The 72,089-nt window shown below is 44.6% G+C and overlaps 1 long non-coding RNA gene across 1 annotated transcript; it reads right to left on the bottom strand.

The window, feature by feature from the left end:
- Positions 1–23,670: 23,670 nt before the first annotated feature.
- Positions 23,671–45,402, bottom strand: LOC132206089 (uncharacterized). The gene is made up of 2 exons (XR_009442812.1): positions 45,088–45,402; positions 23,671–23,964 (listed from the first exon to the last, which is right to left on the bottom strand). It is a non-coding gene; the product is annotated as an uncharacterized LOC132206089 (long non-coding RNA).
- Between the last annotated feature and the right edge of the window lie 26,687 nt (positions 45,403–72,089).

Raw genomic sequence — 72,089 nt, 5'->3', positions numbered from 1 at the left:
AATAGGGTAAGAATATGTAGCACACCTGTAACATGCTTGGTTGTCCAATAATCTTCAACAAAGTGCAGCCAAACAAGAATAACAGCATATATTGATGTCGTGAAATTTCAACCCAGATAGAGGACCTGCTAACTAACAGAAAACAGAGAGTTTTTACAAATGGACCATTTATAGCTTGGCAAATTGCAGCAAGTGGAGTGCTGTAGGATTCGGTGCTAGGGTCCCGTCTCTTTACAATCCATATAATGACATGTTAAATGGACAGAGTGTGCTGTAGCCAGATCTGCTGATGATGCAGTGATAGTTCAGAATGGAAGTTGGGAGCAGGACTCAGACAATCTGCAAAGAAACATGCCCAATTCGATGAAGCGACAAAGAATTGGCAGATAATGTACAATGTGAGAAAGTGTGAGGCTGTCAATTTTAGTGAGAAAAATAGAAAAGCAAAACATGATTAAATGGGAGAGAATGCATTATACAATGGGCAGAGGAATGTGGGTGCTTTTACACATGAGTTTCAGAATGTTAGTGTGCAGGTAGAGTGAATAATTGGAAAGATGAAAGGAACATTGTCCTTCATTAGAGAGGGACTGGGGGGATGAAGTATAAAAGTAGCTACACTTGGCTATACCTGTATGGGATACTGGTGAGACCACACTCTAGAAACTGTATAATGTTGCTTGCCTTATTTAAGGAGTGATGTGTTAACATTGGGGGCAGTTGATATAAGGTTTATTTAGTTGATGCCTGGGATATGATGGGATAAAAGTTTGAGCACTTTTGGGCTTACGCTCAATGGTGTTTAAAGAACTGATTTTATTGAAACAGCTAAGATTCAGAGAGGGCTTGATGGGATAAAAGTTGGGAGGATGCATCCCTTTCAAGTGAAGTCCAGACAAATTGGGCGCGGTCTTAAAGGAAGGTGTCTCTCGCTTAAGATGCAGATGAAGAGGAATTTCTTCTCTCTAATTCCTTTTCATTTATGGAATTCGCTTCCCATTGAATTGGTTTAAGGCTGAGATGGACAGATCTTTGATCTGCAAAGCAGTCACATGATATGTGAGAGGAGAGATCAAATTACTGCAAACATAGGGTTCCAGTAAAATAAATAGAAATAGTTTTAATTCAAGTGCACTATATCTAGCATATGATTAGGTGCCAATACGCACATTATGAAAAAAGCACTTGGCTGTTCCAGATCTTGAATCGTAGCCAAACACCTGTGAAAGAAACCAAATATGAGAACTATTTTAGTGATAAGAAATCATGAAACATACAGTGCAACAAATTGGTTAAGACTTGTTTTTGCAGACACCCAATGAACAAAGGCAGTCCGTCTCTTTTTGCCGCTGTGGCAAGTTATAATTCCCGCATATTAGCTAACACCGAGAAAAGGTAACCATCTTAGGACACAATCGGTTTAAGTTTACCACCAAAGCTCCCCTGAAATTTGAGACAAAACAATAAACTGAAACAATACTGTTATTCTATTTAGTTGAATATCAGTTGAGGTTTTAAGATAGACATAAATGTTTTGTAAGAATCTAAAGTAGAAGCCTTGTTATAACAATTTTGATATTATGTGGTATACTATTCAATTCCAATGTAATTTGAATGTATTAGAATGGAGAAGATAGAACATAGAACAGTACAGCACAGTACAGGCCCTTCGGCCCATGATGTTACGCCGAATTTTTACCCTAATCCTAAGGTCTATCTAACCTCCACCTCTACCTTACTATCATCCATATGCCTATCTAATAGCTGCTTAAATGCCCCTAATGAGGCTGACTCCACGACCCTGTCCTGCAATGCATTCCACGCCCCGACCACTCTCTGAGTAAAGAACCTAGCTCTGACATCACCCCGGTTATCTACCTCCACTCACTTTAAAACTAAACCCCCTCATAATAGCTACCTCCTCCCTAGGAAAACGTCTCTGGCTGTCTACTGTATCTACACCTATATCAAGTCACCTCTCATCCTTCGTCGTTCCAGGAAGAAAAGCCTGAGCTCTCTCAATCTTTCCAAGTCAGACTTTCCTTCCATTCCAGGCAACATCCTGGTAAATCTCCTCTGCACCTTTCCCAACACTTCCACATCCTTCCTGTAATGAGGCGACCAGAACTGGATACAATACTCCAGACGTTGCCAAACCAGGCTTTTGTATAGATAGAGCATAACTTGACAGCTCCTAAGCTCAATTCCTCTATTAATGAAAGCCAACACAGCATACGCCTTCTTAACAACTCTATCCACCTAGGTGGCAGCTTTCAGAGAACTGTGGACATGAACCCCAAGATCCCGCTGCTCCTCCACACTGCCAAGAATCTTTCCATTAACCCTGTATTCTGCTTTCAAATTTGTCCTTCCAAAATGAATCCCCTCACACTTTTCAGGGTCAAACCCCATCTGCCACTTTTCAGCCCAGCTCTGCATCCTATCAATGTCCCTTTGTAACCGAGAACGGCCCTCTGCACAATTCACAACCTGACCCACCTTTGTATTGTCGGCAAACTTACTAATCCACCCTTCCGCTCCGACATCCAATTCATTTACAAAAATCACAAATAGAAGAGGACACAGAACAGATTCTTGTTGTATCCTACTTGTAACTGAACACCATGTTGAATATTTTCCATCCACTAACACCCTTTATCTTCCCAGGGTCAGCCAATTCTGAATCCAATCTGCCACATTTCCCCCCATCCCATGTTTCCTTAACTTCTGAATGAGCCTACCATGGGGAACCTTATCAACTGCCTTACTTAAATCCATGTATACCACATCCACTGCTCCACCTTTATCCGTGTGTTTGGTCACTTTTTCAAAGAATTCAATAATGTTTGTGGGGCGTGACTTACCCCTTAGAAATCTATCACAAATCAAACTGTGCCATTCCAAATGATCATAAATCCTGTCTCTCAGAGCCCTTTCCAATAATTTGCCCACCACTGACATAAGACTAACTGGCCTGTAATTTCCGAGGTTATCCCTATTCCCGTTTTTGAACAAGGTATTGATGTTTGACTCTCTCCAATCTTCCGGCAGTATACCAGTGGACAGTGAGGACAAAGAGATCATCGCCAAAGGCCCTGCGATCTCTTCCCTCACTTCCCATTGAATCCTCGGATAAATCTCATGAGGCTTAGAGCACTTATCTATTTTCAAGTTCCTCAAAATTCCTAGTACATCTTCCTCACTAACATTGATCTTCTCTAGCCTACCAGCCTGTTTCACATTGTCCTCCCCAACAACTAGGTCCCTCTCAGTTGTGAATACTGAAGAAAAGTATTCATTAAGGACCTCGCCTATCTGTTTAGGCTCTGTGCACAAATTCCCATTACAATCCTTGATCAGCCCTACCCTTTCTCTGGTCATTCTCTTATTCCTCACGTACGTGTAAAGAGACTCAGAGTGTTCCTTGATCCTATCTGCCAAGGTTTTCTCATGCCCCCTTACAGCCCTCCTAAGCCCTTTCTTCAGCTCCTTCCTAGCTAACTTGTATACCTCTAGAGCCTTTTCTGTTCCTTGTTTCCTAAACCTTACATCAGCCTCCTTCTTCCTCTTAACCAGTCATTCGACCTCTTTTGAGAATCAAGGCTCCCTCATTCGACCGCATCTTCCCTGCCTGCTAGGGACAAACATTTCAAGCGCACACAGTATGCATTCCTTGAACAATCTCCAAACTTCTATAGTGCTCTTCCCTGACAGCATCCGCTCCCATTTTACGTTACCCAGTTCTTGCCTAACAGAATTGTAATTACCCTTCACCCAATTATAAACCTTACCCTGCTGTATGTACCTTTCCTTTTCCATGGCGGTTGTAAAAGCAACAGAGTTATGATGGCTACCACCAAGATGATCTCCTACCAACAGGTCTGACATTCAGCATGGTTCATTGCCAAGCATCAAATCCAAAGTGGCCTCTCCTCGTGTTGGTCAATCTACGTAATGTGTCAGAAGTTCTTCCTGAACACACTGGACAACATGCATTCCATCGAAACTATTACAACTACAAAGTTTCCAATCAATATTTGGAAAGTTGAAGTCACCCATGCCTACAACGCTGTGATTTCCGCACCTTTCCAGTAGCTCCCAATCCACTCCTCCACTTCTCTGTAAATATTAGGAGGTCTATAAAAAAACCCCAACAAAGTGACTGATATAACAAGGTGTAGAGCTGGATGAACACAGCAGACCATTTGGCATCAGAGGAGCAAGAAAGCTGATGTTTCAGGTCTAAACCCTTCTTCAGAAATGAACCAAGTGACTGCTCCTTTCTTGTTTGTGACCTCAACCCAAACTGACTGTGTAGACATATCATTCTCGAACTGCCTTTCAGAAGCTGCTTTACTTGCCCTGACTAGCAATGCCACTCGCCTAGCTCTTTTGCTACCCTCCCTATTTCTTTTAAAACATCTAAATCCCTGAACTTCCAGCAGCCATTCCTGTCCACACCCAAGTTACTGTACTGGCCACAACATCATAGCTCCAAGTACTGACTCATGCTTCAAGTTCAGCCGCCTTATTTCCGATACTTCTAACATTGAAGTATACTCACCTCAAACCATCCCTGTGTCCACAATTACGCTCCATTGTCTACATTTCTTTATTAACAACCTCACTCCCTATTGTATCTGTTGTAATTTAGAATTGATCCTTACAATATAAATGCATTAGCAAGTATATAAAAAGTTATTGTCTCATCCTCAGGAGCCCACAACTAGACAACAATATTCTGGAAGTAACATTTGTTTATCATTTTTAAATTGGGTTTTCAACTGCTGAAAGTGGGAAAGCTAAAAAAAAAGTTTTGCTTCTGCTATAAAAATTGAGGACACTTTCCTCTCTATTTCATCTTTTGATTCCCTGATAGAACAAATCTGCCTGTCTAGTGGTGGACATAACTTCAATTAAAAATATACCATCACCATTTCAAAGTATTGGGTGGGTAATAAAGGCCAGCCTTAAATTGGGCCATCTCCTGAGAATAAATATGAAAGCAAAGCAGAAAAGAGGAGGTTTGTTTAACTCGGTGATATGAAAACATTTTCACAAAATACTTTGTCCATTTTGAACTTTAATTTATGCCATTTTCCTTCAGGATGTGGATTTGTACACTGAACCCATCCCATCCCATCCAAGTAATCACCCTCTGGGCATATAATCAAAGATTCATAACCTTTTGAGTAATGTAAATAAGTGCCTCACATCCTGACCCTTCACAGAAGACAGCAACTCCGTAATCCATTAATCCACAAAATATCCCCTTCTTCAATGATGGGAAAGGCCCATAAATCAGGGAAAAACATAAGGTTAGGATAACAAAGTGTGAAGCTGGATGAACACAGCAGGCCAAGCAGCATCTCAGGAGCACCAAAGCTGACGTTTTGGGCCTAGACCCTTCATCAGTCCTGAGATGCTGCTTGGCCTGCTGTGTTCATCCAGCTTCACACTTTGTTATCTTGGATTCTCCAGCATCTGCAGTTCCCATTATCACAAAAACATAAGGCTGATACATTTGCATCTATCTTCATCCGAAGTGTGAAGTAGACAATCTATTGAAGCTCAACTATCTTCAGCTGCTTCATCAATGACCTACCTCCATTGCCCATACAGTTTAGCATTTTTGTTCATGTTTGGACCAAGGTTGTAATTAGGATCAGAAGATGAGAGGACCTGGCAGGCCCAAAACTGTGCATCAGTGACCAGTTTAGTACTCAGTTTATAAGTTCTGAGGAAGGGCCACCAGACCCAAAACGTTAACTCTGTTTTCTCCTCCACAGATGCTGCCAGACCTGCTGAGCTTTTCCAGCAGCTTTGTTTTTGTGCTAATTTATTACATGCTGCTTGATATCTCTTTCAATAAACCTTTACTTCATTTTGCTGATGTTCAAGAGGACACCGATAGGCAGTAACTGGGAGGTTTCATGTTTTTGGACAATGAATATGTGGGAAATTCTCCATATTTTTGGACAAATGCCTGTGTTGGGGCTACAATGGAAGAGCTTAGCTAATTGGTTAGCTCAAGAACTGGTTCTCAAGCACAAGATTTCAATACTATTGCTGGTATATTGTAAAGGCCCATAGGCTTTGCAGATTTCAATGCCTTCGGTTGTTGTTTGATATTTTTTGAAGTGAATTGGATTAGCTAAAATGAGAAAGTGAAGCTTGATCCAGTCTTTGGCGGGTAATCCACAATCCTGTACATGGCAACTTGCTGTTAAACAACAGAAACAACATACAATAGCCAGGGAAAAGTGATCCCACAGCCAACGAGGGAGATTTAAACTCTGCAGTCTGAGCATCTGTGATGTTGGGTAGAAGTCAAGCTGGACTATCCACTGGACTTTTTTGTGAAGATGGAGACATACACTTCAGTACTGATTTTTTTGTCCTTGTGTGCTTGACTTCCCTGTCTTTGCTGATTTGGATATTTGTGGAATGGCTGTCTTCCGGTAGGTATTTAAATGATCACTATCAATCACTATTGGATGTGGTGGGGCAACTGATCATTGAGCTGTTAATAAGATCCCTTATACCTGCCTATTCAGGGCAGCTTCTGCTCTTTGGATTGCAATCAGTCCCACGTATGATTGCCTACTACTAGTCAATGACTAGATTGAGCTTCACTTTCATTTTCTATCAAGGAGCCAATTGAAGCCAGGGCTGTTAGTTCCCCCATTGCTCACTCACCCCACTGTAGGATTTCAGACAGGTCAGAGATGGTTGGAATGACAGTGGAAAGTCCACCTGGGCCATTGACAGATCGCGTTTCACCAGCAAACCACTAGAGGTGAGAGGGTGAGGCGTTGGCACTGCCCACCTCTGTCCATGTATTTCAATCACAGATCAGCCACTCTCTCATTGAAGGACAGAGTGGTACATAGCTGACTCCTGTTCTATGTTTCTGTTCTCCACCAATCATTACGTAGGTTTGTTGATACACGACATGAATGGCTGTTTAAAGATATTCAGCTGCGACAAGTGGGCATGATTTTATCTAAAAACAATGGTGGGAGGAAGATTTAGGGTGTTTTTGTTCACTACCCATAAATTTACCAAGGAGTATAAAGGTGGCAGTAGGTACAATACCCAGCTGAGGTCTCCTATCATTGTTGGACAGTAGGCCACAGGTCAGTGCTGGGCCTGAGTTGAAGGTGGAGGTGGGTGCCCATAGGATGTAAGTTTTGGGAAAACGTTGAGCATTTTTTTTTCGTAACAAGGGTAGGAGACTGTGCCTCACTCTCCAATTCTCCTCAGATATTCCCACATAGATTTGATTGTCCTGTTTCCGAAATGAAAAGACCATCTCCTGTCACTGGTTTCATAGCAATTGTCCAGGAGGAGAATCTGAAATGGCCATTAATTTACAACTTAAAACTTGAATTGGTGAGAAGTTGGGAGACCATACTCAGGCTTCCCTGATGTGGGCCACAAGTCCCGAAGGAACATGTGGGCTACTAGCCGTGAAGCGCAGTGTGACCTGGAGCATGGTGGACAGTGAGACCTGTACCAGTCTATGGGGAAACAGCCCTGGAGCATCGCGCAGTCAGGCGGTGAGAGCGGGAACAGGCAGCCCCGAGACGGTGAGAGCGGGAACAGGCAGTGAGAGTGGGAACAGGCAGCCGGGAGGCGGTGAGAGTGGGAACAGGCTTTCCCGAGGCAGTGAGAGCGGGAACAGGCTGTCCCGAGGCAGTGAAAGCGGGAACAGGCAGCCCGGAGATGGTGAGAGGGGGAACAGGCAGCCCTGAAGTGGTGAGAGCAGGAACAGGCAGCCCCGAGGGGTGAGAACAGGAACAGGCAGCCCCGAAGCTGTGAGAGCAACAACAGGCAGCTGGGAGGCAGTGAGGAAGGGAGCAAGCAGCCACGAGGTGGTGAGAGTGGGAACAGGCAGCCCTGAAGTGGTGAGAGCAGGAACAGGCAGCCCAGGGGCTGTGAGAGCGCGAACAGGCAGACCGAAGGCAGCGAGAGTGAGAACAGGCAGTGCCAGTCAGAACAGGCAGACCCAAGATGGTGAGAATGGGAACAGGCAGCCCCGAGGTGGAGAGAGCGGGCACAGGTATCCACCAGGCAGGGAGAGTGGGAACAGGCAGCTAGAGTTGCTGAGAGTGGGAACAGGAAGCCCCAAGGCAGTGAGAGTGGGAACAGGCAGCCCACAGACAGTTAGACAGGGAACAGGCAGCCCTGAGGTGGTGAGAGAGTGAACAGGCAGCTCAGAGATGGTGAGAGTGGGAACAGACAGCGCCAAGACAGTGAGAGGGGGAACAGGCAGCTTGAGGCAGTGAGAGTGGAAACAGTCAGCCCGGAGCCGGTGAGAGTCTGAACAGGCAGCCACAAGGTGTTGAGAGTGGGAACAGGCAGCTTGAGTCGCTGAAAGATGGAACAGGCAGCCCCGAGGCAGTGAGAGCAAACAGGCAGCCCTGAGGTGGTGAGAGCGGGCACAGGCACCCCCAAGGAGGTGAGAGTGGGAACAGACAGCCCAAAGGCAGCAAGAGCTGGAACAGGCAGCCCCGAGGTGGTGTGAGTGGGAATGGGAGACCCCGAGGCAGTGAGAGTGGGAACGGGAGGCCCTGAGGCAGAGAGAGTGGGAACGGGAGTCCCCGAGGCAGAGAGAGTGGGAACGGGAGGCCCCGAGGCGGTGAGAGTGGGAAGAGGCAGCCCCAAGGAGGTGAGATCGGGAACAGGCAGCCAGCTGGCAGAGAGGGAGGTAACAGGCAGCCCGAGGCTAGACAGTAGTAACAGGCCTCACGGGGCAGTAAAAGTGTAAACAGGGAGCCCCGAGGTGGTGATAGTGGGAACAGGCGGCATCGATACAATGAAAGCAGGGGCTGGCAGCCCTGAGGCGGTGAGAATGGCAACAGGAAACCCCGAGGTGGTGAGTTTAAGGGAACAGGCAGTCCCAAAGTGGTGATAGTGGGAACAGGCAGCAGCAATGCGGTTAGAGTGGGAACAGGCAGCCCTGAGGCATTGAGAGTGGGAACAGGAAGCCCCGATATAGTGAGATCGGGAAGAAACAGCCCCGAGGCGGTGAGAGCGGAAACAGGTAGCCCTGATGCAGTAAGAGTGGGACGAGGCAGCCCTAAGGTGGTGAGAGCGGGAACAGGCAGCCCTGAGGCAGTGAGAGCGGGAACAGGCATGCCCGAGGTGGTGAGAGCGGGAACAGGCACGCCCGAGGTTGTGAGAGAGGGAACAGGCATGCCCGAGGTGGTGAGAGCAGGAACAGGCAACCCCGAGGTGGTGAGAGTGAGAACCGGCAGTGCGAGTTGCTGAGAGTGGGAACAGGCAGCCCCGAGACAGTGAGAGCAGGAACTGGCAGTGAGAGTGGGAGCAGGCAGCCCGAGGCGTTGAGAGAGCGAACAGGCAGTCTCGAGGCAGCGAAAGCAGGAACAGGCAGCCCCAAGATGGTGAGTGAGGGAACAGGCAGCTCCAGTCGATGAGAGAGGGAACAGGCAGACCCAAGGTGATGAGAGCGGGAACAGGCAGACCCAAGGTGGTGAGAGTGGGAACAGTTGGACCCGAGGCAGTGAGAGCAGGAGCATGTTGTGTGGAGTACGAGTCCAGCATGGCCAGGGGGGTTATGGACTGTGATGTTGAACTATTAACTGTTTTTATTTGTTTTTCTACGCTTTAGAAAGAAGGACTGCAATGTTTAACTTCATGAATTACTTTCTTTATTTTCCTACTTTGTACTAAGTTTCGGATACATTTGTACATAAGATGACACTGTCAGTGGCAGCTTGTAAACTTTTCACTGTACTGATGTTAGTGATTACATGTGACAAGTAAAAAGTTAATTCTAATTCTAATTCTAGAAATGGGTTTCCCATCCGTGAGTGTCACACTCAATAAAATCACCCTCACCAGCAAATTCACTCTGGGAGAGGGAATTAAATCCCACCGCCCCATGTTTCTGAAGCTGCACTCACTGATGGTGAGCAGGTAACTGAGGGACCCACTGACCAGAATGTTCACACCAACTGACAAGAGGCACATTCTGCAGCAATCACCACATTCATAATGCCCTGTTCACTTTTCAACCAAGGCTGTAATGAGGTCAGGAGCCGAGTGGTCCTGGTGGGATTCAAACTGTTTGAAGATGAGCAGGTTATTGCTGAGTTGGTGCTGTTTGTTAGTACTATTGATAATTTCTTCTATCACTTTACTGATGATCAAAAATAGACTGCCAGGGGAGGTAGTGAAAGCAGATACTACCTTGACTTTTAAAGAGCGTCTTGACAAATACATGAATGGGATGGGAATAGAGGGATACGGTATCCGGAAGGGTTGGGGGTTTTAGTTGTGATGAGCTGCATATCGGTGCAGGCTTGGAGAGCCGAAGGGCCTGTTCCTGTGCTGTAATTTTCTTTGCTCTTTGTATGCCCCAGAACATCGATGTACCCTCCGGAGACTCGCCATCCACCCTGCCCTTCTCCTTTGTGAACACCGATGCAAAGTATCTGTAATCTATATCTATCCTCACTGAACAACACCCACCCCACTTCCCCTACACTCACCTTTACAAGGTTTATCCCCTCCTCCTTGACCTGTCCATCTTCTATCTCACCTATCCGCCCCACTATCCAACTTCTATCTCTGCCCCCCGCCCACCACTCTCTATTTATTTCAGAGCCCTCTTCCCCTCCCCCATTTCTGAAGAAGGGTCCAAATCCAGAACATCAGTTTTCCTGATCCTCTGATACTGCCTGGCCTGTTGTGTTCCTCCAGCTCCACACAATGCCTTTGAATGTAGTTTGGCATGGAGTTGTATAATAATGCAGCGACAGTGTTGGCACTGGGTAAAAATGTGCATTGAAAATTAAAATGCCGACCGCATCTTGTAATGTCTCCTTCAGATCAAGTTAGGGTTTTGCACTCGTGCAGTATCTTAAACAATTGCACTGAGCCACAACAGCACCTGGCCCCAGTGGCCTAATGGATAAGGCACTGCCCTCCTAAGGCAGGGATTGCGGGTTTAAGTCCCATCTCGGGTGCGTTGAGTTCTGCCGTGTGCCACAGCTTTTCATTTTTAAAGCACGGCACTGTGGCTCAGTTGCCTGCTGCGCAAACTCATTGCACTGTGAAATCCAGCTAAGATTGCACCGTGAGGCGACAGGGAGTGTGGAGTTTGAGCATTATTCCCTCGCTGGCTCGTGGTTCCTCGCACAGCTCAATGATGTGAGACGTACAGGCCAGGTGGTGTGTCAGAGATAATGGGAACTGCAGATGCTGGAGAATCCAAGTTAATAAAGTGTGAAGCTGGATGAACACAGCAGGCCAAGCAGCATCTCAGGAGCACAAAAGCTGACGTTTTGGGCCTAGGCTCTCTGATCAAGGGTCTAGGCCCAAAACGTCAGCTTTTGTGCTCCTGAGATGCCACAGGTGGTGTGTCATTTGAGGAGCAGTTGAGGGTTCTGGGTTTGTACTCGATAGAGGTTAGAAGATTGAGGTATGGATCTGATTGAAACTTACAGAATACTGAGACCCCTGGGGAGGGTCGATGTTGAGAAGTTTCCACGAGTAGCAGAGACTAGGAACCGTGGTCACAGCCTCACACTGGAGGGAGAACGCTTTAGAGCTGAGATGAGGAAGAAACATCTTCACCCAGAGGATGGTGTATCTGTGCTGCAGAAAACTGTGGACGCCACGTCATTCAGTGCCTTGAAGATAAAGATAGATAGATTCTTCGTTCGTAAGGGGATCAAAGGTTCTGGGGAGAAGGCAGGGGAATGTGGCTGAGAAACAAGTCAGCCACCATTGAATGGTGAATCAGACACAATGGGCCAGTTGGCTGAGCACTGCCCCTACATTGTATAGTCTGATATAATTCTGCCCCTACATGGTAAAGTCCTCTATAATTTTGCCCCTAAATCTTATTCCATATGGTCTTATGGAAACTGTTGCTTGTTCATTTCAGGGAGTAGTTAAGGGTCTTCCCCATCGCTGCAGGTCTTTCTCTATTCATTCATGGACTGAGGGCATTGCTGGCTTGGCAGCGTTTATTGTTCATCCCTAATTAGCCAGTGGGCAGTTAAGAGTCAGCCACATTGCCGCAGGCCTGGAGTCACATGTAGGCATAATCGGGTAGGGATGGCAGTTTTCCTTCCCAAAAGGAACACCAGTGAACCAAGATAATAAAATGTGAAGCTGGATGAACACAGCAGGCCAAGCAGCATCTCAGGAGCTCAAAAGCTGACGTTTCGGGCCTAGACCCTTCATCAGTGAACCAGATGGGTTTTACTGCAATCTATGACAGCTTCATCGTCACTGTGATGGAAACTTGTTTTCAATTCCTCATTTTGTTCAAATCAACTAAATTTAAATTTCAGCTAATGAGATGTGAGTTCATGTACACAGAGCATTTGCCTGGGTCTCTGGCTTCCACCATGGTTACATCACCATATGCACCATAATCCCCTCACCGAGCTGGCAGCGAACTCAGAAATATGACCCTCCATTCATTCATCTAAGTAATCTCTGACTATAATACAGATACCTGAGAGGGAGTATGAATCACATTCCAACAATCAGAGTATATATTGATTATTCCCCTCGTCTGGCTCCTGCACCCTCAGATTTCTGGTGCAGGTCGATAGACTGTCTCTAACTCTCTTAACCCTGTTGGTTGTAATGAAGGGTTAAAGCTTTGCTCATAACTAATGCTTCTCATTCTTTCACACAAGTGGCCTTCATTTCCTCCAAACCTCTCCCACTGCCTCACCATAATGTTGCTGGGTCCACTGGGAGAAACCCGGAGGGGTTTAACGCTCAATACAGAACTGAGAGAAATTATAACAATTTCTGAAAGGTCAGAACAGTCCCATCAAGTAACTGGGAATGGAATATGTTTTAAAATTGTGGTTGCAGGTTTTCACAAACTAAATTAACAACTGTTAAGAATCCCGGGAAATGCCTGAGCTGTAACAGTTCATTTCCCCACCTCATGCAGCAGCAGTTCTATTGCACACTCAGAAATCTCTCTTTTAGCTCTAACCTGGGAAGATAGGGAGAAAATAAATCATTACATCTTCCCCACTCCCCGCTCTCTTGCCTTCACATAAGCATTGCCCTTATCAGGCTTTGCTTGTGACTGGTTCACTGGCCAAATGGGCCTTTTCATGGTGGTGGAAATATTGAACCAATTTATTTGCACAGTGGTGTCTTCACTGAGTCACTGCACAGAATATATATGTGCACACGGGTAATGCGGGGAGAATAATAAGCACGACTGTTGTGCGATGATAGTAAACAAGAAAAAAACAGGAGTTTTAGAATCTCCTCTGTACAGGCACTGATAAACAAAACACTCTCCGTTTAAAGTAGTTTCTCCTGAGTTCACTCTTCACTTGTTAGTGACAGCCTTATGTTTATATTAGTCCTCAACCGACCAAAAACACTTCCACAATCTTAAAGACATCTATCAATTCACCCCTTAGTTTTCTCTTTTCTGAACAAACAGGCTTCATCATATACAATGCTTTTTTTCTTCATTCCTGAACAATTTTTAAAAATCTTTTTCTGATGTTTCCAATCCGTCTACACTTTGATGACTGAGTTTAAGGAAGGGGAAGGAGCAACAAGAAACAAAAGCATCTTAAAAGTGAATGAAACAGGAAAGAGAGCTCTGGAAATAACACGAGCCCATTAACGGCAAGGGAGGAGAAGAGGAGTCTAAGCGTGAAGTGAGAATGATCCGATTAAAAATGGGCTAAACAATGTCTGGAATAAGACCAGGGTGCTGGATGCAGAGGAAACGAGCATTACAGAGGTTATTGAGACATGACTCTAGACAGAACAGAGCTGGGTATTTGGCACCGCAGCACCTTCTATTTAGAAAAGACACAGAGGTGAAATAAAGGAGAGGTGGAGAATCTGTATTTATTAAAGGTAACAGGCTGTCGAGAAAAGAGACAGTGCCATCTGTGAGACAAAGATACGGTCCATGTGGGGAGAGAGAAAGTTCATAATGGTAATCATAGTAAAGATGTGTTCTCCACAGGCCAGCTTAAAGTGGAAGAAAGGTGATCAAATAATCATCGCTCAGTCTCTTCTGTCCAGAGGGCCGAGATGCAGAGTGACAGACCCTGCAAGCCACTTCCAATTTGAGTTAGAACTGCATCACTGTTCCTTCACTGTATGTCCCTCTCAATCACCACTGTGGGTATCTCTACACTGTAAGAACTGCAGTGAATCTGATGTCTCACTCACTGACACCTTCTCAACGGAGTTAGGGATGGGGAATACCTGTCAGAGATAATGGGAACTGCAGATGCTGGAGAATCCGAGATAACAAAGTGTGGAGCTGGATGAACACAGCAGGCCAGGCAGCATCTTAGGAGCAGAAAAGCTGACATTTCGGGGCTAGACCCTTCATCAGAAAAGGAATACCTGACAGCCTTGTCAGTGATGCTGAAAGGCTGTCAACAATAGGTTGTTGAGAGCGTAATAGAGGGAGTAGACATTGGCAATGTTGTAGATGTAATTTATCTAGATTTTCAAGAGGCTTTCAATTGAGATCCCCATAATTAAATAATTAATCAGGTCAGGGAATGCAGAGTCATGGAACAAAGTGGTCTTTCAGTCAGAAGGCTGAGATTGGAATGAAAGATAACTGATTCACTCTGGCAGAAACTAAAAAATGGTGCACCTCAGTGATCAGTGTTGGGGCCACAGCTGCTCACAGTCTTGTGTGAAGAACCCTTCCTCATCTGAGCATGTCTTGTGCTTTAGAAGGCAGTAATCTATGAATTGTAAATTCAGAGATCACTCAGTTCCAAGCGTCACTATGTGGCAACTTTCAATTCGACCCAACAATATGAGAATGGCTTATGACAAGGTTTTCAAGCAATGACCCAAGACAGGTTGGAGGTCACTGAAGAGGAGCTCCAAGGTATCAGCAATTGTGGAATGAGACAAACAGCGACAGAGGTTGACTCCATGTTGGAGATGTAACAGTGTAATAGTGCTTCTGGTAAGGCAGCGGAATATGCAAATTCTTTGCTGGTGATGAGGCAAGAGCAGTTAGATGGCTCTTTGTAGTCAGAACATTGGAGGAAGCTTCAGGCCTTAGTAGGCAACTAGTTGTTGGAGTCAAGACTCAGAAGAAATGTTGGTGAGTTAAGAATGTGGGAAGGTCGCTGGCTGATAAGCCACAATAGACCCTGAAGAAGCCCTCAGTCTTAACACATTAACATTCCAGTAGCTGAGACACATGTAGAAAAGCTTACAAACAGTATTTGCTGGATGCTACTATGCAATATTGGGATTCAGGGAAAAACCCCAGGGTCAGTTTTATCTTGATGAACCCAGGCATTAATGAAGAGCTAGAATGCTTGTGAAAATGTTGCAGTGTGGCCAGAGCTTGGAGCTGAATATCCAAAGGTAATCGGTTTTTCGGAAGGACAGACAAAAATGAAAAGGATATGGGATGATTGTTACTTAAAGAGGAAATGAACACATTAGTGAGGAATGATACTAGCTCCAGTGAAACGAAATCTGTTTGGATTTCGTTTAGAATCATCAAGGGACAGAAAATGATGGTGAGGGTTGTACATAGAACTCCAGATTACGGCAGCAATGTTGGTGAAAGTATTAGCAGGGAATTAAAGGCACAAGCAATGAAAGTACAGCATAATTATGGGCAATTTTAATCTGCACATCGATTAGGCAAATCAGTAACAATTCCATCGAGTCAGAATTCCTGCAGTGTGTTTGAGATGATTTTCTGTGTCAATGCGGTCATGAACCAACTAGAGATCAGGCCAGCCAAGGCTGGGTGCTGGGTCATGAGAAAGGGATCAATGACAATCCATTGCGTGAGGCCTTTGGGGAAGAGTGACCATAACACGATAGAATTCCTCATTCAGGTACAGAATGGCGTAGTTGAGACCAAGGTTGTGAACCTGACTCATGGAAACTGCAATGGTGTGATGTGCAAGTTGACTTTGATAAAGGGATGAGAGTGGATTGGCAATGGCAACCATTTGAAGAGTACATTGGAGGAATGGCAACAATTATTCATTTCACTCTGGCACAATTATCATGGGGAAGGCAGCTTATGCATCAGAGTATTTCATTCCAAGGAAAAGACAAAGAAATTAACCCAAAAAGAAACACAAAGGGATTGATTAAGAGTCAGAAAATAATGTATAAGCATAAGCTTGCAGAGAACATACAAACTGATTGAGCCATCGACAGATTAGTCAAGACAAGCCAGATATGAGCAAACCGTGCCACAATTGGCATTAGACGAGGATTCCCAGAAGTATTCTACAATTAATATCTATTCTAACAATCTACAAGACTGCCTTGTGGGGTATCGGCCTATGCTATTTTCCAACAGATGATGGAGAATATTTTGCATGGTCTAGATGACATGCAAATAACTGAGAAGACCAATAAGGAGCATTTAGAGAATTTGAATGGTGCTTTAACATGTCTCCAAGGCAGGGATAAGCCTTAGTCAGGAGAGATGCGTGCCCATGTGCTCCAAGTGACCTACTTTGACGACAAGAGTTGACAAGACTGGGTTACACCTGTTGGAAGAAAACGTGAGGTAATCAAATGTCCCCAGGCACCCATGTTCGTACTGGAGATTAGGTCTTTCCTTGGGTTGGAAGATTATTTCCAAAAATTCATATGTAACCTGACTTCAATCTTCGGACCCTTACATTTGATATTGAAAAGGGGTCAGCTTTGGAAATGGTCTCAGAGTCATGATGTTGCCTTTGGGGAAGTGAAGAAGTAGTTATTGTCATCTAAGGTCTTAGGACACTACAGTCCCAAGTGAAATGTGGTGCTGACATGCTCTGCCTCTTTACACAGTACTGGGGGACTGCTGCAGAGCCCGTTCTGGTTTTAAACTTTCTGGACATACTTGCAGTCATGGCTGACAATATCAGACTGTGGAGACAAAATGATCCAGTCCTGGAAAAACTGAAACAACTGATGGTGATGGGAGAAACAAATGGGCCAACACCATCAGAATTGAAATGTTTCTGGGCCTGGAGAGAGCAGATGTCCATAGAGGGTGGCATAATATGATGGGAAGCAAGAGTGCTTGTCCCAAACAAAGGATTTTGGCAGATACCTACTGAAGTCCCCCAGGGTCATCCAGGGGTTTTCAAAATGAAGATGTTTGTGAGAGGTTGTGTCTGGTGGCCAGGGTTGGATGTCGACACAGCTGTCTTTGTGGGGCAGGGTCCAGAGGGCCAAAAAAAACAAAAATTGCTGTCAGCAACATTCACGGGAATGTCCAGGTAAACCCTGGATTTAGTCATAAATCGACTTTGCCAGGCTATTCATGGGCCGTTTTTTAAAATCATTGTGAGTACCCATCTAAAATGTTTGAATGTGCATTGAGGTCATTTGACAAACTTGGGGACAATAATTGAAAAGTTGTGAGCATCTTTTGCAACACACAGATTCCCAAAGGTGCTGGTCACAGACTTTTGGACCATCATTCACCAGCAGGGAATTCAAGTATTTCTTAAAGTCAACTGGCATTCAGCGTATAAGGACAGCTATGTACCATTCATCATTCAATATTCTGGTGGAAAGAGTAGTCCATATTTTGAAGGCACGCTCAAACAAACAGCTTACTACTTCTCTCGATCCCAAACAGGTTGTGGCTTGATTATGGGACCATCCTTCGTGGAACTGCAGGGACAGCTCTAGCAGATGTGCTAATGAGGAAAATACTTCACACCAAGTTATCTCTGATCTTCCCGGAATTAGGGAGCGGAGGGTGAAACAGCATCAGGAACGTCAATGCCAGGCACAAATTCTTAAATGGCAGAGGTCGTTTTATTTCAGGGGATGATGTTTGGTGTCGATGTCATCGGAATGGACCTGAGTGGGTATGAGGAATGGTTGACACAAAGTCAGATCCTGTGACATACAAACTAGGAGAGGCAATCCCAAACAAGCACATGGATCAGATGAAAGCCACAATCTCGCAAACGGAGCAGGAGAAAAGCCTCTCAGAACCTCCAGCAAGGCTGTCAGAACCTGTGGATTGTCCCCCTTGACCTCGCGTTGAAGAAATCACTGAGAACAAGATGGACCCAGCAATAGACACAGGCTCAACACCATTATCACCTGAAGAACAAGATGAGGTTCGGCCGACATTCTCCAGGCACGATGGAGGCTATGGCCCAGAACATGCCAGCAGCTTCCGAGGCAGAGTCAGAGAAACTGAAAAGGAGTTGAAAACACCCCGGGACAAACTACAGGATAAAGAACGGGCCTAGACCCCAGGCCTTAGAGGAGGAGGGATATACTGATTGGAATGAGGTCAGCCAGGTAGACCTCATGGAATGAGTTCCCTGATTAGAACAGGTTAAGAGCCTGAAATAACTGCACAGAGTCTGGTATCCTGTCCCCAGTTTTACTTTTATTTATGAGGACACAATACTCTAGCTGTGGCTAATCAGCTCAGAGTCAGTCCTCAACTGAGGACATTCTAATCCCTTGGTTATACTTGTTTCTCCTGGTTGCATTGGTCAGCCAAGGCTTTCCCGATTGGTGTTGCTAATCTGGGACAATCAAGAACCACGTCGTCAATGACATCCACCTGGTCCCAATCACTACATCCCGAAGTCCAGGGATGTTGTCCTGGCCTTTTGCTTGTAGCTTCTGTGTGACGTTTTCACTCCAGGTCTGGTTCCTCTGACTCCACCTCTGGCATAGGGGGAGGTAGCGATGGTGGATCATGGCCCTCCTTTTGCATCCAGAGCGTCTCGGAAGAGTCTTTTCCTCTTCTCCCGGTGATGAAAGTATCTCGGCTGCATCCGTCACAGACTCAAGTTTCCTCGACCTTGGCTGGAGGGGGAGAACCTACATTTTGCAACAGACCTTCTGGCTATTCTGAGGGACCAGGTATGTTTTGCACCTGCCCTGTTTGCAAGGTAACAGCTTTTGGGTGATCCACACATTTGTTCAGGACCACCTCGCCTACCCAAACTTAGTAAGTCCCAGGACCTGGCCTTGCATCAGCCTTGCCTTGTACCCATACTGGGCCAAATCCATGGCACTGGTACAAACTTTTCCCCCCCTATTAAATTGTCTCCCTCCCTTCGAGGCAGCATGTGGCTGGCGTTGGTGTTCTTGCTGGCATTTCACTGCCTCCTCTCCCCCAGGTCTGGGAATATCAGGTTCAACCTGCTGCAGAGTCTTCTCCCCATCAGCAACTCTGCTGGAGCTATCCCTGTTGTTGTGTGCGAGGGTTGATCCTATAATCGAACAGGAACCAAGACAGCATGGCATAAATTGACACTGTAGGCTGCTTCTTTAAACCTGCCCTCAATGTTTGGACCACTGTTTCTCCCAGAACATTGTACGGTATGGAGCTATCCACATGCGCTGCATGTGATTGGCTCAGGCATATTTGAATTCCCTGCTGGTAAATGATGTCCATTGTCTGTGACCCAGTTCTTCCAGGAGTCAGTGTATCGCGAGTTATGCCCACAGCTTCGCAGTCACCACGGCAAACGGAGGAATTTGAATTCAATGAAATATCGGAAATTAAGAATCTAATGATGACCATGAATCCATTGTTGATTGTCGGGTAAAACCCACCCAGTTCGTTCGTGTCCTTCAGGGAAGGAAGTTGCCATCGCTATCTGGTCTGGCCAATGAGGCCCCAGGCCCACAGCAACGTGATTGAGTTGCAAATGCCCTCTGGGCAATTAGGGATGGGCAATAAATGCTGCCTAGCCAGCGACGCCCTCATCCCGTGAATGAATAAAGGACCCCTGAGGTGGCTGAATGAACTCTATGCACATCCAAAGACTTTGAATGGGCAGCCACAATCACCAGGAGCATTGAACCCTTGAAAGGGCCAGCTTGGCCGACATGCAACTGAACCTAAGGTTTACCTGGCCATTCCCATGTGTGGGAGTGCAGTTGGTGACAATTTTTGTCCTTTGTTTGGCACTCTGTACACCATCCCACCATCCCTGGCCACCAGGCATATCTTCTTGCCAGCATCATTTTCTTGGAAACCCTGGGATAGCCCTGGTGGAGTTTGCCAATACCTGGCGATGACCTTTATTTGGGACAATCACCCTTGCTTCCCCACAGTAATATGCTGTCCTCTGGCCTACATGTAAAATGGGTTTGGCCCCTTTGATAGAACCAAGCCCTTCTTGAAAAACTCCTGGGGATTTCACTGGGACTTCACTGAGGCAGCCATTTTCCAATCGCAAATTCTTGAGCCATTCTGGGTGAATTTGTCTCAGCAAATTCCACCCCAATAGGCTTGGGCCCGAGCCTTTCACTATCATCAGTCGTGACTGCACCAACTGCTTCTCATAGGACACCAGAACCAAAGTCATACCCTTTAGCTGTAGTGGTTCCCCAGTGTATGTTCTCAGTCTGGCTGAGGCCTCGCACAAGCTTAAATGTTGGAGTTCCTAAAAATCTTGTTAAAGACAGGTTCTGCAAACACAGATACAGTTGTGCCAGTGTCAATCTCCATGGGAACTGGGTGACCATTTAATGAATGTTAATTTTAATTGGCCTCTAATTTGGATGTTACTGAGCAAGTTAGTTGTCCCAACACATATGTAGGGGAACTTTCCAGGGTGTGCACTCTCCTGGGCACTGGCCTACTCAGCTCAGACCTTGTAGGGCTCCTCTGCAGTCTTGAGCCTGCATACCGCCATCAAATACAATGACTCGCCAGCCCAGATCCTGAAGAACTGTTTAGCCCCTTGGCTTTGTTGTGGGGTTCTGCTGTGGGCTGGTCTAGGGTCTGTCTGTTCAGGATATGGCCTGCGTGAGGCTCTGCAATTGCCTACATTCACGTCGTGTTCCCCAAGCCCATTCAGACAGGTAAGGGTTTCCACTTCCACTGGGGTGTCCTGTCGTTCCCATGCTCCACTTGGTGCATTTTCTCATGACAGAGCCAGTGATAGTGCCTGTTTGAAATCCTGTTGGGCTTTAGCCAGTAGGGACTTCTACATGTTTATGTCACTAATCCCACATACCAAATAGCCTTTTAGTGTCTCATTCGGGTTCAACACAAAATCACAGGCATCTGCCAGTCATCGTCACCTCATCAAAAATCCCAATACGGGCTCCCCCTGTTCTGATTAAATAGCATGTCAGGATGAGAGGAGTTTTGGATCATAATATTCCTTCACAAACTCTGTCAACTCTTGGAAAGATTTAGTGTCTGGTGCCTCTGGGAAAGTTAAGCCCCTTTTCACAAAAAAATGCTGCAGGTCCATTCGCAGTCAAGATTACTTGTTGCTTTTCATCTGCCCCAATGTCGATTGCCCAAAAAAAAATCACATTCTTTCCACGTCCTGGCCCCAGTCTTTCACGGCAGGTTCAAAGGAGCCAAACTTCCCAAATGGTGGTATAATGCCAGAAATGCATCGTATGAATCATCAGAAATGCAAGATGACAGTTGCCAGTGAACGTTGTTCAGATATAGCCCGTTTTCTCCCATCACCACTGAAATAACTGGACAGAGACCAGGTTCCATCAACAAGTCACCCTTTATTCACTCGTACACAGTACACGGGCTCTGGGCCAGCCAAACCAGACTCAGTTCTCAGGATGAGATTCCAATCTCCTTGATCAGCCAAGGCTTTCCTCATTGGGGATGTTAACCTGGGCCAATCAAGAACTTTGTAAACAATGAGATCCACCTTGTCCCAATCACTACAGAGACCCAATCAGGGAGTCCTGGATGTCAGATATTAGCAGGAGTGTTACTGCATTGCCTAAAGTTATTAACGCCTCGAGTAAAACAGCCCAAAAAGTGGCAGCAAATACTCAAGCTTGTGTAGAATTGCTGATATGTAAATTGTGTAACTGAAAAATGTTGTCATTTGTAATTTCTGTCTTAATTTTTCAGTCCTTTTTGACTTTGGCATACTAAAAGCTTCACTTTTATACAAACATAACTGAGGGTTTACATCTCCTGGGCACAAAATGGACTGTTAAATATGGGTGATTCCAGTTGTTGGACCGACACTGACTAATAAAGTGTACATGTTTAAATAGGGAAAACAAGAAACAGGAATGTTGGGGGTTCTGCTCGCTCTAAGGGCTGGCTCTATGCCAGCTGGGTCAGTGCTATGTGCTTTGCATGTGCATATAAAGGGTGACTTGGTGATGGGAAACCAGCCTCTGTGGAGTTATTTCAAAGATGCCAGGCGTCATGGTGGTGTGTTGAAGTAGGAAGCAATCAGAAGCTCATGGACAGTGTATCAGTGTTCTGCAAAGTGGTCACCCGATCTGCAGTTAGACTTGGCCACAGGAGTGTTCGTGATGTGATACAAACAGGTTGATCATCAATCCAATAATTGTCTTCAGGTTTTTGGAGGCAGGGTTTCGCCACAGTAAACTGGGAGCAGCTACTTGAAGTTGAATCTACTGCTGAACAGTAAGGTGTGTTCAGAAAAAGGCCCTGGGCAGTGCGAGCTCAACATGTTCTCTTTCAGGTGAAATGTAAGAGCAACAAGCCTGGAGAATGCTGGATGTCTCAGAATATTCAGGACTGGATGGAAAGGAAAAGAGAGATGTATAAAAGGTACAAAGAGAGAAAAACAATGGAGTTCCTCGAGGAGTAGAGAAAGTGCAGGGAGATATCAGGAAAGCAATTAGAAGAGCAAAGAAGATAGTCTTGCTGGTGGGTAAGATGAGGGAGCATCCCAAACATTCTACAAGTTTTTCAAGGGAAAGGGAATGAATATGGAAAGAAGAGGGCCTATTTGGGACCACTGGGGAAAACTGTCTGTGCATTAAATAAGAACTTCATGTCTGTATTTATGGATGAACACTTGAACTGTCAGAAAAATCAAGGTTGTGAGCCTTGTGTGGGAGAATGGGACTAGTCTAGGTCGTAAAGTATTTTTGTTGGTACTGACTTAATGGGCCAAAGGATCTCATCAGTACTGTAATATTCTATGATTCTACAAAGGGTAGGATGAATAGCCAAGGTGTTTTTACCTCAGTAGAGCCCAAAACTAGAGGGCATGGGTTAAAGAGGAGAGGGGAAAGATTTAAAAGGGATCTAAGGGATAACTTTTTCATGCAGACGATGGTGTGTGGATGGATTGAACTGGCAGCAGAAGTGGAGGCTGGTACAATTACAACATTTAAAAGACATCTGGATGGTTACATGAAAAGGAAGCTTTTAGAGGTCTATAGAACAAACGCTGGCAAATGGGATCAGATTATTTTTGGATATGTGGTTGGCATTGTAGGGTCAGACAGCTCAAATACAGATGTTTCAGTCCAATCAGTCCATGCTGACCATCATCCCAAATTAAAGTAATCCCATCTGCCTGCACATGGCCCAAATCTGTCCAAGTATTTCTTATTCAAAAACTTCTAAACATTGTAATTGTCGCCGTATCCACAACTTCCTCTGGAAGTTCATTCCACACACAATCACTCTTCAAAAAAGTTGAGAGACTTCTGAATTACCTTCTTACTTTTTGTGACAGCCATCTACCTCTCTGGCCTGATCCTGCTGTGTCATTACTTCTCTAAATCTACCAGCCACCTCACTCTGTCTCTTGTATGCCCTCAATGACATTAAGCTGAAAAAGTAGCTTACAATAGCAGCTTATATAAAATAAACTATTGTTCTTTACCCAAAGAGATAATATAGAGTATCCAAAAGATAATGAGTAAAAGAACCATTAATTCATGAGTGAAAGGTTTATTATTACTGTATTTCATTGTAAAATACACATGAAAATCTTTCATTTGTCACCATAATCCAGCACCATTTTGATCGTTTAAGAGAGAGAAAACGAAAAGCGATAGCTTCAAGAGGAGTCCAGCTGTGTCCGAGTTCTGACCCAGCTCAGAACCACCACCGCCACCGCTGCCTCGCCAGACCCAACCAACATTGAAGCTGCCGATCCTCAGGTACCATCTTCACCATTAGGCCCCATTCACCTTCACCACCGCCAATGCCAGGCACGCCGATGGAGACTAAAGTGAGGTAGAAGAAAACATAAAATGTTTCAGATAAAAAAGGCAAGGAAGAGTCCTGATGATCACATACCCCCACAGCAGAATCTGATGTCTGTTATATCAATTGATATAACGTATTAGCCATGTCTGTTAACTCTTGCTTGAGAGATAAATAAAAGTATTCAAGAACAATCAGATAGGCTATCTTAACTTTTCTCATAATACAAGGTAGCCAAGAATATTTTTGGGGCTGCCCTTAGTTCATTGGATTTCTATGCAAAGGTTCAGTCTTGGGTCCCTCAATAAAGGTCAAGTTTCATTGATGACAATGTATAAGACCTACCAATAGATTCACTTTGGGTTCCTCCATGGCTTCAGACTCAACCAACTCAACTAGGACAGAGATAGCAGGAACTGCAGATGCTGGAGAATCTGAGATAACAAAGTGTGGGGCTGGATGAACACAGCAGGCAAAGCATCACCTGAGGAGCACAAAAGCTGATGTTTCGGGCCTGGGCACTTCATCAGATTCTGTGCTTTTGTGCTCCTAAGATGCTGCTTTGCCTGCTGTGTTCATTCAGCTCTACACTTTGTTATCTCGACTAGGACAATGTTTATTAATGCTAATGGATTTTATAAGAAGAAGAATAGTCATCATTATCAAGAGTCATTACAAAGGCGTTCTTCCTTTCACATCCTACAACATGCTGATGGAGTAAGTATTCTATTTTCTTGATTTAAATCATATAATCCCCTCAGGTACATTTCCGAGAACAAAGCCTCAGTGCCTTTTAACGGCAGCAACACCTGATACAGTATCCAGCAGAAAGGGAGGCTCCAGAGTTGAACAGGAGTTCAGAGTGTAGGTTCTCACTGAATGAGCACTGTCCCCTGGAACACCACATGTCACAGCTGAGCCACCTTGGGAATGGACCTCTTAGAATGAAATGTCTGTCCAGATCTACAGATCTTGAATACAAACACAGAAATGAGAGATGTTCAAGTACTGGACAAACATCAGAAGAAGGCAGAGGATATATCTACAAATTGTCCAAACAGTTTAATGGTCACCTGGTATTCAGATCAAAAATGGATAGTGGGGGACAGAGGGGCAAGGTCAGCTTCAATATGTGAAACATGGCCATCCATGTGCTGTCAGATCCTAATTACAGGCAAAGTTATAGAGTAGGAATCATCCTGTTTCTGTGATCCTGCTCACCGATGTGCGGCCCAGTCTGGAAGTCAGTCATCTCCCAGATCAGGAGAAATGACGTAGAGTGCACTGAGGCAAAAAGTGAGAAAAATAGACTCTACAAATGGGAAGCAGTTAAAAAAGAACCTGCCATGATTTCCCTCCATCATGGCGACATACTTCCCCTCAAATCACAAAGCTCTTGTGAATCAGACCTAACACCCTTAAACTATTCAGAAGACAGTCTAGATTCTAAATTTCTTATTTTAGAGGTAATTGTAAGTGCGGTGTTCCAGATGCAATTTGTTTGCTCAAACTACTCTGTTAAGCAAAACACAATTTATTCAGGAGTTGTTTTTCGAGCCCTTTTTGAACCACTGAGGACATGTGTTCAAATCCCCACCACAGCAGCTGTTAGTTCAAACGAAGAACCCAAGTCTTTCCTCAGAACTCAAGTGTCTCACCCTTTAACACGAGTGGGATTAATAAATGAATAAATAAATTCCCGAATGGGTTTCTCCCCCACTCACTGAAATAAAGTGTGAAATTGTAACAGTTACAGTTCGATCAAAACAATGCAACCAGAGAAATGACAAAAGAAATGGAGGATGTTTAGAAATTGTGGTTTAACGGAAATTAGAAACTAAGTTAACAAATATTTAGAATATTGGGAAGTTGCCTGAATTTTAACACCTCATGTCCCCACTTCATGCAGCAGCAGTTCTATTGCAAAATCAGAAATCCGACAGGCACTGCCATCCTGAAGCTCTCTGCTAAGTCTGCAGGGACCAAACAAGCCTTTACATCATCCTCACAATGTTCACCTGGAAAAATTGACTTGTCCTTTAATTAGATAGATCCAATCCGATAAATATTGTTAACAACATCAGGAATGCTATCCCCAAACTTGGACTATCCCTATATTTGCCAGCAGCTTGGAGGCAAACACAAATAGATCAGAGCAAATTTCTGCAGATGCAGGAATCTGTGCTGAAAACAAAACATTCTGGAGATCACAGCAGGTCAGGCAGCATCCATGGAGAGAGAGCAAGCTAACGTTTCAAGTCTAGATGCTCTACACCAAGCATAAATAGATTGTTGGAATTGAGAGTGTGTTAAGTCAATGTGTCCACTTTCAATCAAGTTACACCAACATCACAGCAAATCAATCCCTGTTAATATCTTTGTAATGCTGTGTGGTGGAGACAAATTCAACGGAGGCACATCAGAGGCCATTGCAAAGTGTCTGCAGGTTTACACTGCAAAGGCATTTGATTGGCACCAAGTTAAAATGTGCCAGGACCCAGTGCAGACATAATGGGCAATTCTGTGGCTGAATCTTATCATAATTTGGCTCTGTGTCAATTTTGTTCAGTCTCACAGAGGATACCTCACTGAGAGACCTGGTAAGATTTCTTACCAAATCATCCCAAGTGCAATTCATTACCTCCCCTTACCCTATGACAATGCTTTTGCCTGATCCTACTGCTCACCAGGAAGGACCTCCCAGAGCTAGGATATCTGCATCACTCGCTCAGGCATGATCTTTAAATTCTGCGGTGCATTCGGCTGAGTGCTGTCAGTCTGGCGCTGTCAGATATGGCTTGTGCATTTGCCCAGGCCTGGCAGATGAAGGCAAATTGTGTATCACTTTGTCGACAGCAACTTTGTCTAACACATTCTGGGTATCCTAATGCAACATACTGACTGGCTTCACTCTACCCACTCTGATTGAGACCTCCTCAAAGAACTCTAAGTTTCTGAGACACCATTTCCCTTTCACGAAGTCCTGCTGATTCTACGTCATCAGATGATGATTTTCCAAATGCTCTGTGGCGACTTCCTTCGTAACTGATTCCAACAGTTTTCCAACAATAGGGCTACAGTTACTTGTTTTTTGCCCCTCTACCCTTTTGAGTAGGGGTGACACATTGGGAGTTTTCCAATCCTCTGGTCCTTCTCCAAATTCCAAGGATCTTTGGTCCTGTTGAAACCACAAGCAGTACTGTGAGCAATTTTGGTCCTATTTAAGGAAAGATATCATTTCACTGGAGGCAGTTCAGAGAAAGTTCACTAGGATTCTCCCAGTTATGGAGCGATTGTCATTTGAGTAATGACTAAACAGGTTGGGACTGTACTCACTGGAATGTAGAAGAGTGAGAGGTGACCTCCAGGAATCATATAGGATTCTTAAGTGCTTTGACAGGGCAAATCTTGAGAGGCTGTTTGCCCTCATGGAACAGTCTAGGGCCAGGGAGCATAGTCTGAGAATGTAGTGGTGCAAATTTAAGACTATCATACAGAGGAATTTCTTCTCTCAGAAGGTTGTGACTTTTTTGAATTCCTTGCCACAGAGAGCTGTGAGGGCAGAGTTTGTGCATCTAGAGCTGAGACAAATGGATTCTTGATCAGTTGGAGAATCAAAAATTATGAGAAAATGTCGGAAATTGGATGTGAGGAAAGTCAGGCCAGCCATGACCCAGTTGAACGGTGGAGTAGGCTCAAGGGGAGGTATGGCCTAATCCTGTTCCTATTTCTTATTTTCTCTCACTTGTCCTCACCCACCCAAGCCCTGATTCTGCAAACTATACGGCATCTCTACTCTGCCCAGCACTCTGCCCCACCTGCACCAGCACTAGCTACTGTATCACCCACTTTCATCTCACTCTATCCCTCCCTTTCTGTCACTCCAGGAGTGGACAACACACAATTTGGCAGAAAGAGCCAAGACCAGTGATGGGCTGCCTGACATTTTATGCATTCGCTGAGAGCGATCTTCCTTGCACAAGCATCCAGGCTTTGTGTCTGCACGGAAATGCAATGCAAGACAGAAATTCTGAGAGCAATGTAATTCAAGCTGAGGTGACAAAATGCAATGTGGCATGGCAGGGATGCTGTGATCATCCAGATAGTCTCACAGTGAGTGATTGCAAAGAGAGTTAGCAAACAGCCCTGAGATGCAGCCTGGTCCATTCTGTGAGCTTGGCACGTACTGTATCCATGCAGCAATATTTCAATACCAGAGAAACATAAAACACTGATTTTAAGCTTAAAAGCATCCTGCAAGTGGATTGGGGTGGTGCCTTGAGAATCCTAAAAGGCTGGGGGATGCTTGATGCGAGCAACCATAGATACATATCAGAGAATCACAGAATTGTTACCATGCAGAAGGAAGCCATACAGTCCAATACATCTGCATCAGTTCTATTCTCTAGTGCCAGCCTCCTGCCCCTTCTCCATATCCCTGCACTCCATTTCTGTCCAAATATTTATCCAATGCCTCTCTTGAATGCTTTAATTGAACCTGCTTCGCTCACATTTCCAGGCAATGCATTCCAGACTCGCAATATTCACTGGGTAAATAAGTTTTTCTCACATCATTCTCATTTCTTTTCCACATTAATTTAAATCTATACCCTCTCATTCTCTTTCTCTTTCATGAGAGAGAATAGTTTCTCTCTATCTAAAACCAAAGAGAAGGCATAAAAGTTCAACAGAAACCGCTGAAAACCTGAGGACTGGGAGAAATTTAAAATTCAGCTCAGGCGGACAAATGGTTTAATTCGCAAAGGGAAAATAGAAGATGAAAGTAAGCTTGTGGAAAACAGAAATAAACTGGCTGCAAAAGCTTCTACAGATATGTGAAGAGAAAAAGACATGTGAAGACAGAAGTAGATCCCTTGCAGTTTAAATCAGGTGAAATCATAATGGACAACAAAGAAATGGCAGACCAGTTAAGCAATACTTTGGATGTGTCTTTACGAAGGAGGACACAAATAATCTTCAGGAAATGCCAGTGGGCAGAGGGCCAAGCATGAAGGAGGGCCTGAAGGAAATCCTTATTTGACAGAAAATGATATTTGGGGAAGTTTTTGGGATTAAAACCTAATAAATCCCTAAGGTCTGATGCTTTGCATCCCAGAGTACTTCAGGAAGTGGCCTGAGAAATAGTAGAAGTATTGGTGATCATTTTCCAGCATTCTGTAGACTCTGGAACAGTTCCAATGGACTAGAGGGTAGCAAATGGAATCCCACACGTTGAAAAAGGAGAGAAAATGGGGAATTACAGATCAGTTAGCCTGACATTGGTGGTGGGGAAAATGCCGGAGTCAATCATTAAGGATGGAATAACTGAGCATTTGGAAAGCAGTGACAGGATCAGTGCAAGTCAGCATGGATTCATTAAAAGGAAATCACGTTTGTCAAATCTTCCAGAATTTTTTGACGATGTGACCAGTAGAGTAGACAAGGGTGAATCAGTAGATGTTGTGTGTCTGAACATTCAAATGGCTTTTGACAAGGTTCCACACAAGAGATTAGTCGGCAAAATTAGCCAGCTTTTATGGTATTGGAGGCAATGTATTGCCATGAGTAAAGAACTGGTTGGGAGACAGGAAGCATGGAGTTTGGGTAAATGGGTCCTTTTCAGAGTGGTAGGCAGTGACAGATGGTGTGCCACAGGTTTCAGTGCTGGGACCCCATCTGTTCACAATGTACATTAACAATTTGGACAAAGGAAATGAAGGTGATATCTCCAAGTTTGCAGAAAACACTAAGCAAGGTGGCAGCGTGTGCTGTGAAGAGGATGCTAAGAGGCTTCAGGGTGACTTGGACAGCTGGCTGAGTCAGCAAATACTTGGCAAGTGCAATATCATGTGATTGAATGTGAGGTTACCCACTTCAGCCACAAAAACAGGAAGGAAGATAGTTATCTGAATGGTAGCAGTTTAGGAAAAGGGCAGGTGCAACAAGACCTGGGTGCCATGGCAGAAGAGTTACTGAAGGTTGGCATACAGATGTGGCAGGCAGTAAGGAAAGTTATTGGCATGCTGACCTTCATAGTGAGAGGATTTGAGTATCAGAGTAGGGATGTCTTGCTGCAGTTATACAAGGCCTTGGTGAGGCCACACCTTGAGTATTGTGTGTAGTTTTGGTCTCACAGCCTGAGGAAGGTCATTCTTGCTACACGGGGAGTCTGGTGAAGGTTCACCAGACTGATTCCTGGGATGGCAGGGCTGACATATGAGCAAGGATTGGGTTGACTTGACCTGCATTCGCTGGAACTTAGGATAATGAGGGGGATCTCAAAGAAACATACAAAGTCCTGATGGGACTGATGTGGAAAGACTATTCCCAATGTTGGGGAAGTCCAGGACAAGGGGTCACAGTGTAAGAATAAAAGGGGTAATCCTTTCAGGACTGAGATGAGGAAGAATTTCTTCATTCAGAGAGTTGTGAGCCTGTGGAATTTTCTGCTACAGAAAGCTATTGGAGCCAGTTCATTCGATATATTCAAGCAGGAACAGGACATGGCCTTTGTGGATAACGGGATAAAGGAGGATGGGGAGAGGGTGGGAATGGGATACTGAGATTGCATGATCAGCCACGATTATAGTGAAGGGCCAAATGGCCTACTCCTGCACCTATTTTCTACATTGCTATCTTTACTCTATGCAGGCCGATCATGATTTTGAAAACTTCTATCACATGTCCTCTCAGTCTTCTTCCCGTCGAGCAGAAGTCCTAACTTAATCAATCTTCTTCATCAAAGTTCAGCTATGCCCCACACTTGACAAAGGCAGCCTGGATTGAGGATACAGAGGAAGTAAGCAACCCTGGGGTTCTATACTAGGGCCTTGGTCCAGTGCTAGAAATGACACAATGACTTCTCCAATCTATAAGTGTCAGGTTTACATCTTACCAAAGGGCCCCCTGTAGGATCATCGATTAATTTATTTCTGCAAGTGAGCACTTGTGGTTGGCCACATTATCACCTGGCCCTTAGACCATGAGACCATAATATACAAGAACAAAATTGGGCCATTTGGCCCGTCAGGGCTGCTGCACCATTCAGTCATGACTGGTATGCTTCTCAACCCTTCCTCCTGCCTTTTCCCCTTAACCCTTGTTCCCCTTATAATCACAAACATACCCGTCTTTGTCTTAATTACACTCAATGACTTGATCTCCACAACCTTCTGCGGAAGTGAGTTCCACAGGTTCACCACCCTCTTCCTGAAGAAATTCCTCCTATCTCAGTACTAAAGGGTTGTCCCTTCACCCTGAGGCTGTGCCCTGGTGTCTTAGTCTCTCCTACCAGTTGAAATATTTGCTGTACATCCACTCTTATCAGTATTCTGTAAGTTTCAATGAGATCCCTCTCATCCTTCTCAACTCCATTGTGTACAGGCCCAAAGTCCTCAACTGCTTGTTGTATGACAAGCCCTTCATTCCTGGGACCATTCTTGTGAACTTCCTCTCGACCCCTACAAGGCCAGCACATCCATCCTTCGATACAGAACCCAAAACTATTCACAATATTTCAAATGTGGTCAGACAAGTGCCTTATTCAGCCTCTGCAGTGAATCCCTGCTCTTGTCTTGTGGCCCTCTCAAAATAAATGCTAACATTGCATTTGTCTTTCTAACTATCAAATCAACCTGCATGTTCACCTTAAGAGAATTCTGAACCAGGACTCCTAAGATCCTTTGTGTTTCAGATTTCCAAAGCCCTTTTTCTTAACTGGGCTACATTTTGAGACTTCATACCAAAGTCTTTAAACCTCACACTTTCCCACATTAATTTCCATCTGCCCCTTCTGGCCCACTCTCCTACCCTGGTTTCATGACACACAGCTCATGCTTGACAAAACTCATTGAATTCAATAATAATCCGGAATTCAGAGTCTATGTCTGACCCTGAAACGATTGTTGGGGAAATATTTATATGCTTCACTAAAGTCTTTTACGGAGCGAACCTGCCATCATCACCTGGTCTGGCCTATATGCGTTTCGAGAGCTACAGCGATGTAGGTGATTTTTAGAATCATACAGCATGGAAATAGACCCTTCAGTCCAACTAGTCCATGCCAACCACGTACCCAAACTAAACTAGTCCCACTTTCCTGCATTTGTCCCTATTCCCTCAAACTTTTTCTATTCACGTACTTATCCAAATGTCTTTTAAATGTAATACCTCTACCCACACCCACAGCGTCCCCTGCCACTTCATTCCACACACAATACACCCTCTGTACAAAAAAGATGACCCTCGTGTCCTTTTTAAAATTTTCCCCTCTTACCTTAAAAATAAGCCTCTGAGTTTTGAACTCCCCATCCTCGGAAAAAGATCCTTCCTTCTTGCCTTATCTATTCCCCTCGTGATTTATGAACCCCTATAATGTCACCCCTTAACCTCCTGTGCTCCAGTAAATAAAACTCCCACCTATTCAGCCTGTTTCTCTGTCTCAAACCCTCCCTTCCCAGCATTATCCTGGTAAATCTATTCTGACCTTCTCCAATTTAATAATTTCCTTCCCACAGCAGAGCAACCAGAACGGGACACAATATTCCAAAAGAAACCTCGCCGATGTCCTGTACAACCTCAACATGACGTACAACTCCGACACTTAAAGGTCTGAGCGATGAAGGCAAGCATGTTAGATGCCTTCTTAGCAGCTTGTCAACCTGGGATGCAATTTTTAAAGAATTACATACCTGAAGCCCATAGTTTCAAGATTTCTTGCTGCAACACAGTTCAGCTAAAGATGGTACAGTATAGTTCACCATTCCCCCAATGTTGTGTTTGATGCCTCATGAATCCAAACCCATTTCTATCATACTTGTCTTTCAGTCAAGCATTCATCTCACTCATCTTATAAATCCTGTGCCAATTTTCTCCTGGCTCAGCATGTCATATACTATCTGTTTTTATATTAAAGGGAGTCACAAATGGGCTTAACCAGCCTTATAAGTAGGAATGTACAGAATTCTTTCTATCTGAGCAATGTTACTTCATCTTTCAGGCATCCATCCAGAGGAGAACAGCTGCTTCCACACTGGAGATTGCAGTTTTCAATTTTCATTCATAGTATTTGACTCACCTCAGTCATCTGCAGATTTGTCCTCACTGAGGAAGGAGAAATTTACCTGAAAGCAACTGATTTTGCCTTGTTCCACAAAAACTGAACATGAAGATGCCCAAAGATGAACCCTGGTAAGCAAACATCAGGAAAACAAACTCGTACTTTCCAGTGCCGTTTCGAGCACTCATTCCCACCATTTCTTGGATATGATTGACTCTCTCACCAGCCACTACCTCATCCTGGTGCTGTTGTTTCTATCAGCCAAATCACAGTATCCTGTTGCCTCTAACTTGGCCACGCATACCACTATTTATCAATAAGGTAACATGAATTCCTTATTCAGCCAGGAGCAAAGGGATATCAGCACAGCACTAGGATAGGCTGTAATTAGAGCACCAGAGTCCTGTCAAAGGGCTATAGTCAATAGCTTATTTAGGTCCTTTGCTGCTTCAATGGTTCCATGCCGCATTCCAGACAAGGAACAGGACAGAGGAATAAACTGCTTGTGGCTGGAAGAACAAACAACATAAACCTAAAACTGGTCTGTACACGAATGGGAAAGCTTGGAGTAATTAGTCACTGGATTTAAGATCATGTTTAAACATTCTGCAAAATGCAACTGAAATGCCAAAAAGGGATTTTTTTTGTTTATATATCAAATTATTCTAATAAGCCTGTTCAGGTTCCTGTATATGCATACCGATTCTACTTTTCACTTAAATTTCATTTTTTACTTTTATTTTGAGCGAAGTGGCTTTCCTTAACAGGCATCTGAGGCCATCACTTTTCTCCTTTTAGAATTCCAACTGCAATTCAAATATTTTAGAAAACCAGTCCCTTTGATGCAGATGAAGAAGAGCATCAGGAAACTGTGAAGTGTGTAATTGTCTACAGAAATGACATTCCTGAACAACACTTCATTTTAGGTGCATGCCCTTAAACCATGTTTGATTAACTCTTGTACACACGGACCTCATAATTTCCCAGCAGAGTTTTTCGAGGTCTCAAAGAGCTCAGTACAGCCTGCCTTGCCGCCAACAGTGAGTAAATAAAACAAAACCAACATTTGCTTCACTACTGGAGCACTAATGCTGCGATTCTAATTTTACTTCTGAATATGACACTAAACTGCATTTTTGGAGACTACTCCAGATCAATATTGGAAACAAGTAGGATGTAGCTCAGATGCTAACATAAGAAAATACTTCAGATCTTGAAAGATGTTTCCACACTGGTTATTTGGCTTGGTCCAACTCTAGTGCGGAGTGTGTTATCAGATTGCTTCTCTAATGGGTACTAAATGCTGGCCCAGCCACCAATGCCCACATCCCACAAACAAAAAGTTCTTCATTTTAAATCAGAGTCAATAAATTTTTGTTAAACAAAGCTATGAAGGAATATGAGCCAAAGGCAGGTGCTTGGGCTTGGCCACAGACCTCATTGAACATAGAACATAGAACATAGAACAGCACAGCACAGAACAGGCCCTTCAGCCCACAATGTTGTGCCGGCCATTGATCCTCATGTATGCACCCTCAAATTTCTGTGACCATATACATGTCCAGCAGTCTCTTAAATGACCCCAATGACCTTGCTTCCACAACTGCTGCTGGCAACACATTCCATGCTCTCACAACTCTCTGCGTAAAGAACCTGCCTCTGACATCCCCTCTATACTTTCCACCAACCAGCTTAAAACTATGACCCCTCGTACTAGCCATTTCTGCCCTGGGAAATAGTCTCTGGCTATCAACTCTATCTATGCCTCTCATTATCTTGTATACCTCAATTAGGTCCCCTCTCCTCCTCCTTTTCTCCAATGAAAAGAGACCGAGCTCAGTCAACCTCTCTTCATAAGATAAGCCCTCCAGTCCAGGCAGCATCCTGGCAAACCTCCTCTGAACCCTCTCCAAAGCATCCACATCTTTCCTATAATAGGGCGCCCAGAACTGGATGCAGTATTCCAAGTGCGGTCTAACCAAAGTTTTATAGAGCTGCAACAAGATCTCACGACTCTTAAACTCAATCCCCCTGTTAATGAAAGCCAAAACACCATATGCTTTCTTAACAACCCTGTCCACTTGGGTGGCCATTTTAAGGGATCTATGTATCTGCACACCAAGATCCCTCTGTTCCTCCACGCTGCCAAGAATCCTATCCTTAATCCTGTACTCAGCTTTCAAATTCGACCTTCCAAAATGCATCACCTCGCATTTATCCAGGTTGAACTCCATCTGCCACCTCTCAGCCCATCTCTGCATCCTGTCAATGTCCCGCTGCAGCCTACAACAGCCCTCTACACTGTCAACGACACCTCCGACCTTTGTGTCGTCTGCAAACTTGCTGACCCATCCTTCAATTCCCTTGTCCAAGTCATTAATAAAAATTACAAACAGTAGAGGCCCAAGGACAGAGCCCTGTGGAACTCCACTCACCACTGACTTCCAGGCAGAATATTTTCCATCTACTACCACTCGCTGTCTTCTGTTGGCCAGCCAATTCTGTATCCAAGCAGCTAAGTTCCCCTGTATCCCATTCCTCCTGACCTTCTGAATGAGCCTACCACGGGGAACCTTATCAAATGCCTTACTGAAGTCCATATACACCACATCCACAGCTCGACCCTCATCAACCTTTCTAGTCACATCCTCAAAAAACTCGATAAGGTTTGTAAGGCATGACCTAGCCCTCACAAAGCCGTGTTGACATAGAGGGTAGAAAAATGCTTGAGGGGCTGAATGGCCCATTCCTGCTCCTTTCAACTTTTGTTGCTAACTAAATTGAGGAGGTGACATGAAATTATTACACAACATTGTTGCAAATTACTGCAGATGCTGGGATCTGCACTGAGAACAAAAAATGCTGGAGACCACAGTGGGTCAGGCAGCATCCAAGCAGATAGAAAGAGCAAACTAATGTTTCAAATCCAGATAACTCTTCATCAGAGCTGACACAAAGTGCAGAGGGAGCAGTATCTGTGCAATAGTAGGTTGGGGGTGGAGTGCTGTTGGAGACAGGCGGCTGAGCGTGCAGATTAAGTGATCGAAATGCGAGAATGGCAGAACAATTTCATGTCTAACTGGCAGACAGGAAAGAGCAGATAGTCCCACCGGAGTGAGGGGAGGGGGAAGAGGACATGGTGGCAGAGAATGCAACACGTAAGACTAAAAGCAAGGGAAGGAATGGGATTGGGGTCATAATCTGAATGCATTGAACTCAATATTAAATTTTTGCCTTCGAAGACCAGCGGGCCTCTCTGTTCTTTCCAGTTTTGCAGATGGACAGACCATTGTTCTGCCATTCTCACTTTCCGATCACTGCATCTAACAATCGGCAGTTTCCTGAACCCCAGTGTTACACCTTAATGGTCACTGCCACAAACAGCTCCTTCCCATAGCACACTGCACCGTCTGGTATTGCACAGCCCATGCCCTTGGAGAAAGTCTATTGCAGATCTTGTCCCCACCTTTATAAATACCTGATTTTCCCAGCAACATTGTTTACCCTCCCCCAACCAACATTTTGCAGTAATTTCCCACTCACCACACAAACCCCACTGGCACACTTTTGAATGACAGCTTGGTCTCCAGGACTGCATTGGCTTTAGACCACAGTCTGACTGTGATAAGCTGCCCCTATGTGTGTGTGCGCCTGTATGCATTTGGCCACGGCCTATGGATGTGAGTGTGTATGTATGTCTGTGTGTATAACTCACTCGAAGATAGCAAGAACTGCAGGCGTTACAGTTGGAGACAACACTGTGTGGAGCTGGAGGCTCCTCTGATGCATCCTGGCCTGCTGTGTTCCTCCAGCTCCACACTGTGAATATTTGTGCCAGTCAAGAGGGTTATTTTGTCTGGATGGTGCCAAGCTTCTTGAGTGTCGATGATGCTGCACTCATCCAAGCAACTGGGAAGTATTCCAACACACTCCTGATTTATGCGTTGTTAATGGTGGATGTTTTTTAAGAGAGTCACCAGGTGAGTTATTCAGCCCCTGTCTGATTACAGACCCTGGTATGATCTTTGGCCACAGTCTTTATATGATAGGCCCAGGTCCATTTTGGCTCAAACGTAACCCCAGGATGGTGACAGTGGAAGATTTGGAAATGGTGATGCCATTGAATGTCAAGGGACAGTGATTGAATTCTCTCATTTTGGAGATGGTCATTGCCAGGCACAAACATTACTTGCAAATTTTCAGCAAAAGTCAGCGTGTGTTCAGGTCTGCGGCATGTTGCGATGGACTGTTTCGGCCCTGGGGCATTGCAACTGGTGCTGAGCAGAACTATGAGTGAACTTCTCCATTTCAAATATAATGGTAGAGGGAAGGTCATTGATGAAGCGGTTGCAGTTGGACAGGCCGAGGACACTATCCTGAGAAACTCCTGCAGAGATGTCCTGGGTTTGAGATGTTTGACCTCCAACAACCATAACCATTTTCCTGTGTTCCAGATGTGACTCTAACCAGAAAAGAGTTTTCCCCCTGATTCCCGTTGATTCCAGTTGTGCTAAGCTTCCTTCATGCCACACTTGGTTAAGTGTTGTCTTGATGTCTAGATCTGAAAATATCTCTTCACTTCGGGAGTTCAGCATTTTGCATCAGGGTTATAATGAGCTCAGGAACTGAGTGTCTCTGGTGGAACCAAACTGAGCATCAATGAATTGTTTATTTCTGAGCAGGTGCTACTTGTTAGCATTGTCAATAACCCTTTCCTTCACTTTGCTCCTGATCAAGAGAAGATTAATGAGGTGGTATGCAGAAATGTCCTTTTTTTTGTGGACGGGACAACTTTTAGCAATTTCTCACATTTCCGGATGGATGCTCGTGTTATCACTTCACTGGAATAGCTCAGCAAAAGGCTGCAGCCAGTTCTGGAGCACGTGTCTTCAGTAACATAGTTGGAATGTTATCAGGGCCAATGGCTTTGCTGCACTCAGTACCATCAGCTGTTTCTTGATTTCACTTTGAGGCAATGGAATCAGTTGAAGACCATCCCCTGGGATGCTGGGGTCCTCAGTCAGAGGCTGAGGTATATCATCCACTTCACGCTTCTGAGTGAAGGTAGATACAAATGCTGCAGTCTTGTAATTGGCACAGACGTGTGAGGCTCCCCCATCATTGACGATGTGGATAGTTGTGGAGCCTCATCCTCTTCTTAGTTATTTAATTGTTCTCCACATTCATGAAGTGGATGTCGATCAGCTCTGTTGGAATCACATAGCCCAGTCTATCACTCACTGCTTTTCCTCTTTGCCACACAAGTAGTCCTATGTTGTAGCTTCACCAGGCAGACACCTTATTTTTAGATAAGGCTGACTGAAATTTGGAAATAGATTTTCCACGATTGCGATCAGGAAATTTTTCAATGCACAAAGGAGATCAGCCAAGATCTCATTCCAATGTTGCTGCACAAAGAATGTGCGATAGATGGAATAAACCCCTGGTCAGAGAGGAGGTGAGTGCACCAGAATCATTAAACAAACACCTGGGGGTGCGCAGAGACACTCTGGGTGCATTATTATCTCTTTATTCATTTGTAGGATTCAGATGTCACTGGCTGGGTCGCTGTGAATATCACATCCCAGGTGGTTCTCAGCCGCCTTCATCACAGAATCATAGAATCCCTAGGATATGGAAACAGGCCCAACAAGTCCACACCGGCCCTCAGAGCGTCCCCCCAGACCCCTCCCTCATAACCCAGCTAATCCACACATCCCCGAGCACTATGGGCAATTTAACACAGACAATCCACCGAGCCTGCACATCTTTGGACTGTGGGAGTAAACCAGAGCACCTGGAGGAAACCCATGCAGACACGGGGAGAATGTGGCAAACTCTACACAGACAGTCACTCGAGGGTGGAATTGAACCGGGTCCCTGGCACTTTGAGGCAGCACTGAAGATCTTGGGGTATAAGTTGGCAACTGTGATGTCAGGAAGTGAGTTCAGAATTATGACCCAGTAACATCGAGTGGCCCAGCCAGCAACACTCACACCCGGTGAACAAAAAGTTGCTCATTTTAAATCTGATCTTGATAAGTTTTTGTTAAACAAAGCTACGAAGGGATATGAGCCAAAGGCAGGTGCTTGGACCTGGCTCTGACAGAAAGCACCAATACCTTCTGCCAAGTGGAGTGCACATTTATTGTTCCCTCAGCCCACCTCCTATTCCCTCACCAATTACTGAGTCAGACCAGCAGGCTGTCTCCAATTCTCATAACCTTCTTGGTTCTAATGAAGGGTCCAAGTCTTTCCTCATAATGAAAATGCCTCAAACTTGGACACAAGTCATAGAATCATGGAACCCCTACAGTGTGGAAAGAGACCGCGCGGCCCTTCAAGTCTAAGCCAACCCTTTGAACAGCATGCCATAGAACCCAGGTCCCACACCGTACTCCTGTCGGATTAATTTCCTCAGACCATCTCCCACTGCAACGCCACAACATTGATAATTCCACCAGTAGAAACACCAAGGAATTCTACCCCCAACTGGGAACTGAAAGAATTTGTAACAACTATTGAAAGATTAAGACAAAGAGAACTGACAATATAAATGGAGCATGTTTGGAAATTGTGGTTGAAGATTACAACAAAATAACAAATGTTCAGAATACCGGGAAGTTGCCTGAATTGTAACACTTCATTTCCCCACTTCATGCAGAAGTTGTTCTATTTCACAATCAGAAATCCCACAGAAGCTGCCATCTTGATGCCCTGATCTAGGTGTGTGGGGAGCAAGTAGGTCATTACATCCGCTTCGCAAAGCTCACCTGGATAAAGTGACCCATCCTTTAAATGCTGTTACAAGACTTTAGATAGTTCTTTCCCAAGTTTGGAAGGTCCCCTCAACATGTTGAATGAAGGGGAACTGCAATCCGTACACGAGAGCCCGAGAGAACATCACTTACAGGCTCAACAGCATGGCCAACACTCAGAGCAGGTGATCAGAAAATGCTCTTAGGATGTGGAGGAGGAAAATACAACCTAGCCCTAAACTATCTGGCACAGACAGACTCAAAACTGACACAGCGTGAGCGCACACATCATAATAATCAAACAAAATACTGCGGATGATGAAGATCTGAAACAAACAAATAAACACAGAAACTGCTGGACAAACTCATCAGGTCTGGTAGCATCTGTGGACGAATAACAGAGTTAACATTTCAAGTCTTGTAACTCTTCTTCAGTTCCAACTTGAAATATTAGCTCTGACTAATTGGCTCCTCTCTTTAAGATCTACCTGATTGGGTGATCGCATCCTTGCATTATTTTTAGCAGAAGGCTAAAGTTATTTCCAATTAAGATGCTGCTAATTAATTTTTAAAAATTGTACCAGGCTAATATTTATTGCCCATCCCTCATGGCTCTGGAGAATGCTGCAACGAGCTGCCTTCTTGAACCTCAGCAGGCCATGGGCGCTGTTGTGGGAACGGAATTCCAGGCCAGAAACAGTTAAGGAATGTTGATGTGGATCTGAGTCAGGATGGTTTGTGCCTTGGAAGGGATTTGGCTGAAATGGAGTTCCCATGTGACTACTGTCCTCGTACTTTTATGTGATCGAGATTGTCGGTTTGGGTGATGCTGTTGAAGCACCATTCCTGTCTTGTTTTACTGCACCTTTAAGAATGCATTTGCAATTTCTTCTGTCACTGGAAGAGGGACAAAAGAGATTTGTTTTGGTGAAAGAGGTTTGCTAACTCTGCGAGACATAACAACGGCACAACTGTGTATAGTCTTCACACAATTTCACACACAAACACACACACACACACACACACACACACAAACACACACACACACACACACACACACACACACACACACACACACACACAGCTGAAAAGACTTTAGTGTCAAAAATCAAAAGCTCTTGAGGCATATGGTTTTAAACTGAGGCAATCATAGCTAATTTGACATCCCAGACCATCAGCAGTTACAAATATTCTGAGTTTGCAACGCAGTGTTGGTCACCACTGAACTGGTGAACTAAAGTGTGCATGCTTAATGGTGGGAAGCTCATGACTATGGCAGTCCACCAGGAACATAGAGTCAAGATTTCATTTCAGTCCCAATGTCCACTTTTCTAAAAGAAACTTGAATACATTATTCTGTACAATTCAAGTTATTAGTGGAATTGAATATGTATTAGGCGGTGTATGCATATAAACTTCACCAGTAATCGTCCTTAAATCTTGCTAATCTCTTCATGGAATGTATGCATTTTATTTCTGCTAGCTGTTCATTTTGTTGTAGTTTCATGTCTGTGTGATATGTTGATGCCATGCTACCTGCTGTTATGCTGTTGAGTTATTGGGTTGCTGGTAACTCCTGGTCTGATGAATGATGTGTGATGAGGGCAGATGGTGCCTTCACCCCTCCCTGATCAGATACTTGTAGTTGAGGAGCAGCTTCTCCAGTTGGGTGTAAAACGGATTGTTTATTTTTCAAATGGTAAACTGCTTCAGGGAGGTCCAAATTTGACATTTGGCTGAGCAAATGTTTGTTGAAAGCATTGAAAGGTTCTCCAAAGATCATCTCTGACAGTAGTCTAATAGTTTCTTTTCAAAATGAAATTTGGGCTCTGCTGCTTGACCTTGATTTTGTCCCTCACACCTGTCACTATTTCTGGGTTCAGTAACACGTTTGCAATTGGAAAAGCACCTTGTGTGCAGCATAACATCAGTCAGTGTGCAGGGCACCTTTCCATGTCTTCAGTTGGTGTGTTTCTCCATTTGAGGATTACCTTATACACTGCTGGATGGAAATTGCACAGTTGTTTCATGATTTCTTTCATGATACCCATTGCCATCTTCGGCATTTAACTGGGGATAAGATGGAGGAGATATACTCCTGGAGTTACCAGTTTTAGTTTGGATTTTATGATGTGACTGATTCCTTCACTCACAAAATGAGGGCTGTTGTCGCTCAGGCCAATGTCAGGAATGTCAAAACTGCTGAAGTGTGTTAACAGGCATTCAGTAATCTCACTGATAGTTATTGAAATCATCTCCCAGCAGTGAGAATCATCATTTACTGTATCAATATAATCAGGTCCCTGCGAGTGTAAAGTGATCTGCTCCCAGCTTCAACCACAGTCTGGAGGTTGTTCTGTGTCATTGGAGGCGCATTAGCTTGCTTAGCCTGGTAATTATTAGATGCTGTTCTAGTAGATGTGGTCCTTAACATTGTTGTTCATTATGGCCGTGGTTAGAGCATATCATTTCCCTTCCACGGACTGGATTCAATTCCTGGTGCCTTGCATGGATGTCCCTTTTTTAATTTACTCATGGGATATAGGTGTCGCTGGCTGATCAGCATTTCATTGCCCGACCCGAGATGGCCTTGAGGAGGTGGTGGTGAGCTGTCTTCTTGAACTGCTGCTGTCCATGTTCTATGGGTTGACCCACATTGCCCTGAAGGAGGGAATGCAAGGATTGTGACCCAGCAATACTGAAGCAACAGTGATATATTTCCAAGTCAGGATGGTGAGTGACTTGGAGAGGGAACGTGGAGGTGGTGGCATTCCCATATGTCTGCTGCTCTTGTCCTTCTCAATGGAAGTGGGTTTAGAAGGTGCTGTCTCAGGATCTTTGGTGAATTTCTGCAGTGCATCTTGCCGATAGTACACACAGCTGTCACTGAGTGTTGATGGTGAAGGGAATGGATGCTTGTGGATGTAATGTCAATCAAGCGAGCTGCTTTGTCCTGGATGGTACCAGTTTTTTGAGTGTTGTTGAAGCTGCACCCATCCAGGCAAGTGGGGAGTATTCCATCACACTCCTGACTGCTTCACTGGTGCTACACTGTAGGATAACTTCGTCATTTGTCATAGGATTTCAACACTGATGTTAGCATCTTCTGAAGCTTGATTTTAATGGGTGCTGCTTCATGTTGTGTGTCCCAATGCCTCAGTATATCCTTGGCCGTGAATTGGCATCAGGTTGCACACTCTGATGAAATTTAGTTGGTGATTCCAACAAATGCTTGCACTGTTTTTACATCTTTTGATTGCTGCTTTACGACAATAACTTACTAATTTTGGGATGCAGGCAAAGATATTTTGCTGTCAGTGCTCAGTGTAAATATATTTGACTTCTGGGATCTTTGAATGCAATTTCTTCTTCTTCAGTTTCAGGCTGACCTGGCGAACTCTGTATGAGATTTTGATTATGGTCAGCAAAACTCCTTTCATTGTATTTCCACATTGAAAACCTGTCAGATAATCCATCATCGCCTTCACTCCACGAAGGTCACTAACACATGTTGTCTGTGCTGACATTCCACTGGAGAAATGGAAATATCCAATGGTATGTCAAATCAACTGAAGTTCCAAACATCTTTCAGAATGTAGTTATTTAGTAGAGAGATAACTGCTCCTAAAATGCTGCTTGGCCTGCTGTGTTCATCCAGCTCTACACTTTGTTATCTCTGTAGTTAGAAAGTGCTACTTTCATGCAGCTTCGTTCACCAGTGATGCCTCCAGTGTTGAACATTTTTCCCTTTGCAAATTGTGACAAAATCCCTTGGATGGTTGGCATGGTGCAGTGAGATCTCTTCAGGATTTTAATCAGATCCTTCAGTTACATCTGTTAAATAGTTTCAACTGAATCAATAATATCATTCCTAAATTTGGAAGATTCCCCAGAGCGGCGAAATCATTACCAGCAGATTGCAGGAAGAATGCAATTCGGACTGAGCCTGAAAATTATGTTGTGATTGTGTTTGTGTTACAGTGGTGGGCATCAAGCTGAAACAACATCATTCAAAGAAAAGATACAAGCATCAGAGCAAATCATCTTCCTGTATAATATTTTTCTCACATTTTTCTCCTGCTTGCTTGGTGTCAATTTCTCTTTCTGCCCATGTTTCTTAATGAAACATGTAAGGGCTACATTGGTATTTTGACTCTCTAGTCTGACTGGGGCTGAATTAATCTGATACTAGCTCTGTTTATTAACAGTTACAAATAGACAGATCCTCCTCCCTCCACTCCTTACCTGGAAATTCCTCTGCTCAATATGAAACTCCAGCTTGTTAATAAAAAGTAACTCTGGTAAAATTAAAGAAACGGTGAGGATAACATTACCTCCAGTTCTGCTCAAGTTATTGTGGCAATGTTACAGTGCTCGTCAGCTGTTCTGCAATATAATTGCACTGGTCTTTTTGAGCAGCTGGGACTAGAACCTGGGCTTCTTGGCTCAGGGTAGGGATGCTTCCAATGTGCCACAAGAGCTCACACTGTGTTGGTCACATTCTGTATCAGCAGTTTGAATCCTCGTTAATGAACTAATGTGTAACAAAAGAACAAGACAATGTAGCTCCATTTGCTTTTGCATCAACACAGGAATGGTGACCCTTTTGCTGAACCCTTGTGAGAAATTTGATACCATCCAGGACAATGCAGCCTACATGATGGCCAACGCATCCACAAATACCCATACCCTCCACCACCAATGTTCAGTAGCATCAGTGTGTACTGCCGACAAGATACACTGCAGAAATTTTCCAAAGATCCTGATACAAAACTTTCCAACCTCAAAACCACTTCTAACTAGAAGGACAACGGCTGCAGGCAGATGGGAAGATCACCACCTTCAAGTTCCCTTCCAAACCAGCCAACATTCTGACTTGGAAGTGTATCACGATTCCTTCATTGTCATTGACTCCAAACCCCAATTGCACTAACTAACAGCATTGTGGGTTTATTTACAGAAAATATACTGCAAGCTCATCACCACCTCCTCAAGTGTAACTAGGTATGGGCAATAAACATTAACATAATTAGCGAAAGCCAAACCATGGGAATGAATAATAAAGAAATATCAACAGGACTGAGGCATGATATTCACGGCATCTGAAAATGTTGGGTTACCAGAGATTAAACAGACACTCTTCCTCTTGTAATTCCTAACAAAATGACCACAGTCTCCCAGAACATGTCATGTCATTGCGCCGAAACACACCAGAGACACCCTGAGACCCAAACTCCTTCAGAATGAAATATCCATCCAGATCCAATCAAACCAACCTGAACAATGAAACACAAAAGGAAAATAACCCCTTGCATCAGTAAGCTCACCTTGGAGTGATCTTGAACATCCATGTGCAGCACTCCCTCACACAGTTTGAGTTCTGAGTTCGTACTCCTACTTCGTATACACACAGACTCCCAGGACCCATCCTGCAATGCTGTGATAGCATCGCTGATTGACAAATAGAACAAATTGGTTTATTGACAATCAAATCAGTTAGTGCAAGTCATTTGGAGAGTTGCTTAAGAATGTGAGGCCCATTTCTCAAAGTATGAAAGAACATTGTGTTCCAGTGTGATCATACGATACATCCTCTTTTTACTAAAATGTTCAATTTTGATCAAGTCGACACTGATGAGAGAAGATGGTCAGGACTGTGAAAGAACGATTTCTCTAAGTTTAACCCAAGTGTCCATATCAAACAGGATTGACTTGGACGCAAATGTGGAATAAATCTCCTTAAACCTTGCCTCACACTCTAACGAAAGCTCCCTGTGAATGAGAGTGATGTTACCAGGGTCAGTGTGAATTCTCCTTGCTGCATTTCTGGGGATAGACTGGGTTAAAACATATTTATAGTGAACCTTAAAAAACTTCCCATACTTTTCAAAATAAGCTTCCAAATTTTGGGGCACTGTTGGCAAGGCCACCCTTTCTTTTCATTCCCTAATTGCTACCACTGAATGGTGTCCTCAGCCATTTTAGAAAGCAGTTATAAATCCCCCACAGTACTTGCCCTGGAGAAACAGGCATCATAGCTAAGGTAAGGATGGCTGGTCTCCTTTCCAGTTTGGTGTTAATGAATCAAATGTTCATTTTTACAACAATCTGTGATAGTTTCATGTTTCTAATCACTGAAATAGTCTACATTTTCAATGTAATTTAGTCATTGAGATGATTTCATTTCATCAGTTTCCAATCTGTGATTTAATCTTATCTAAATGCGCATTACAAATGACTCAGATCGAGGTCCTTGTTCCTGCGTTATTTCACAGCTCGATATATTTTGAGGGTTCCAGCCATGAAGATGTTGGCAAATTTGAACATGTCAATGTCAGTGGTTCTAGATGGAGTAATGATGTTTCAGACCATGAGGGTTCTTTCAGAAAAGTTGAGCTTCTACCCCTCCACCTGGTAAATGAAGAGGAACTGTAATCCACATACCAGAGTCCAAGTGGGCATCACTAGCAGTGTCAACCCCAGGGCCAACTCTCAGAGCAGGTGATTGGGTAACAGAACAATGAAATGGAAAATGAAAGGCAAACTGGCCATAAGCATCCCAGCACACAGAACATGGATGAGGCTGAAAAACTCTGTGGAGAATTACGTATATCACTCAGGGTAAAGCAATGAGCGAATACACTGACATTTACATTAATGTATTTGCATTTATCCCAAGAACTGCATAACATCTGAAAAATACTGGTCATAATCTGTTTTACTGAATTTCCATGAGAAGAAAACCATTCTTCACTATGAAATATTATTTGTTGCTGTATATAAAGGAAGTACCTATTCATATGCAATTCTTAATTGTACGTGAGATAAAAATGATGAACCACCTTATTGACGCACTGCAGTCCACATGGAGTTGGTGCTGTTTGAGGAGTCGGTGGTGGGTGGGGAGCGGTTTGACCATGCAATGAAGAGGGAACGGTATTATGTTTCCAAGAAAGCATGGTGTGTGGCCTACAGGGGAACTTGCAGTTGGCTTTCATGTGCCTTCCTGTTTATTATCAGGAGACGTTTCTTCACCCAAAGAATGGTGAGCCTGTGGAATTCATTACCACAGGAAGTAATTCATGCCAAAGCATTGAATGTGTGCAAGAGGCAACTAGATATCGCTCTTGAGGTGAATGGGATCAAAGGTTATGGGGAGGAAGCAGGTATAGGCTATTAAGTTGCACGAGGGCAGAGTAGGCTCGAAGGGTGGAATGGCCTCTTCCTGCTCCTATCTTCTGTGTTTCTATGTTTCTATTCTTCTAGATGGTAAGGTTTGCAGGTTTGGAAAGTGCTGATGAAGATTGTTTTCACATGGAGACAGACAGCTAAATTGAATCAGTCTTTCTACCTCTGTATTTACAATGCAGTAAAATTAAAACATTGAAAGATCCTGAAAAAGTGACACTAATGATTCCTAAGCTGACTTTTTGAATAACTAACCCTTCCAAGACTTTGAGATTAATCAATTTTCAACACCTGCATATATCTTAGACAAAAGTCTTAGAAATTTATTAACAATTCAATAACTTTAGTTGGTAAAATTAAACAACAAAGTAATCTATTTGATCCATGCTTTAAATTCAGCAGTCTTTGATTTCAGCCTCATTCACACAAAAGACAGAAGGACAAGCGAACATGGTTAATGGATAAATAAAAGAAAATTAACAAAACTGGCCTGGATTAGTTAAGTGCTTTTCATGATGCACTTCTTCAATGCTTGGTTGATTTTTCTCAAGAGGTCGATCAGGGTCACCTATACAATTCACTCTGATAAAGGCAGTCTTACTTGTAAACTTAGTTTCTATTCTCTGAGTTTCTAAGAGCTACTTATGGGAGTTTGGGCTCGCAGATTTCAAATTTTATTGCTGTAGTATCAACAGCCAGATGCTAGTCGAAAACCTAAACCAAACTCTGATCACTCTCTGACAGATGGACTGCCTCCTCCACAAGGTCCCAGTTACCAATCAACATCTTTCATCTGATTGAGCACAAGGAATTTTCTAGGCTTGCTGATCCAATCCCAGGAATTGATCTAATTTATAGCCAAGTTCTGCAAACAGTTTAAACATAATGACCTCCCCCATCATCGAAGCTTCTACAGAACCTTTTAATCAGGAACCAACCTGTAATTAGCTTCCAGGCCTGGGCTCATGAATAAACAAGAGTTTGTTTGGTCTGTTTTCCCTTTAACACAAGCTGTTATCCAGATTCCAAACGTCACCTCTACATCACAGTTCTCTGTTCATAGCTCAAAGTAAAATTGGTCAGATAATAAAATAAAAATAATTAAAAATCAGTAAGGGCACGAACAAGAAGTCAAGGTGAGCTTTTGCATTGCATGTTGTAGACAGTGGACCTTGCCGACACTACTTAGCAATGACAGAATATCCTTCTTATTAGGCAGCCCCTCATGTCTGAGAATGATTTTCTTTTCATTCGGAGTCCTGGCTCCCGACCTATTGAAACAGTCAAATACTGGATCCACACACCTTAGCACAGGTGAGGCAGCTGGGGTTTGGAGGGGCAGGTGTCTCAGATGTTCAGGATTTCTCATGTTCTTCCCACTGCTTTGCACTTGATCTCCATCTGGGCCTGTCAGAGATGTTTGAAATGGCACCTTTGTGGATGTTTCTTCTCCAGTTTGGGCAGTCTTCGGCAGAAGATTCTCATGAGTTGGGGAGGTCATTGAATTTTTTTGAGGGTGGAATTAAAAACGTCTTCAGTGTTTTCGCTTCCCTCTTGCCAGCTCCTTGCTGTGATGATTGGACATTTGGGAGTCGTGTAACAAGCATAAGTAAGATATTGCACCGAATACAATCTGTGGACTGTGGACCATCAGCAAGTTAAAAGTATAAAAGTTTGATAAAATACACAGTCTTTCTCAAGGTAAGCGTATTGGGATTTTGGCATTCCCTTGCGTATAGGAAAAGCAACAACATGAATATAACTAGCAACAATCGGACTTTGCTGTGGGATTATATCAAGTAGCTTTCCACAATTCTTCTCATCTTGAAAATATATTGGATTGGAAGGTTTTGAGGACTTTTAATTTGGGATTGAGAGGGGGCCCATTAATCTCATTCTTTTAAGTTCTCTGTTAAATTTCATCAGAGGTGAGGAAGAATGTAAAACATGTGTGCCCAGTGAAGATATAGCGATGTAAACTGACGAGTTTAAACTAGGATGATATCGTGGCTGGACATCCCTCTTTTGTGAAGAATCCAAAAGAAGCTTATTTCTGAAGTATGGCGAGCTCAGTATTGGATTGCCACCAGCAGGACAGGGTTCAAAAATATGATAAGGACAACATGACTATTGTTGTTGAGAAAAGAACAGCTCTTACAGCAGGTTAAAGTTGCTGCCCTCCTCGCTGTTGGAGTGGACAGCTTGAGTACACTGGCCATTATGCTCTATCTAAGCAGAGAGAGCTTGAAGTGAACATTGGTTGTTGTAAGGTGAAGCCTTGTCACTGCTCATCATTTGGCACATTTGCTACCACCAGCCCCTTTCCTGGTAGGAATCCACAGCATCTGCCTACCACACTCAATGGTGTGGTAGAGCAAACCTATTCAGTAGTCCAATGAGAAGATGTTGTTTTGAGTGTGACTCCACTTTCAAAGAATTATGCATCTGCGCCGTAAGGTCTCTCTGATCAGCAAAACTCCTCAGGACTCTACCATTAACTGTATAAGTTCTGCCTGGTTTGCTTTACCAAAATGCAACACTTCACATATATCTAAATTAAACTCCATCTGCCAGTCCTTGGCACAGTGGACCACCTGATCAAGATCTCGTTATACTGTGAGATAATTTTCTTCACAGCTCACTGCGTCAACAGGTACCAGGACTGAATCTGGATTAGAATCTATTATTAGCACAGAAGAGAACTACCTTCAGAGAAGGTGAAATGAAAGTCCTTGTCAGGAAGCTGCTTTTAGCAGCAGCTGGAGAGAGGGACAAGGTGGGGAGGGACAGAGAGAGGCATTGGCTTAGGATGATGGACTGAAACCCTCGAAGTACGTTGTCATTTAAAAGCTCGGGTTCAGGTACATTGTGAATCAAGTGATCGGGTCCAAGATCCAAGAGAAGAAGATCCCAATTATCCCGGGATCTATGGAATGAACAGACTGACTCGTGCTGCACTTGGACACCATAATCGTGCCTCACCTGCCAGAACATTAAACATTCGGATCTGTGGTCAAATAAACCCTGTTAGATTACATTCTAAATTAGGGATTGTCCTTATTGGCAGGGGTGGTGTGGGGACAGTGAATTCCCAACAAAAAAGACTTTGTTAGGAAGCAGGAAATGCCTAAATTCCCAGTGCCCACCTCCAGGATGAGAGTGCAGCACCAAGAGCCCAGCTGAGACCAGGGGACTATCCAAGTTCAACGCCAACACAACCTGGAGCCTCAATGAAACAAGCTGACCTTTCATGGCTTCAGTCGGAGTTTCCACTGCAGGCTCAGATGTTTTGTAGAAGATGCATTCACTGCAACAGAATCAGAGACATTGCCCACCAGATGCTGCATCATGGCTGGGTCTGTAACTGTGTTAATGGAGACACCCCAAGCTGCAACAGATGGCTTCCAAGCCCTGAGCGAAACTCTCCAGGCTCCTTCACACTGAGACTTGTTTAGTTATTTCATAGCCAACAACATCACCATGAGGTTAAAATTGTATCAGTGATAATGGGAACTGCAGATGCTGGAGAATCCAAGATAACAAAGTGTGGAGCTGGATGAACACAGCAGGCCAAGCAGCATCTCAGGAGTTCTCTGATGAAGGGTCTAGGCCCGAAACGTCAGCTTTTCTTCTCCTGAGATGCTGCTTGCCCTGCTGTGTTCATCCAGCTCCACACTTGTTTAACATCACTATGAGGCTCAGGTTACACAGCAGGTGAGGAGAGAAGATTTCCTTCTCTCAAAAGCATTCAGCTTTGATGACAATCCTGTTATGTCAAAATCATTGATATCCAATGATTGTCTCATGAGCTGATTACAAATTCACAAGCTGTGTGAGTGATATTTAAATGCATGCATGTGGACCATTCGTCTAACCTGCGGATTACCGACCCAGTAGCATAACCAATCCACCATCAGACACACACCGCACACAGCACATTAGGAAGAGATTTCTCAATATGGAAATCTCTGTAATTTAATTTGATTTGACTACTTTGGTTTAGTGTCTTTTTTTAAATTTCTTCAAGAAAATTGCAGATTCAAACCCTACTCCAGCTATTAAGCACACCTTGCTGGCACCCTGGCACCTCAACCATCTGGCTCCTTCACCATGCACTAACCTGCCACATTTACTCTTTCACAGCAGCTATACTGCTGGATATTTGAATTTCTCAACATGGTAAACTGACTGCTGCAAAAAGGGAGAGTGGGTTTTCTGAAAATCTTCATGGCTGGATTTCTGAATTCCTGGATAGGAGCCTAACATGAGGTCCCTGATGAGAAGCCACTGGGGCAGAATTTATCAAGAGGTGAGTGGGTAAATTTTAATTCCATTAACATCAAAACTAAACAGTAGAACTGTCAGGGCTCAGAGTCATACAGGGCTGTGATGAGATTTGAGTAGAATCAGGTGAGATATTTGGTGAGGCCTTACCTGGATTTCAATGTGGCGCGATTCTCACTGGGCAGCAGATGAATTGCCAATTGGTGGTGACTAGCGTTTGGTAAATGCCTTGTTAACTCCACAGCTCACTTCATTAATATTCAGACAGCCATCTTACCAAACTGACCAAACATGATTGTTTCAGAGATAGTAGGAACTGCAGATGCTGGAGAATCTGAGATAACAATGTGCAGAGCTGGATGAACCCTTCTTTAGAAAGAGTCTAGACCCGAAACGTCAGCTTTCCTGTTCCTCTGATGCTGCTTGGCCTGCTGTGTTAATCCAGCTCGACACCTTGTTATCTCACCAAACATGATGTTGGGAAAACTCAACCAAGAAACCAGTACGGGCACCTGACAGATTCAGATCGATGTTTACTCTGAATGACCTCCATGCACCAACATCTTAAGGCACTGGCCAACCACCCCATGTTCCCCAGACACTGTCGTCCAACATGTGCCTGCACCTAAGGACCCACAGGGCACATCTCCAGTCGCCTACAGGGCACTTTTGCACTTCAGTGCTACACCTCAGCCTGAACCAATGAATCTCATTGTAATAGTCTGGCAAGGGCACTGTGAGATCAGGGATGCACACACAGCTCATGGACTGGACCAGGCTGCATCTCTAGGCCCTTTATTCAGAGGTTTCCAATACAGTCAGCCATGGGCAGCCTCTGATAAGTCAAGGCCCTTCTGGGGGAGATCAGAATCAAGGTCCTCTCTCCAGAAGGGAGGCAGCACACATTCTTGACTCTTCCTGCCCTATTGCTTTCCTCATGCAGTGTCATTGGTGTCACGGTGAATGAGGGTCAGTGAAGGAAGATACTGCAGACGACAATGAGAATGGTAGAGCGCAATCCTTGGTGGGAGGTGGCTGCATTGGCAGAGACAGAAAGAGTGAGTGTGAGGGCGCTGGAGTGAAGATGGTGGCACTTACGCTAGCAGAACGCATCTTTCTTCAGCACTGGGCATTCCTCCAGATGGCTGAGACTGTACTGGCCTAGGTGGCAAACTCAGATAGTCTGGTGTCATGGCCTCCTCAACTGGTCTTGGGGGCGATGGAGGTCCTGTGTCAGCACTACGCATGCTGTAGAAACTCTCGAAGCGTGCCCACTAAGCGGGGTGCCAGTTATCTCCAATCTGCCACGTCTAGGACACATGTCACCGACAGTGCAGGGTAGCTCCACACTTACAGCAGTTGTCTAGGTTCACAGTGAGATTCTAAAAATGGAACTGGCACAATTTATGCCAGTGAGGTTCAGCATATCCAGTGAATGGTGAGTTATTTTGGGAACAGTGTGTGGTATGATGGGTGGAAGTTGGGCACAAAAGATGCGCCAGAAATGGGGTGGGTAATTAATGAGGGGCATTCACTAAGATACAACAAGATAAATCACTTGGTCTTGTCCAAAAACCCAATACAACTCAACTTGCACTGACTCACAAAAATGAAAGATTCAGTTCACAGTTTCCAGTTGCCAGTGCTGGCTCACAATTCAGTGTATTGAGGAAATGCTGCTTTGTCAGGGAGATGTCTTCGTTTGGAGTGATTCGTTGAATTTCACTGAATCTCTCTGTTCTCTCAGGTGGGTGAGAAAAGTCCCACAGTATGGTCTGACGAAGAGCAGTACAGGCATCCTGACCCACAGTCATCTCTCAACCACTGGTTAAGGCTGCCAAGTTTGAGGATGGTAAACCAGCGTCAAGCATGACTGACTAGGTGTCTCTCTCACTCTTGGACTAGTGGAAAGAATTCCCATTGAAATCCTCCTGATTGGCTCCATCATCATCATCAGCATTCCTTAGCACTATAGTTCTGGAATGAGACTCAGAAGTGGGTCTTTGGGTTCAGATACAGAGGCTCTACACACTGCATTACATAAACTCCTTCCACTAGAATCAATGCGAGTCGTGAAAGCATTGGCTCAAAATGTTTTTCTCACTGGAGAGTGGAGTTATATTTTGAACAAAGGATTCTCCTTGACATTGTGGATCTGTAAGAAGGGAGTGTATGTCTGTCTACCTGTGAACAGAGACAGAGGTAATTCAGCTGTAGTGCACATTGTCCTATTGCAACATGAGGCCAGTCTTTGTGGCACACACGACAAGGGGTGACATACAGACAAACACAGAGAATTAAATCATCCTGACAGCGGTGGTTTACCTGAAAATTACATCAGCGGGGACTAGAAAGACAAGATATTAATGTGAGTCTTACATTGAGAAACAGAAGGATAAAGAGAAGAAGAGCCAGCAATAATGAGAACAATAACGTGAGACAAGAAATGTTCAAAAGAGAGATGATTTGCTGTGAGATTTGTATATTTTGTCGAATATTGGAGTGTCACTTTTGAGCCCACCACAGTAAAATACATGCAGGTCACTTTTTTCAGGTGAATACTATAATGAAGATGTCATGACTGGTTCACTATCTCCAGACGGCAGTACCTGGTGGATTTCTGATTCTGCAATAGAAGTGCTGCTGCATGAAGTGGAGCAATGAAGTGTTACAATTCAGGCTACTGCTCAACATTCTAGTTTGTTTACTTTGTTACAACTTGTGACCACAATTTCCAAACATGCTCTATTTCTCTGGTCAGTTCTCAATTTTGGATCTTTCTGTAACTGTTACAATTTCTGTCACTTCCCAGTTGGGGTAAAATTCTTTGTGGCATTTCTCCTAGTGGCATCAGCACTGCTATGATGGTTGCGGGGCAGGGGGAGGGGGTGGATTGTGACAGCATCTGGAGAAATTAATCCCATTTGTGTTCAAGGCTGAGAGACTTCAGTTCTGGAAAAAGAATTAGAATAAACAAGTTTGAAAAATATTAGAGACCCTGAAACGTCAGCTTTTCTGCTCCTCTGATGCTGTGTTCATCCAGCTCTACACCTTGTTATCTCTTACTTATAGTCAGTTAATTTGAGAGAAAGCTGGAGACTCTGGGAATAATCTATATGAGTTCAAAATTTTAAAAATTAATTATTTTTCCCGGCATGGGCATCACTAGATAAGTCACCATTTGTCACCCATCTCTCACTGCCTTGAAAATATGTGAAGGGCTGCTTTCTTGCACAGCTGCAGTCCTTATGTTGTAGGTGTAATTGCTGTCCTGTTAGCAAGGGAATAGATTTGTTCAGAAGGAAGCAGGATCGATAGAATATGATTACTTCTTGGCGCTAGCATTGAGGGCCTCAGCATTTCATTATACTCACAAATGAATCGGAGGAAGAATTAGTGATTCAGGTTTGATTTGCATGTTAACTTATGCGATAAATTGAGCAAAGTAAGTTGCAAAAAGAAAGTTGTCTAGTGACTTTGACAGAAAATTATTTCTATTGGTTGGGAACTAGATGGCAGATACGAATTGGTCCTTTCCACTGGTTTTGAAAATGAAGACAGTGGTGGGCGGGGGGGAGGGGGTGCGGTGTTTAAATTAGCTGGGGGCTGTTTAAACAGTGTGCGGGGAGTAGGATGCATTTAAACTACATTGAGATGGTCCAAATTTCTCTGGTGGTCTCCCACATCCTCCCCTCTACCCTTTACATGTTTACGACTGTACAGGGGGAGGCTGAGCTATTAGTAAAGACAAAAACAGGATATGAGTGGAAAAGCTGCAGACCATCTCGTAGTGGGTGGGTCATCTATTAAGGGTTGTGGGCATCATTTACAAGACCAGCATTTGATTGCTACTGTTCATTACCCTTGAGAGGGTGGAGGAGAACAACTTTCTAGGACTGCTACACCACCATGGGCCTCATTTGGCCCCTGCAGACGGCAATTTCAAGTCAATGACATTGCTGTGGGTCTAGAATATAACCAGAAAAGGATAGCAGAGTTCCTTCCAAAGAAGCATCCACAAACCAAAATAGGTTTTTAACAATAATTAATTACATCATGAGGGAGAGCTTTAAATTACATTGAAATCTCTCCTGCAGTACTGGTGGGATTTGAGTCCATGTCCCCAGAGTATGAGCCTGTGGATTACTAACTCAATATCATTGACATGTAGTCAGAATTATTGTGTAGCACCATTAGCTCCAGGTAATGCCATCATCTGTCACTGGGACATGGCTGATAGTGAAGAATGAATTCTGCTGACAAATTATGAAATCAAATTAAAAGCACAGAGCTATAATAAAGCAGGTCTTGGATGAACCTGATATTAATTATACAGAAGTCAATAGTAAAAGTCAAAAGGGAGTGGAGGCTCCTTTTCTAACTCTCCAAATCTCCTTTAATCACATCTCCTAAATTCATTGCATCAACTACCCAGAAGAACTGAGTAGGTCAAATGCTGGCAAACAGGACTGGAATGATTTAGGATATATGGTCAGCATGGATGAGTTGGACCGAAGGGCCATTTTCCAAACTGTAAATCTCCATGACTCTCTTAAAGGACTAGGGCATCAGCCACCTCGAAGAGCTGATTAGGGGCACTACTTACTCCGAGTTCAACTCTAAATTACACTCATCCTGATATTGATTGCTATTCAGGTTCCTTCACTGGCATTGGTTCAGAGCCCTGAATCTTCCTTCCTCAAAATATCTTGGATTTACTGACACCAGATGGACTCAGTTCAAGAAGGCAGCTCACCATAGCCTATCAAGGGCTGCTAGAGAGGGGTAACTCATGCTACCCTTGCAAATGACACCCACATTCCATGAATGAATAAATGAATGCCAATATGCAAAATGATAATACGTAAAATAAAATAATAAAGCATATTCAGCAAGGGAAGGTCCTCTATTGGACTTCGTAACAGTAAATGAGCCAATGGGTGAGAGATATGAAATTAGGGGAATATCTGGGCAATAGTGGCTATAAACTAAAACACCTTGAAGTTATAAGACAAATGGACATTAGTGTCACTAAAACCAGATGAACAGACTGAACAAATGCTGGTTTTGAGAGAATGTGAATGGAATTTTAAGAAATAAAGTGAACAAGCAAAAAAAAGGGCAAACATCCCAGTAGACCAGCACTAAAAGTCAATGAAATTGTTGTTCAGCGGAATGTTAGAAGAATGCCTTCCCTAAAAAGCAAGGCTCTCAATAACACTATTGAGAATCTATGGATGAAGAAAGACACACAATATTGCATGGAAGGAAAGAGGCTGCCAATGAGTAGACCTATAATAGCAGAGTGTTGAGGATGTTGAGGTTAAGGCTTCCTTACGGACTCAAAAGTGAAATGTGCTGAATGTAAATCACACATACATTCTGACCTCCCTAATCTAGTTGGTGTTGGGGTGTTGTTTACATTTAATCATGAGCTACATGATCATGCAGCTTCATTTCTATAGGGTGTAACTGTTTCTTCAGCTATCATATTTGATCTAAGACAAAAATGGTACTTGCTCCTGTATCAAACTAAAAATTGATGAGATGTCGATTGACAGAATCAGTTTCTGTTAAAATCAAGGCATTTGGATCACCAATTTCCCTGAGGAAAATGTCATTAACTTAACACGCGTCTCCTCGCACGAGTTAGTTAGCTCTTGGGACTTTGCGATATTCCCTGCTGAGCCAAATCACTAATCAGGAATGTTCCTGCAGGCCCTTGCTTCCTGACAGAATTTGTATGAGCCAGGTGGGACTAATAACCCGCTCTCTACTGACCCCTTCTCCCTCCTCCAATGCAAGCCGTCTTCCTGGACATCACCCCAAGGCCTCCTACCCTCCCTCGACCTCTTTATCTCCAACTGCCGTTGAGACATCAATCGCCTCAACCTCTCCACCCCTCTCACCCACTCCAACCTTTCCCCCACAGAATGCACAGCCCTCCGTCGAATCCACTCCAATCCCAACCTCACCATAAAATCCGCGGATATGGGAGGAGCAGTTGTAGTATGGTGCACTGACCTCTACATCGCTGATGCCATACGCCAGCTCTCCGACACCTCTTCCTACCGCCCCCTAGATCATGAACCCACCACTGAGCACCAAACCATCATCTCCCAAACCATCCACAACCTCATCACCTCAGGTGACCTCCCACCCACAGCCTCCAACCTCATCGTTCCCCAACGCCGCACCGCCCACTTCTATCTCCTTCCCAAAATCCACAAATCTGTCTGCCCTGATTGACCCATTGTCTCCGCCAGCTCCTGCCCCACCGAACTCATCTCCACCTATCGCGACTACATTTTCTCCCCCTTGGTCCAGGAACTCCCTACCTATGTCCGTGACACCACCCACACCCTCCACCTCCTCCAGAACTTCCAATACCCCAGTCCCCAATGCCGCATCTTTACCGCGGACATCCAGTCCCTATACACCTGCATTCCCCATACACATGGCCTAAAGGCCCTCTGCTTCTTCCTGTCCCGCAGGCCCAACCAATCCCCCTCCTCTGACACTCTCATCTGCCTAGCCAAACTCGTCCTCACCCTTTAGCAACTTCTCTTTCAATTCCTCCCACTTCCTACACACAAAGTGGGTGGCCATGGGTACCCACATGGGCCCAAGCTATGCCTGCCTCATTGTAGGTTACGTGGAACAATCCCTCCTCCGCACCTACATTGGCCCCAAACCCCACCTCTTCCTCTCTTACATTGATGACTGCATCTGTGCCGCCTCATGCTCCCACAAGGAGCTCAAGCACTTCATCCACCTCACCAACACCTTCCACCTCAACCTTAAGGTCACCTGGAATATCTCTAACAACTCTCTCACCTTCCTGGACCTCTCTGTCTCCAGCTCGGGTAACCATCTGGAAACCGATATCCATTTCAAGCCCACCAAGTCTCACAGGTACCTAGAATACACCTTCTCCCACCCACCTTCGGGAAAAATTCCATCTCCTATTCCCAATTCCTTCGCCTCTGCCACATCTCCTCCCAGGATGAGGCATCCCACTCCAGCACGTGTCAGATGTCTTCGTTTTTCAAGGACCGCAAATTCCCCCCTGCAGTGGTCGAGAATGCCCTTGACCATGTCTCCCTCATTTCCCACAACTCATCCCTCACACCCCGTCCCCATAATAACAACCAGAAAAGAATCCCCCTCGTTCTCACATACCACCCCACCAACCTCCAGATCCAACGCATCATCCTCTGAAACATCCGCCATCTGCAATCCAACCCCACCACCAAAGACATTTTTCCATGCCCACCCTTGTCTGACTTCCGGAGAGACCACTCTCTCCATGACTCCCTTGTCCACTCCACACTCCCCTCCAACCCCAGCACACCCGGCACTTTCCCCTGCGACTGCAGGAAGTGCTACACTTGCCCCCACACCTTCTCCCTCACCCCCATCCAAGGCCCCTAGAAGACTTCCCACATCAAACAGATGTTCACTTGCACATCCCGCCAATGTAGTATACTGTATCCACTGTATCCGGTGTGGCTTCTTCTACATTGGGGAAATCAAGCGGAGGTTTAGGGATTACTTTGCAGAACACATACGCTTGATTTGCAAGAAAGAGCTGCAACTCCCAGTCATGAACCATTTGAACTCCCCCGTCCATTCCTTAGACGACTTGTCCATCATGGGCCTCCTGCAGTGCCACAATGATGTCCCCCCAAAGGTTGCAGGAACAGCAACTCATATTCTGCTCGGGGACCCTGCAGCCCAATGGTATCAATATGGACTTCATAAGCTTCAAAATCTCCTCTTGCCCCTACTGCATCCCAAAATCAGCCCAGCTCATCCCCACCTCCCTAACCTGTTCTTCCTCTCATCTATCCCCTGCTCCCACCTCAAGCCACACCCCCATTTCATACCTAATAACCTCATCCCACCCCCATGACCTGTCTGTCCTCCCTGGACTGACCTATCCCCTCCCTATCTCCCCAACTACACTCACCTTTACTGGCTCTATCCCTGCCTCTTTGACTTGTCTGTCTCCTCTCCACCTAGCTTCTCCTCTATCCAACTTCAATCCGCCTCCCCCCCCTCCCTAGTACTTTCAGAACCCTCTTCCCCTCCCCCATTTCCGATGAAGGGTCGGGCCTGAAACAGCAGCTTTCCTGCTCCTAATGTGCTGCTTGGCCTGCTGTGTTCATTTTGATCCATACCTCGTTAGCTCGATTCCATACTGCTTTTTTGTTGTGTCATATTAGCTCTACAGTGAACGCTTCAGCATTGAGAGAGATAGCAGGAACTGCAGATGCCGGAGAATCCGAGATAAGAAGGTGTGGCGCTGGATGATCACAGCAGGCCAAGCAGCATCAGAGGAGCAGGAAGGCTGACGTTTCGGGCCGAGGCCCTTCGAGGGTCTCGGCCTGAAGCTTCAGCCTTGAGTACTGTTTCTCCCTTCTTGTTCTTTCCATGTGGCCCTGCTGACTGCCTGTTTGCTCAGTGTTCCCAGCTACTCGCTTTGTGACTTGTTCTTAAAGCTATAACATCTTTAAACTTTAAACCCCATGTGTTTTTCATTTATTTGTGGGATGTGGGCATCATTGCCCATCTTTAATTGTCCTTGAGAAGGCCCTTGAACTGCTGCCATCCATTTGATGTAGTAGGTCAAACCCTCTCCCAGCACCACCCCACAACCACTGCCCTTCCCACTGCCCCCCTACCCCAACAATCCCGATGCTACTGGAGAGACAGCTGCAGGACTTTCATGCCAGGGACAATGAAGGAGTGGTGATATGGTTCTGAGTCAGGATAGTACATAGCTTGGAGGAGAATTGCAGGTGATGCTGTTCCCATGTGTCTGATGCCCTAATTCATTATTGAGTCATAGAAACTTACAACATGGAAAAAGACCCTTTGGTCCAATTCATCCATGCTGACCATATGTCCTAAATCAATCTAGTCCCACTTGCCAGCATTTGACTGATATCCCTCTAAATTTTTCCTATTCATAGGCCAATCCAGATGCCTTTTAAACATCATAATTGCACCAGACTCCACCACCTTTTCTGGCAGTTCATGCCAGACAAGCACCACCCTGTGTGTGAAAATGTTGCCCTTCGGGTCCCTTATAAATCTTTCCCCTCTCACCTTAAACCTATGCCCTTTAGTTACAGGCTCCCCTATGCTGGGGAAAAGACCTTAGCTATTCATCCTATTGAGCTCATAACTTTATAAACTTCTATATGAAGTTATGAGTTTTGAATGTGTTGCCTAACAAGCCTTGGTGAGTTACCGCAGTCTAACTTGCCGCGCGTACACATTGCTATCGCTGTGGGTTGCGGAAGGTGTGATGACTGACCTCCAACAATCACAGCCATCTTTCTTCATGTCAAGTATGACTCCAACCAGTTGAGAATTTTCAATTTGATTCCCGTTAACCCCAGTTTCTCTCAGACTTCACGATGCCAGACTTGGTCAAATGTTGTCTTGATGTCTAGGGCAGTGCCTCTCAACTTCTCTGTGAGATCAGCTCTTTTGTACATGTTTGGAAAAAGCGTTGATGAGGCCAGGAGCTGAATGGTTCTGGCGGTATCTCATCTGGAGGTCAGTGAGCAAGTTATTGTTGAGTGAGTGTAATTTAGTCAGACTGTCAATGACCCTGTCCACCACTTTGTTGATGATTGAGAGGAGACTGATGAGGTGGGCACAGATGTGGCCTTTTAGGAATTTCCTCTCCTGGCCCCTGAGGACTTTTTTCACCATCATTCTCAGTGTTAGTAAACATCAAAACTCACTGCTGATCTCATGGTATTGAAGGGTAGCAGGATAGTTGCACCAAACCTCTTCCCTTGGACTGGATCAAAGGTAAGATCTATTTGTTTGGCTGAGGCAGGAAACAACTCCTGGTAAGTCTGACCAAAAAGATGCTGCACTCTTGACAAGATGTAGTTTGGTTTTCATGAAATTCATTTGTTGGTATTACTGAGTCTATGGGGTCAGCTACGGATATAGGTCTGCACTCTGCAAGATTTTGCTTTTCCTCTTGATTCATTCACAAGATGAGGGCATTCCTGGTCAGGCAGCATTTGTTGCCCATCCCTATTTGCCTAGAGGGCATTTAAGCGTCAATAATATTGATGGGCGTTTGGAGTCACATGTAGGCTAGACCAGATAAGGACGGCAATTTCCTTCCCGAAAGGACATGAGTGAACCAGATGGGTTTTTCTCCAACAAACGACAAGGGATTTATGGTCATCATTAGATTCTTAATTTCAGATATTTGTTGAATTCAAATTCGAACATCTGCTGTGGCAGGATTCAAACTCAGGTGCCCACAACATTGTCTGGATTACTGGATTAACAGTCCAGCGATAATACAACTAGACCATCGCCTCCTCTGAAGACATACTACCTTATTCCCACTCAAGTCTGGTCACCGCATTATAAGAAGGATGTGGAAGATTTGGAAAGGGTGCAGAGGAGATTTACGAGGATGTTGCCTGGTATGGAGGGAAGGTCTTACGAGGAAAGGCTGATGGACTTGAGGCTGTTTTCGTCAGAGAGACGAAGGCTGAGAGGTGACTTAATTGAGACATATAAAATAATCAGAGTGTTAGATAGGGTGGATAGGGAGAGCCTTTTTCCTAGAATGGTGACGGCAAGCACAAGGGGGCATAACTTTAAATTGAGGGGTGAAAGATATGGGACAGATGTCAGAGGTAGTTTCTTTACTCAGAGAGTAGTAAGGGAATGGAACGCTTTGCCTGCAATGGTCGTAGATTCGCCAAGTTTAAGTACATTTAAGTCATCATTAGACAAGCATATGGACGTACATAGAATAGTGTAGGTTCGATGGGCTTCAGATCGGTATGACAGGTCTGACAACATTGAGGGCCGTGTACTGTGTTGTAATGTTCTGTGTTCTATGTTCTATGTTCTAACTCAGTAGGATACCATCAGATTGGGTGGAGCTTGATGCTGTCTCCAACATGAACCCTTTCTGACTCATAATGTATGTACCAAATCCAGAACCAGCAATGTACTTGACGTTGTGGTCAGGTGGCCAGCAGGGGAAATGGCTACAAGACTGTAAGAGCTACAATTGATCACGCAGGGGACATTGGCCAAGTTAGTTTAAACTCTGACCTGGTTTAAAACTGCAGCCAGGACACGGCGTGATCTGTACTATAGGCAGTAACCTGCAGGTTCCCGTGTTAACTGAATAAGGGAGATGTCATACAGGTCTGCCAGGTGTACTCGTGTCACTCTTACCTTATATGGAGTATGATATGTGACAGCTTACAACTTGGTAAACTCCATTGGTTGGGATCAAACATTGCGATCACGTTTCGATCGATCCATTGGCTGAGTGTCAGAGAAATTTCAGGAAGAGCAGGCACACTTTGGGTTAAAAGTAACAGCACAAAGGATTTTTCCGTAGCGAGTATTCAAGACCCTCATTTGTAACGTTCAAACCCTGAAGTTATCTTCAGAGAGACAAAGAGCCACAAGGAAAGATCTACACCGAGAGCAAAGTTGGCCGTTTCATTCAATCAGGCCAGTATATGTTTCAAGCCGAGCTAATAGACTTTGAGTTCAATGTGAATTAAGTTAAAGGGAAGTCAAATGAAGTGAGTTAAAGTTGAATTTGTTAGATGAAGTAAGACAAAATTTTTGAAGGACTATGTTTTATACAGTTACATAAAGAGTTAAATAAAGAAGGGTTTGTTTAATTGAATTCTGAATCAAGTCCCTGCTTTTTGTCTGTCACACAAGAGAATAACACCAAGGAGAAGGCTGGAGTCTTCCTCTCGGGCAATAACTCTCTTAACTGCCTCTGAAATAACCCTGTAGGCCATTCCACTGCAGTGGGTAAGGAAGGGCCACAGGCACTGGCCTGGCCAACAATAATGTGATAGATTAAAGAAAAATGCAGAAAGTTATTTATGGTTCAGTATAAATCTGCTCTAACTCACTCTGTTGTCAGAAATGTAGCATGGAGAGTTTGCCCTGACCCCGCTAACATCAATCACCCTTATCCACAGGGGGCTGTTATTGGAGGGTGATGCAGAATAAGAGGAGATTTATTCCACATTTGCGTCCATGTCAATCCTTTTTGATGTTGACACTTAGGTTCAACTGAGAGAAATCTTCCCTTCACAGTCCTGCCCAAACTCTCTCATCAGCGTTGACTTTATCAAAATTAAGAAAAAGAGGATGTATCATATGGTAACATTGGAACATAGTGTTCTTTTGTACTTTGAGAAATTGGCCTCAAATTCTGAAGCAACACTCCAAATGGCTTCAACTAACTGATTTAAGCTTGTTAATAAACCAATTTGTTCTATTTGTCAATCAGTGATGCTATCACAGCATTGCAGGATGGGTCTTGGGAAGCTGTGAGTATATAAAGTACAAATACAGACACACATTGTGAGGGAGAGCTGCACTTGGATGAACAAGATCACTTCAAGGTGAGTTTACTGATGCAAGGGATTATTTTCCTTTTTGGAGATCAGTGATGGGTGGTTGGATAGATCAGGTGAGATGAGTTTCATGTTAAATATGTGATCATTGCTTTGAGTTTTGTGACCTGAAGACAAGTATTTAGCCCTGATGGAGGGGCATTTTGAGGGGTTTTTATTTAACTGCCTCCTATTTGTGGAGATTTGTTTTCCTGACTTTTGCCTCTATCTGCTCTGTCATTTCCCCTGTTGTGGGAGCTGAATGACTTCCAGGTCCTGCCATTTCTGCTCTGTACTGGCTGCCAGAGGTCAGCAGGATCACAAAAATGGATTGATTCCTACTCCACACCTTTCTTCTGGGAAGTTTCAATTGGCATCCTTTTCTTATCTTGGGACTTATAGCTGATTATTAATGCAAACCAGTCAGGTTCAGTGTGGAGAGCAAAGTAATGACCATGTGGCCTGCTATGTTTCTTTTCCTTGATGGTTGTCTATATTTAAGCTCAGTAGTGATTATCCAATAGTTGTAAATCTGTTTTTGTTTCTGTTCAGATAGATTTTTGTGGATCTGGGATGGATATTCCATTCTGAGGGAGGCTGACTCCCAGAGGAACTTATTGTGCAGTGACATGAGATGTTCAGGGATGCTGTGGTCATACAATGATAAATTACAGTAGGAAGGGTTTCTGCGCAATCCCTGCCTAACCCCTGTCCTGTGACAAAGATAACGGGAACTGCAGATGCTGGAGAAACCAAAACAACAAAATGTGAGGCTGGATGAACACAGCAGGCCAAGCAGCATCTCTGGAGCACAAAAGCTGATGTTTTGGGCCTAGACCCTTCATCAGAGGGGGATGGGGGGTGGATTCTGAAATAAATAGGGAGAGAGGGTGAAGTGGATCAAAGATGGCTAGGTGGACCTATTTTCTCGTCTATCCATCTTTGATCTGCCTCCCCCTCTCTCTCTCTCATTATTTCAGAACCCGCTCCCCATCCCACTTTTCTGATTGAAGGGTCTTGGCCCCAAGCATCAGCTTTTGTGCTCCTATGCTGTGTTCATCCAGCTCCACACTCTGTAACATAGGAAGATGGTCATGGTTGTTGGACATCAGTCATCTCAGCTCCAGGACAGCTCTGCAAGAGCTCCTCAGGGTAGTTTCCTAGCCTTGATCATCTTCAGAAGCTTCATCAATGACCTTCCCTCCATCATAAGGTCTAAACTGGGGATATTCACGGATGATTGTGCAATGATCAGCACCATTCATGACTCCTCAGATACTCAAGCAGCCCATGTTCACACCCAACAAGATCTGGACAATATCCAGGCTTGGGTTGACAAGTGGCAAGAGACATTTGTGCCACACAAATGCCAGGCACTGACCATCACCAATAAGAGACAATTTAACCACCACTGCTTGACATTCAATTGTGTTACCATCAATAAATCCCCCCACTATCGTCATCCTGGGTGTTCAATTGGCCAGAAACTCAATGAGGCTCATCACATTAATACAGTTGCTACAGGAGCAGGTATGAAGCTAGCAATACTGCGGCAAGTAACTTACCTCCTGATTCCTCAAAGCCCGTCCACCATCTTCATGGCACAAGTCAAGAGTGTAATGGAATACTCCCCACTTGCCTGGATGAGTGCAGCCCCAAAAACACTCAAGAAGCTTGGCACCGTCCAGGACAAAGTAATTCCCTGCTTAATTGTCATTACATTCACAAGCATCCATTCCCTCCACAACCAACACACAGTAGAACCAGTGGGTTCAATCTCCAAGATGCACTGCAGAAATTCACCGAAGGTCCTCAGGCAGCACCTTCCAGACACCCACCTACTTACTTCTAGATGGGCAAGGACAGCAGATACATGGCAACAACTGAATTCCTCTCCAAACCATTTGACATCCTCACTTGGAAATTTATCACCGTTCCTTCAATGTCGCTGGGTCAAAATACGAGAACTCCCTGCACTCCCAGGGCTTTTATGTCAAACCACAGCAGGAAGACTGTAGCAGTTCAAAATGCAAGCTCATCACCACCATCTCAAGGGCAACTGGGGGTGGGAAATAATAGCTGACCAGCCAGCAATGCCCACGTTCCACGAAAGAATAAATAAAAACATGCACGTGCACTCTGTGTCTCTCACACACTTACTCCCAATCTCACAGTCACATTCACTCTCCATCTCTCGCGCGCACACACGGAGTCATACAGACACACAGAATCGTACAATATCTGGCTTAGTTACAATGGCTCCACGTTAACTTTTCTTTGTACTTTTTCATGGAATGTAAGCATCATTGTAAAGAACATCATTTGTTGCCCATCACTATTTCCCTTGGATCAAGTGGTTTGCTAAGTTGAGGACAATTCTTGATCAAGCATATTGCTGAGGATCTGGAGTTACATGTCAGCCAGAGCAGCTAGTGACAACAAATTTCCTTCCATAAAGGATAGGAATGAATCAATCGGATGGGATTTTCATGATCGTCTCACGTCAATGTTTATCCTGCCTCATTGGCAAGTAGATAAGCCCCTAGACTAAGGAGGTTTGGTGTCAGTGAATGATTTCAGAAACCCCGAGCGTACTAACACACACTAGCCACTGCCATTTTCTCTGTTTGGGAAACATTGTGAAGATGATGTCAGGGCTTGTTTGCTTCCTACGGTCTTAGATCAATGCCTCAAGACAGCACTGTCTGAGGGATTTCTGATTCTGCCACGGAGCTGGTGCTGCATGAAGTGTTACAATGCAGGCAACTTCCCTGTATTCTGAACATTTGTTAACTTTGTTTGTTATAACCTCCAACCACAATTTCCAAACATGCTCCATTTCTATTGTCAGTTCTTTGTTTATATTTTTCTGATCTTTGGATAATTGTTGTCAACACTCTCAGTTCCCCACTGGGAGTAAAACTCCTTTTTGGGGTTTCTCCCAATGGAATCACCGATGATATGGTTTGGCAGTGGGAGAGGGATTGAGGAAATTAATCCCTCTAGTGTTAAAGGATGAAACAACTTCTTTATGAGGAAAAAACTTGGACCCTTCATCAGAATAAAGAGGGTTAAGGGAATTGATGTGAATCAGGAATTTTCTGGGGAGTAGGAGGAGGACAATGGGAAGAATCCATATTTACTCCAGTTGGTTCGAATTTGAATGTGATGAATGGTTTCTCTGAGGAATCTGTTTTATTCCCTGAACTTTATGTGATATTTATGAATGACTTTGAATGACACGTGAGAGTTATATGTTCAAGTTTGCTACCAAGACTACATTGGGACTCATTGAATAATGTTGATGTGAGTAGAATGTTTTCATGTGGTATTGATAGATTCAGTGAGTGGCAGGATTGGTAGCCGAGAACAGAATTTAATGAAGTGTGCAGCTGGATGAACACAGCAGGCCAAGCAGCATCTTAGCAGGAAAGCTGATGTTTTGGGCCTAGATTCTTCATGAGAAATGAGGGAGGGCAACACGGTTCTGAAATAAATTGGGAGAGAGGGGGAGGTAGATCAAACATGCACCTGCACATCTGTTAATGTGGTATACTGCATCTGCTGTACCCATTGTGGCGTTCTCTACATCGGGGAAACTAAGTGAAGGCTTGGGTACCGCTTTGGCGAACAACTATGCAAACGAGATATCAATCGCCTCAACCTCTCCACCCCTTACCCACTCAACTCTGTCCTGTAGAACATGTAGCCCTCTGCTCCCTCCACTCCAACCCCAACCTCACCATAAAGCCTGCAGGCAAGGGTGGTGCAGTTGTAGTATGGCGCACTGACCTCTACATCAATGAGGCCAGACGCCAACTCTCCAACACCACCTCCAACCACCCCTGGAACATGACCCTACCCCCGAGCACCAAACCATCATCTCTCAAACCAACCACAACCTCATCACCTCAGGTGATCTCCAACCTCATCGTTCCCCAACCCCGCACCGCCTGCTTCTAACTTCTTCCCAAAATCCACAAACCTGCCTGCCCCGGTCGACCCATTGTCTCCGCCTGCTCCTGACCCACAGAACTTATCTCTACCTATCTCGACTCCATTTTCTCTCCCTTGTCCAGGAACACCCTACCTACGTCCATAACAACACCTACACCCTTCACGTCCTCCAGAACTTCCAATTCCCTGGTCCCCAACACCTCATCTTTACCATGGACATCCAATCCCTATACACCTGCATTCCCCATGCAGATGATCTCAAGGTTCTCCGCTTCTTCCTGTCCCACACGCCCGACCAGTCCCCCTCCATTGACACCCTCATCCGCTTCGCCAAACTGGTCCTCCCCCTCAACTTCTCTTTCAATTCCTCCCACTTACTACACACAAAGTGGGTGGCCACAGGCACCCGCGTGGACCCGAGCTATGCCTGCCTCCTTGTAGGTTACGTGGAACAGTCCATCTTCCGCACCTACACTGGCCCTAAACGGTACCTCTTCCTCTGATGATCGCATCTCCCACAAGGAGCTCAAACACTTCATCCACTTCACCAACACCTTCCACACCAACCTTAAGTTCACCTAGACTATCCTGAACACGTCTCTCACCTTCCTGGACCTCTGTCTCCATCTCAAACAACCACCGAGAAACCGATGTCCATTTCAAGCCCACTGACTCCCACCGCTACCTGGAATACACCACCTCCCACCAACCTTCCTGCAAAAATGCCATCTCCTATTCCCAATTCCTTCACCTCCGCTGCATCTGCTCTCGAGTTGAGGCATTCCACTACCAAACATCCCAGATGTCCTTTTTTTTATCAAAAACCGCAACTTCCCTTCCACAGTGATCAAATATGCCCTCGACTGTGTCTCCTGCATTTCCTGAAACTCAACTCATCCCTCACACCCCCATTGGCACTAATAACCAAAACAGAATCCCCCTCGTCCTCACCTACCACCCACCCAACCTCCAGGTCCAACGCATCATCCTCAGACACTTCTGCCTTCTGCAATCCGTCCCCACCACCAAAGACATTTTTCTCTCCCCATCCATGTCTGCCTTCCGGAGGGACCACTCTCTCCGTGACTCCCTTGTCTGCACCACGCTCCCCTCCAACCCCACCACACCTGGCAACTTTCCCTTGCAACCACAGGAAGTGTTGCACCTCCCTCACCCCTATCCGAGGCCCCAAGATGACTTTCCACATCAAGCAGATGTTCACCTGCACATCTGCCAATGTGGTATGCACTCGCTGTACCCATTGTGGCCTCCTCTGCATCGGGGAAACCAAGCGGATGCTTGTGTACTGCTTTGCAGAACACCCAAGTTTGGTTCGCAATAAACAACTGCACCTCCCAGTCACGAACCATTTCAACTCCCCCCTCCCATTCTTCAGACAACATGTCTGTCCTGGGCCTCCTGCAGTGCCACAATGATGCCACCCGAATGTTGCAGGAACAGCAACTCCTATTCCGCTCGGGAACCCTGCAGCCCAACGGTATCAATGTGGACTTCACAAGCTTCAAAATCTCCCCCTCCCCCCTGCAGCATCCCAAAACCAGCCCCGCTCATCCCCACCTCCCGAACCTGTACCTCATCTCACCTATGCCCTCCTACCACCTCAAGGCACACCCCCATTGTCTACTTACTAAACTCATCCCACCCCCTGGACCTGTCCATTCTCCCTGACTGACCTATCCCCTCCCTAACTCCCTACCTACATTTACGCACCTTTTACTGGCTCCATCCCCACCTCTTTGACCTGTTTGTCTTCTCTCCACCTATCTTCTCCTCTATCCAACTTTGATCTACCACCCCCTCTCCCCCTATGTATTTCAGAAAACCCTACACTTCCCTCCTTTCTGAAGAAGGGTCAAGGCCCAAAACGTCAGCTTTCCTGCTCCAAAGATGCTGCTTGGCCTGCTGTGTTCATCCAGCTCTACATCTTGTTATCTCGGACACTCCAGCATCTGCAGCTCCTATTATCTCAAACAGAATTCAACAGGTTCGATTGCACAGGTAGGATGTGCCAGCAGACTTCCACACCACCTTCTGCCAGTCTGCATTTTCATGAGCTGGTTGAGGTTTCAAGAGGGTGAGCTGAACTCACTTTATTAAGAACCTACATGCTACACTAATAGGCACTTGAAGACCAATTCATTCTTGGCCTCACTTCTGAAGTCAACAAAAGGGTGATGGTGGTTTGGTGATGGCCAGTAGGGAAATCTGCTCTGGCCCTGGGTTAGACAGAGACAGCGCCTGTACTGGTCACCTTTCTGCATGGGACGCACACAAGAACAGAATGACCTGCCCAACAGAGCCTGCGCTCACCCGTGGACAAATTTCCTTCCCCAGATGGTCGTTTCCTAACAGGTCAATAGTCTGCGATTACTTCCAAGCACTAACATTCCATTCCCAATGTTATTGATTCATTGAACACAAATTCCATCAGCTGCTGGGGTGGGAATTGACCTCATGTCCTCAAAACATTGAGCCTGGTGCCTGGATCTCAAGCCCAATGACATTTACAGTACACCACCAACTCCTAATCACATCAATCAGTCTGTTTAAGACTGGGATAATGGTGGAGAAGGAAATCTGCACCGAGTTAGGAAATGAACTAGAAAAGTTTAAGGCATGATTATAGAGGATTTCAATGACCCAGCTATTAATTGGACAGAGAGCAAGGTAATGGGGATAAAGTAGTCGGCTTCCTACAATGGCGTTAGAGCTCCTTTCTATTGCAACAAGTTTCTTTCCACAGCTTCTTCCAAACTCACTACCTGAACTATGTCAAAACCAACAGTGGACACCGAGGCTCCACCTTTTGCAAGTTCTCCTCGACACAGCCATGTTTCAAGTTCTGAAGAAGGATCACCCAAAAACAAAGTATTAACTCTGTTTGTCTCTCTCTACAGGTACTGCCAGACCGGTGGAGATTCTCCAGAAATGTTTTCTATTGGAACTAATTTGCCGGACCTTCTGAGTCTTGGACTTCAGTGTGCATCACACTGTGGGCATGCCTACTTCTCATGGACTGCAGCAGTTGAAAGGAGCAGGTGCTTCACCTGCTCCAGGGGAATGAGGGACAGGCAATGCACTGTACTTACACCTACATCGCACTGAAATAGCAAAGGAAGGGAAAGTAGTAAAGATCCCAAAGGAACATTCTCCATTGGGAATGTAGTATTAGAGAAAAAGGCAGAATACAGCAGAGCAATAAAATTGGGATAACACGTAGAAATTAATGACCATATTATAATAAACGGTGAATAAATTTAAATCTGGAGCACATAAAAATCAGCAAAACTATGTAGATATATTGGGAGAAAAATGCTGGGTTTGAAGGACTTGCAATAGAATTTGTGAAAAGTCAAATGGACAGGGGGATTACGGACTTGTTGTATTACACTGGACTAATTGAGTGGGACATGAGCTTGAATCTCACCATTGAAGTTGGTGGACATAAATGTTCACCTAATAACGAGGACAAAGCCATTGTTAATTATGATAAAATGCTGCTTGGCTCCCGACTGCAATTCATGGATTACAAAGCTACCATCTATATCTGATCTGACCTTCATACGGCGCCAAATCTACAACTCATGGCATCAGGCCCAAGGTAGGCAATGCCACCTCATGAAGATGAACATTCCCAACTCTTGCTCAACTGATGAATCAATGCATGTTTACATTGAATTACATTTGGTGGAAAGGCTAAAAGTGACAAGGGCACAGAATGTACTCTGGGCGGGAGGGCGGGAAAGGTTGGGGACCTTCAATGTCCATCATCAACAGTGACTCTGCAGTGTAAGGGCTGGCTGAGAACTCACTTGTTGTGAGACTAGATCTGCACAGATAGTAAGGCAACCAACAGGAAAACAAAGACTGACTTCATGTTCAACAGGCTACATTCCTCAGATGTATCTGTCCATGACTGATCAGTCGGAGTGACCACTACATTGCCATTATGGAGACAAAGCCCATCTTCTCATTCTGGAATGTCACAGCCCGTACCATGAGCATTGAGTCAGGAGATCAACTCTGGTTGAATGAAGACGGCATGAGGGCAAGACAAGAGTGACAGCAGACAGACATTACAGTACGTTGTTAAATCGATAACACAGGATGAAATAACTCCATGGAGGTTGGCATCCTGTCACCAAGTCATCCTTTATTTAAACATGCACAGTACATGGACTCTTGGGACTGGCTCTGGCCGAGCTGGTCAGAGTGAGGAGACTCTGAGACTCCTGTGTTTTCTTCAAAAATAAAACCAATGTTGAAAGACAGTATATTGTTGTGTTTAAAATCTATTTCTTTTAAAAGTGGACAGACTGGGTGAATTCATAAAATGTCTGAGGTTGATCATATGACTGTGCTTCCAGAAGCATCAGAGCCCACTGTATTGAATACAAATTAGTGCTACATGGACTGGGGCGGGGGAGACTGCCTCTGGACAGCTCTAG

Source organism: Stegostoma tigrinum, chromosome 30 (genome assembly GCF_030684315.1).
Source record: "Stegostoma tigrinum isolate sSteTig4 chromosome 30, sSteTig4.hap1, whole genome shotgun sequence".
NCBI lineage: Eukaryota > Metazoa > Chordata > Chondrichthyes > Orectolobiformes > Stegostomatidae > Stegostoma > Stegostoma tigrinum.
This window is presented reverse-complemented; position numbering and strand designations above follow the sequence as displayed.